Source organism: Zingiber officinale, chromosome 8B (genome assembly GCF_018446385.1).
Source record: "Zingiber officinale cultivar Zhangliang chromosome 8B, Zo_v1.1, whole genome shotgun sequence".
Lineage (NCBI taxonomy): Eukaryota > Viridiplantae > Streptophyta > Magnoliopsida > Zingiberales > Zingiberaceae > Zingiber > Zingiber officinale.
Genome location: NC_056001.1, coordinates 51,854,093 through 51,914,193, shown reverse-complemented (window position 1 = coordinate 51,914,193; position 60,101 = coordinate 51,854,093). Strand labels below are relative to the sequence as shown.

Genomic DNA, 60,101 nt, shown 5'->3' with positions numbered 1-60,101 from the left:
ATTACCGAGCTACTTATGGGCTGAAGCGGTAAATACCGCTTGCTATGTGCAAAACCGAGTCTTGATACATAGGTTTTTAGGAAAGACTCCCCATGAACTTTGGTTTGGGAAACCCCCTACAATTAAACATCTTAGGGTGTTTGGTTGTAAGGTGTTTATCTTGAACACCAAGGATCATCTTGGAAAGTTCACGGCTAAGGCTGACGAAGGGATACTAGTCGGGTACTCTCTAACCAGCAAAACCTATCGAGTCTACAACAATAGGACTAAATTGATTGAAGAGTCCTCTGATGTAGCATTTGAAGAAATCTCTAAATCAAATGATCAATCAAGGGATGTAGGAGAAATTCAATTTGAACTTAGAAATCTAAGTTTAAATGATCAAAACATAGAAAGAGTCGAAGTTGACTCCGATGACGATGAGCAAAGGCAAGAGAGGACTCAGTCTGATCCTTTACCTGATACTGAGCCCTTGCCTGTGTCTAGTGAGACCATTCATGAGGCACCGCCAACACCAATGCAATCTAGGATAGCCTCTAGTCATCCCCAAGACCATATTGTGGGAGACATTCAACAAGGGGTTAGGACTAGGTCATTCTTTAGAAATGAGTCTAATGAGGTCACCTTGATCTCAGAAATCGAACCAAAATTAGTTGATGAGGCATTGCATGATCCTGATTGGATCATAGCTATGCAAGATGAGTTAGGTCAATTTGAAAGGAGCTAAGTGTGGGACTTAGTTCCTAGACCTAAGAAGACCACCATTATTGGAACCAAATGGGTCTTCAAAAATAAGTTAAACCAAAAGGGAGAAGTAGTAAGAAACAAGGCAAGACTTGTAGCCAAGGGCTATAGTCAAGTTGAAGGCCTCGATTATGATGAAACTTATGCTCCCGTGGCTCGATTAGAGTCCATTCGTTTAATGCTAGCTTTTGCTGCACATAGAGGTTTCAAGCTCTATCAAATGGACGTTAAATCGGCCTTCTTAAATGGTTTCATTAAAGAAGAGGTCTATGTTGAACAACCACCGGAGTTTGTGAATACTGAAGTTTCAAACCACGTGTACAAGCTCAAGAAAGCTCTTTATGGACTTAAACAAGCACCTCGAGCTTGGTACGAAAGGTTGTCAACTTACCTATTAGAAAAGGGTTTTGTAAGAGGTCAAATAGACCCAACACTATTTCTGCGTAGAGATGGTGAAAACATATTTGTAGCCCAGGTGTATGTCGATGACATAATTTGTGGCTCAAATAACAAGGGCTATTTGAATGAATTTATCACTCACATGGAAAGTGAGTTTGAAATGAGTCTGGTGGAGAATTGACATTCTTCCTTGGACTTGAAATCAAACAAACTCGAGATGACATTTATGTCCATCAAACAAAATACACTCAAGAGATGCTCAAGAAATTCAAAATGAGTGACTCTAAGGAAGTATCCACTCCAATGGCGACGAGCACTCGCCTAGACAATGATGAGAGTGGAAAACCAGTTGATTTAACGCAATATAGAAGCATGATTGGTAGTCTTCTATATCTCACAGCTAGTAGGCCGGATATACTTTTCGCTGTGGGCATGTGCGCTAGATATCAAGTCTGTGCCAAGGAATCTCATTTAATTACAGTTAAGAGAATTCTGAGATACCTTAAGGGCACAATTCGAGTAGGTCTATGGTACCCTCGCACGGAGTCTTTTGACTTGATAGGTTATACCGACTCTGATTATGCTGGGTGCAAATTGGATCGGAAAAGCACTAGTGGAGGTTGCCAATTTTTAGGTTCATCATTAGTTAGTTGGTCAAGTCGGAAGCAATATCGTGTTGCTCTCTCCACGACCGAGGCTGAATACATTGCCATGGGAGAGAGTGTATCACAATTGTTGTGGATGATTCACACTCTAGAAGATTATGGAATTTCGTATAAGGGAGTGTAAGTGTTGTGTGACAACATCAGCACAATAAACCTAACAAAAAACCCAGTCCATCATTCAAGGACCAAACATATTGAAGTGCGTCACCACTTCATTAGAGATCACGTAGCTAGGGGAGACATTGCACTCACCTATGTTGAGTCAAAGTCAAACCTAGCCGATATTTTCACCAAACCTCTTCCGGAAAATGAATTTTGTCATTTAAGGAGAGAATTGGGAATGTGTTTGGCTCAATAGGCCATTAGGACTTCATCATGATCAATAAGGACAATTAAAACAACAAGAGAAATAGGAAAATTAATTTGGGCAACTTGGGAACATCTCACACAAACTATAAGGTTTAACAAATGATTTTTGTTTGCTAGAAATGGGGTGAGATGCTAGGATCAGCCGAATTATTCAAAATGTATCATGCATCCCTTGAATAATTAGGTTGAAGAGACATAAATTGAGTATGGGGAAGACCATTACATAATTCATGTGTATTTGATTCCTAGATCTTACTCATATATTCCAACCAAGGAAACTTGGTTGGACCTTTACCTAGAAGTTATGAAACTTTGGTTGATGGACTGTTTGATACACTTGAACAATGCTTTTCATGATTTTGATTGATACTAGGACAAGTCCTTGAAAGAATGATAGTAAGTTGGTTATATTTTGACAAACTTGAAACTGAACATAACAAAGGTCAAAAATTTCAGTTTTCATACCTTAAGTTGTCTGTTTTCTAAATGTCTGCAACTTTAGGGCTATAAACAAGTTCAGGCTATAATTTTTAGGTAATAGTTATGCTTGTAGATCCTCCAGGTTCTAGGTTCTGAACTTGGAAGTTTTCCTAGAGAAACTTCCAAGAACTATCGAACATCTCTATCTAATTTCAGTTACTGAAATTACTGGAGAGATCTAAGTATCAGACACTGATCGGTCTACGGACCGATCAGGTCAGCCTGGCACGCTTTCTGATCGGTCTACAGACCGATCGGGGAGTTCCCCGATCGGTCCGGAGATCGATCGGATCAATCCAGTATCAAGGCGCCACGATCATTCTCTGATCGGTCTACCGACCGATCAGGAAGTTCCCTGATCGGTCTACAGACCGATCAGGATGTTCCTGGATCGGTCCATGGACCCATCAGGAGGCTCCTGATACCTCCTGATCGGACAGCCGTCCGATCATTTCATCAACTGTACACCCATCAGAAAACCCTTAAAACTTCCCGATCCTTTCTTTTCCCTCTTCACGCGGAAGCCCTAGCCGACTCTTCCCTACACCTCACCTCTTCTCTTCTCTGTTCACGCCGGAACCCTAGCCAAAGCTCTAGCCAAAACTTCAACGACACCAAGGTAACTCTTTACTTCTCTAAAACTTGGCATTTCAGTTTCATTTCTCACCATTTTGTGCTTTTTGGGTGTTGATGGCTCCGGTGCTCACTTATTTCCCCTATTGGTTCACATTGTTACACCTTAGGAAGAAACCAGTGGGTGAGGGTACCTCTAAGTCACCTGAGAAGTCGAAGTCTAAGGCTCCTTCCCGACCTCAACCATCTGTTTCCGGGAGATTCCCGAACCACAATTTTGAGGAAGCCTTTAGACAAAGAACCTTTAAATTACTCCCTTGTAGGTTTGTAGATCGTAAATTCATGGACGAATTTTGTCCAACTGTGTCTGAAATCATTGCCTACTACAAACTTGACTCACTTGTCTACTTAGAACGGGATATCAACTATGACTTGGTCTCTGAGTTTTATAACAACCTTCATCAGACTGCTAATGATGTAAGTTATAAAACAAGAGTTGCTAAGCGGACTCTTGATTTCAGTTTCTCATCCTTCTTTGAGTATCTCGATTGTCGGAGGTGTTCCGGTAATGTCTTTTCGATATTTCCTGATCTACCAGACCCCCTACCCTCACCTTTTGATGTCACACCTGACTCCGTCTATGAGTATTTCTTCAGACAACCTAGACCGGGTGGGCTAGAGAAACTAGATGTTGACTTTCCTACTTTTGCAGCCTTGAGATTATCTCCTCAAGACTACATTCTTTTTAAAATTGTCACAAACTGCCTTCTGTCTATCACATCTAAACCATTGTCTGAGATCCGACCATATCATTGCCTGATGCTTTATAGATTGCGTCGGCGTCTCGACTTTGACATCATATCTAGCATCTACTCTTCGATCATCTCCTATAGTGAGCCGAGCGGCTACACTGTTTATATGCCTTATGGGCATATAATTACAGATTGGCTCGAGACCCTTCAGATTGATGTCTCTAAGGGTAGATTAATCAAGATGGTCAGACAGGATTGCAGACTTGGGAAGCGGGCATTTTCCAAGTCTGGAATCATAGGACAAAATGGGGGCGTTCGGTGGAAGGATGTGAGAGCACTAGGTGAGTTACCACGGGGACCTCCACGACAGGTTGCTCCTGTTGCTGCTCCTCCTGCTGCTGACGATGGAGAGGTCGATCCTGATCTGTGCTGGCAGATCGCCGAGCTGGAGAGTCGCTTTGATCGGCACGATGAGCTGCTGGTTGCTGAGCTTCACGGGCTGCGCGTCCGGATTGACCAGCGCTACGATGATTTATGCAGTCAGCAGCGGGTGACACATCAGGCGATTATGGATTGGATGGCCAGATACTCATCTCCGTAGGATTTCCCGGGCTATCCATCCTCGAGCAGCGGCATGCCACCTCAGGGACCCACTCCTCCCGTTGATGATGCTGATGCTCCTCATGATGAGGAGGCTGATTGATATACATTGTTCTATGTTGCCATTTTGACTGTCTATGTTTTGGATGTTGGTTATTGGATATGTATGTCTGTCCTGGATACTTACTGATTTCTTCTATTTATGCTGTTTATTTTCTTTCTTTATGTTTCACTTCTTATTGGTTTTTAATATGTTGTTCATATATCTTGTCTTGTATGTCTCTTATTTCTTTATCACTGTCTTAAAATACACTTAGAGGGTGTTCTAGGTGAATTAATAAAAAGACAGTATGGGTTAAGGGGGAGTCTTTTAAAGTTTTCTTACCTAATTCGCACCTTTTCGGTGTTTGACAAAGGGGGAGAGAATAACTAAGTTTAGAGATAAATGAAAGTTTAGCTTTAGGGGGAGGACCTTGATTCCCCTATCCTTACATGGTGTTGTATCTGTCTTAGGGGAAGGATCTTGATTCCCCTAAAATTAGGGAAATATGGAAATATGAACATTTCTGATCTAAACTTAAATCGTGTTGTCAAACAACAAAAAGGGGGAGATTGTTGATACAGTCTGACCTGGTTGTTGTTTTGATGTTGACACTGATTTAAGTTTGTATCAGATATTAATTAAACTCAGACTGATTGATGATCAAGGTTGATCATGAGGAGAGGAAAAGTCCAAGTACGGATACTTGGCACACAAAGTCAGAGAGGACTCGATAGCTCGTTCTCTAGACCAGACGAAATTGGAGAGGGCTCGGCAGCTCGTTCTCCGGACTAGGTCAGAGAGGGCTCGGTAGCTCGTTCTCTGGACCAGACGAAATTGGAGAGGGCTCGGCAGCTCGTTCTCCGGACTAGGTCAGAGAGGGCTCGGTAGCTCGTTCTCTGGACCGGACGAAGTCGGAGAGGGCTCGGCAGCTCGTTCTCCGGACTAGGTCAGAGAGGGCTCGGTAGCTCGTTCTCTGGACCAGACAAAGTCGGAGAGGGCTCGGCAGCTCGTTCTCCGGACTAGGTCAGAGAGGGCTTGGTAGCTCGTTCTCTGGACCAGGAAGACGTTAGCGTTTAGGGCTGGGAGGCTCTAAAACTAACACAAGGACATTGGATCGGTCTGTTGACCGATCCAGTGATACTCTGGTTGTCTAGATCGATCGGCAGACCGATCCAGTGATACATGAGTCACCTGATCGATCTCGTGATCGATCAGGAACCACACAGAAAGTTTCTGTGGGTTATCTGATCGGTCTGTGGACCGATCAGTAACCACACAGAAGCATTCTGTGGGTTATCTGATCGGTCTACAGACCGATCAGAAAGAAGCGCTGGGATGCGCTGGGACTCAAAACGCTAGGGGGGATCGGTCTGTGGACCGATCCACCCATAGGCTGATCGGTCCACAGACCGATCAGGATGAGTCCTGATCGGTCCAGAGAGCTATGGATCGGTCTGTTGACCGATCCACAACATGTCGTTTGTGTCTGCTGCTTCTCTGATATTTCTGATTCGCTTCTGATTCACCTGATTAAATCATCTGCTGTGAGATTTTTAAGTTGCAGGTTGCAGGTATCGTGCCATTGGTTAATTTCAAATGAAGCTCCATCAGAAGAATAAGAACAAGCGCCCTTTATGCTGTATTTCACTGCGAGTGATGCAATTCGGGCTTCAACGTTCACTGGCCGCGATCAGTTGGACTCTTGCTCATTGGTTCGAGCTCAGAGACACCAGTGAAGACCATGGATGGTATTGGTGTGAGTTCAGAGAACCAGATGAGAAGGAAGAGTGATTGGCGACGTCTGAGTTGGTTGCAGCGATTCGACACAGGTGACAGTGATTCGGGACAGTGAGGAAGCAGAATAAGAAGGAGGAAGAAGAGAGACTTGCTAAGGTTCTGGAAAAACTCTCTGTCACTCAAGCAAGAGGCTGTGTCGTTAAGCTCTTGGCTGAAGCTTCCTTCCGTCTTTGCATTTTTCACTTCGTGGCTGTAAGTTTCATTTGCTCATTTCGTTAGCCACAAAACTCTGTAAGTCATTGTGCTTTGTTTTCAAATCTATTCTGTGACTTTTGTGGAGAGGTTACTCCACCGAGAAGGAGCAATACTTAGCCGGAATTTGTCCGGGGTGTGATCTACCGAAAGATCAAGGGATCGTCCACCTTACGGACACGCCGAGGAGTAGGGGCAAGTTATCCCCGAACCTCGTATATACTTGTGTAAGCTGTGGTGATTGTTTTCCTTCCTTGCATCAATTTTCTTGTTGTTTATTTCCGCTGTGCTAACAAAGTTTTTGTGAGAAAATTGATTGAGTTTTAAAGGAGGCTATTCACACCCCCCCTCTCTAGCCATCCGAAGGTCCTAACAGTCTGAACCCCTAGATTTTCTAAAGGTGTGGAAGCTAAAAAAACCCGAGTTGCTCTGCTGCAAACCATTCGTCATGCACCTGTGCACAACACTGGTCCAGGCTGTTGGGACCTTAGATGGCTAGAGGGGGGTGAATAGCCTCTTTGAAAAACACTAAACACAAATTTCTTCAAGAACTTTGTTAGCACAGCGGAATTAGAAAACTAAAACAAGAAAGCACAGCACACTAACTCAGAGATTTACGAGGTTCGGGGATAACTTGCCCCTACTCCTCGGCGTGTCCGTAAGGTGGACGAATCCTCTTGATCTTTCGGTAGATCACACCCCGGAAGCTATCCGGCTAAAGGATTCTCCTTCTCGGTGGAGTAACCTCTCCACAAAGTCTTTAACAGCAGTAAGAAATTAAGCACAAGACTTACAGTAGTGGCTCAAGTGAAATGATCAAAGGAAGCTCACAGCCACAATCAGCGAAGAACAAGCACACTGCTTCAATCTTCCAGAGAGTTCTTCTCCCCAGTGTTTTTCACAGCAAGAGCACAAAAAGCATTATCACGAGAGCCTCTCCTCTCCACCTTCATATGCCTCTCTGCTCTGTAACGGATCTCTGCCAAACCTGCAGCAAATCCCTGCAACCGTCCACGACGTCGCCAATCACGCTTCTTCCTTGTCTGATTGTCTCAGCTCCCACCAATGGCATCCTCGTTTCCACTGGTACCTCTGAGCTTGAACCTATCAGCACAAGTCAAGCTGATTTCGACCAAACGGCTGCCAGCAGATCGCAAGCGAGACGTTGCTGCCAAAACTGGTTTGTCCGCAGCGAGACACAGCAAAAGCTTTTTCGTCGCCTTCTACTAATGATCCTTAATTTGAATTCACCCAACATCAAGTAATCTGTAATCTGAACCCGAAAAGCTTACGGCAGATGGTTAGAAACGAAATAGGTAAAAGCAATTGCGAATCGAAACAATAAGAGAAAGCGCATGCAAAACAAGCCATCCTGGATCGGTCAGACCGATCCACGATTTATCTGTCACTGGATCGGTGGGTGACCGATCAGTGCTGTCTCGATCGGTCCCAAGACCGATCCACCCTTCACGTGAATCGGCACCGAAGCCTGATCGGACCGATCAGGACTCACCGGATCGGTCCGTAAGACCGATCGGTATCCACTCGGCATCGAGGATCATCGATCGGTCCCGGACCGATCGGTATCCACTCGATGTGCTCGAGTGTTATCGATCGGTCCCGACCGATCAGATACACCGATGTACTATCGAGTTTTGCGATCGATCCCCGATCGATCGAGCTCCTGGATCGATTGCCCTGATCGATCTGCGGATCGATCGAAGCTGGGGAACATTCTGAGACTCACAGCTTTGGATCGGTCTGCAGACCGATCCAAAGCTGTGAGTCTCGAGTCAAGCTTCCAAGCTTGCTGCCCTCACCCCTGACGGTCCAGAGAGCGTGCTACCGAACCCTCTCCGACCATACATGCCAAGCTTCCACACTTGGACTTCCCAATTGCCTGGTTTGACTCACCAGGACTTTCCAATTGCCTGGCTTCACTCACCAGGACTTTCCAACTGCCTAACATCCCAGTTAGGACTTTCCCACTGCCTGGCTTCACTTACCAGGACTTTCCCTCATGCCAAGCTCCCTGCTTGGACTTTCCGCGTGCCAAGCTACCTGCTTGGACTTTTCCCCAATCAGGTCAACCAGGTCAACCTTGTACAATCTCCCAAACACCTATTCTTGTCAAACATCAAGAATACAACTCTCTTCTCGTCAAACATCGTCAAACATCAAAACACAACTCGAGTCAGGTCAACTCGAGTCAGGTCAACCAGGTCAACCTTGACCTAAGATTGCACCAACAATCTCCCCCTTTTTGATGTTTGACAAAATCCAAAATCAAGTTAGGTTAACCCGATAACCTAACTTAGGTTTTCCAATGTTCTTCCTTGAACATTCTTCCAAAACCTACATTCTCCCCCTTGGGACATCTCTCCCCCTTTTTGACACACATCAAAAAGAGGGAATCAAGGTCAAGAGTTTCTTTCTAATAAAAGTCCCATACCTTTCATTGAACCCCTTAATTTCCCCCTTGAAACTAAACTCAACACTCAATTTAGTGACAATCTCATGTCACTAATCCTCAAAAGTCTTAAGGAGTAAAAACTCCCCCTAAGAGTCAACTCCCCTTGATAATTAGGTAAAAACTCCCCCTAAAGGTCAACTCCCCCTTGACCATTGCACCAACAATGTCTTGGAGAGTTTCAAACCTTTAGAAACCCGAAACTCACTCCCAAAAATTGAAATTTCAGACACCTGCTGAAAATCAGAAACTGGCACGCACTGATCGGTCCTCAGACCGATCAAAAAGCCCCCTGGATCGGTCCCCAGACCGATCCATGCTTCATTGATCGCATTGGATCTTCACTGATCGGTCACCAGACCGATCAGGCCTTCACCAGATCGCACCAAGCTCTCTGGATCTTACTGGATCGGTCTGCAGACCGATCCATGCTTCACTGGATCGGTCCGCAGACCGATCAGGACTTCCCTGGATCGGTCCCCAGACCGATCCAGACTCTGACAGGAGTTTTCTGAAATTTCCTTCCCGAAATTCAGAAACTCCTAGAAAATTCCAGAAAATTCGAAAAATTATGAAATTTTGAGGATACATTCCTCATAACATATACTATCATGGAAAAATAGTTTTCTATGAAAATAACTTCCATTTTTCAATCTTGATACGAAGTTCAAAAACTTTGAAATAGTTCAAGTTTAATTCAACTTTGTATCACAATGTTCAATGATGAATGCAATCACTAAGATGGCTTCATCAAGGTTTTCCAAATCAATTTCAAAAAGATTTTAAACCTTTTAATTTAGGACCATAATCTTAGGGCTAAATGTACATGACTTGTACACAAGCTTTCCCTATGATCCTCCATTTCTTGAATTAGGCTCATCTAGGTACAAGAACTATGCACCTTGATCCTAATATCTCACACACATCTAAAGTGTATCAAACACATCCATGGCAATTTTGATGTGAGATATGGGTTTAGGTATCTTAGACTAAGGTCTCATGCATTTTCTAAACACAAATTTGATCTCAATATCAAAATGTGTTTTTCATCCTTAAATCAATTCAATTGATTATTAATGCAAGAGATGATGACATGGCATAAAATGGTATCATAAATGAAAACATGTGCCAATGTTCTATGCCATAACCAAGACTCTTCTTCTTTCGACATGAAACACTTAATCAAAGCATTAGTAGCACTTTTAAATGATACTTGATAAATATTGTCAACCCTTGTGCCTACTAGTACCGTGTCAAGTGTGTCAATGTGTTTAACCAAACATTGACTTGAATGAAATTCAATTGTGTAACCCGTATCACACAATTGACTGACACTTAGGAGATTAAAAGTCATCCCCTTGACTAGAAGGACATTCTTGATATGAAGACATTCGGATATATGAATGTCTCCAATTCCTGCAACCTTAAGGCTACCATTATTACCAAAAGACACATTACCTCTACTTTTATTTTGAATGGTAGTAAACAGTGATTTGTTCTCAGTCATGTGCTTGGAGCATCCACTATCAACAAACCAAGTTGATAGATGCTCCCCCTCGACCAATGCCTACAATACACGAAAAATAGAGGTTTTAGGTACCCAAATCTTGGGACCTAATGCTTCTACAACGAAAGACCTAGGAACCCATGCCTTGGTCATACCTTTCCTAGTTCCATGAACTCTAGAAACATGTGATCTACTATTTTGAGTTCTAGACATTAGAGAAATGAAACTCGACTCCTTGGGTTGATACCCTAACCCGGCTTTGTTGTAAACTGCCCTTTGGGCATTTAGAATCATGTCTAGAGTCTTAGAGCTAGTTGAGAATTTCTCAAGCATTTTCTTGAGTTTCTCAACCTCACCCTTTAAGGCCTTGTTCTCATCCTCAAGGACTTCTAGATGTAGGTCATCGACCTCATCTTCCCTAAGGGTCCTTAAGGTTTTTACTTCTTCTTTCAACAATTTATTTTCTGTTTTTGACTTTTTAAGCAATGTAGATAAGTGAGTGATAGTTTTATAACACTTTTCTATATGAGAAGAGGTTACCTCTTCATCATCCGAAGATGATGAAGCCGTGGTTGAAGCGCTTGAGTCATCACTCTCGGATTCGGACTCTTCCCTTGCCATGAGTGCCAATTGCCGAGTGCTCTTTTCCATCTTCTCTTCTTCCTCCGATGAGCTTGATGAGGACTCATCCCAAGTGGCCTTGAGAGCCTTCTTCTTCTTGGCTCTTTCCTCCTTCCTTTTGGCTCGTTCCTCCTTCCTCTTTAGTTTCGGACACTCGCTCCGAATGTGTCCTTTCTTGCTACACTCATAACATGTAACATTAGATTTATCAAAATTTTGATCATTAGTTTTACCTTTTCCTTTGTATCTTCGGCCTCTTCTCATAATCCTCCTTACGAAGTTCGCCATCTCGCTTGATGATGATCCACTTTCATCATCGGATTCGGAAGAAGAGGTGGATGAGGAAATCTCCTTTTCTTTCTTCTTTTCCTTCTTCCTTCTTCCATCCTTGCTCTTTGGTCCTGCAAATAAAGCAATACCCTTCTCTTTTGACCTTTGTTAGCAAGCTCATGAAGTTCCATCTCACAGAAAAATTCATCTAGTTTAACAATGGAAAGATCCTTGGATACCTTGTAGGCATCTACCATGGATGACCACAAGGCATTCCTAGGAAAAGATTTAAGAGCGTACCTTACTAGGTCACGGTTTTCTACCCGTTCATCCACGGAGTGGAGACCATTGATGATCTCCTTGAATCTCCCATGAAGTTCACTCACCGTTTCATTGTCCTTCATGGTTAGATTTTGGAGCTGATTCAAGAATAGGTCCCTCTTGGCAATCCGAGAATCTCGAGTTCCCTCTTGGAGCTCGATGAGTTTGTTCCATAGGTCTCTTGCACTTGAGAACGGACCTACCTTGACGAGTTGGTCCTTGGCGATTCCACATTGCAAGGTGACCATAGCCTTGGCATCAGCTTGTGCTTTGCGGAGTTGTTCGGTAGACCACTTTGACGACTCGAGTTCCTTACCTTCTTCATCCTTTGGTGGTGTGAAACCTTCCTTGACTGAGAACCACATGGCTATGTCGGTTTTGAGGTAGTACTCCATGCGGCCCTTCCAATATTGAAAATCTGCTCCTTCAAAGTAAGGTGGACGGTTGGTGCTAAATCCCTCCTTCATGGCCATTGTTTTGCTCTTCGGGTTGTTAAGCCGAATGAAGAGCCGTGCTCTAATACCACTTGTTGGGACCTTAGATGGCTAGAGGGGTGAATAGCCTCTTTGAAAATACTAAACACAAATTTCTTCAAGAACTTTGTTAGCACAATGAATTAGAAAACTAAAACAAGAAAGCACAACACACTAACTCAAGATTTACGAGGTTCGGGATAACTTGCCCTACTCCTCGGCGTGTCCGTAAGGTGGGCGATTCCTCTTGATCTTCGGTAGATCACACCCCGAAGCTATCCGGCTAAAGGATTCTCCTTCTCGGTGGAGTAACCTCTCCACAAAACAGCAGGAAGAAATTAAGCACAAGACTTACGGTAGTGGCTCAAGTGAAATGATCAAAGGAAGCTCACAGCCACAATCAGCGAAGAACAAGGAGAGTTTTTCTCCACAGTGTTTTTCACAGCAAGAGCACAAAAAGCATTTTCACGAGAGCCTCTCCTCTCCACCTTCATATGCCTCTCTGCTCTGTAACGGATCTCTGCCAAACCTGCAGCAAATCCCTGCAAATCCCTGCAACCGTCCACGACGTCGCCAATCACGCTTCTTCCTTGTCTGATTGTCTCAGCTCCCACCAATGGCATCCTCGTTTCCACTGGTACCTCTGAGCTTGAACCTATCAGCACAAGTCAAGCTGATTTCGACCAAACGGCTGCCAGCAGATCGCAAACGAGACGTTGCTACCAAAACTGGTTTGTCCGCAGCGAGACACAGCAAAAGCTTTTTCGTCGCCTTCTACTAATGATCCTTAATTTGAATTCACCCAACATCAAGTAATCTGTAACTTGTGACTTCTTCAGCAGATGGTTAGAAACGAAATAGGTAAAAGCAATTGCGAATCGAAACAATAAGAGAAAGCGCATGCAAAACAAGCCATCAGTGGATCGGTCGCAGACCGATCCACGTGACTATTGCCATCGATCATCACGCCCCGGTCGCGCTGAGGTCGGCCACGACCGAGCCTGCGCCACGCGCGAAGCCGACGTTGGTTGTGATCGGGACTCGGTGGATCGGTCCGTAAGACCGTCGGTATCCACTCGTATCGAGGATCATCGATCGGTCCCGGACCGATCGGTATCCACTCGATGTGCTCGAGTGTTATCGATCGGTCCCGGACTGATCGATACACTCGATGTGCTCTTGAGTTTTGCTGATCGGTCCCGGACCGATCAAGTATACACTCGATGTTATCGAGTGTTGCCGATCGATGCGGATCGATCAGAACAGCTGGATCGATCTGACCGATCATGCCCTTTGGATCGGTCTGCAGACCGATCCAAAGCCGTGAGTCTCGAGTCAAGCTTCCAAGCTTGCTGCCCTCACCCCTGACGGTCCGTGCTACCGAACCCTCTCCGACCATACATGCCAAGCTTCCACACTTGGACTTCCCAATTGCCTGGTTTGACTCACCAGGACTTTCCAATTGCCTGGCTTCACTCACCAGGACTTTCCAACTGCCTAACATCCCAGTTAGGACTTTCCCACTGCCTGGCTTCACTTACCAGGACTTTCCCTCATGCCAAGCTCCCTGCTTGGACTTTCCGCGTGCCAAGCTACCTGCTTGGACTTTTCCCCAATCAGGTCAACCAGGTCAACCTTGTACAATCTCCCAAATACCTATTCTTGTCAAACATCAAGAATACAACTCTCTTCTCGTCAAACATCGTCAAACATCAAAACACAACTCGAGTCAGGTCAACTCGAGTCAAGTCAACTCGAGTCAGGTCAACCAGGTCAACCTTGACCTAAGATTGCACCAACACAGGCGTCTGGAATGAATTTAGGAGCCTGGATTCATTCCACACTTGTTTTTTGTTTTTTTAGGTATATTATATATATTTAGGTTCAAGATTTTAAGATTTAGAAGTTGAGTTATAATGAGTTTGAGTAAATAAGATTTTTTCTTTAGGATTCAGGCTTCCCCTCTTGGGTTATAGTATTCAAGATTAAAAATTTTAGATACTCATGGGGTATATTATATATATTTAGGGTTTAAGATTTTAGGATTTAAGGGTTGGATTATATTAAGATTTTAGGATTTAGGAGTTGGATTTAGAATTTAGCTAATAAGATTTTTCTTCTAGGGTTTAAGTTTCTCTATTGCGTTATATTGTTTAAGATTAAAAATTTTAGATACTCACGGGGTATAGTATTCCTCTTTAAAAAAAAAGTTGATATATATATATATATATATATATATAGCCTGAACGCCAACCCTTACTCTGTACACTCCTAGGAGTCCCTCACATGTCCAGGCTCCCGGATGCCCGTCTGGGCACCCCGACTCAAACAAAATGAGTCAATATATAGCACACCCTTACCCTATATATATTAAATAAAAAAAAATATCCTGCACAATTTATCCTGCATAACGATGGATGACATCCAACGTAGATTCTCTAACGTGGCCCAGAATATATTTTTTTTCCTCTCTCATATGCATGCAATTCTCTTCTCTTTCATGTATACAAGGTGGTGCTGGTTTGTACAAACCAGCACCAAGATGGTGTTGGTTTGTACAAACCAGCACCAAGATGGTGTTGGTTTGTACAAACCAGCACCAATGTGGTGTTCATTTCTAACAAACCAATACTAGCACCAGTGTTGGTGTTGATCTTTAAAGATTAGTACCAGTGTTGGTGCTGGTCTTTAAAGACTAGCACAAGCCAGCATCATGTTGGTTGGTGCTGATTTAGGCACACAACGATGTTGATGTGTGTAAGCTATGTGTTAATTTTTTTTTAAAATAAGGGAGCATATTTGGACTTCAGAGCACTACAAAAATCCCTAGAAGTTGGAATGAGTTCAATCAGAGTTATCTAGGTATATCAATGGTTTTGACCAAAACCATTGATGGACCTAGGATATTTGAATATTTAAAAGTTGACATATAATGAAAGATGGTAGTGCAATAAAGGTATTTATGATGCACATGCCTGGTTTCGACATCTATACGATAAGTTATGTATATGTGACAATTATCTTAAAGTCATACATTTTGAAAATTTTCTGATCACTGTGATTAATGACTTCAAGTTGATATCTCTAGGCACATATAGACTTTGATGCATTTCAGAAACATGTAGCATTTGGAATGAGTCTAATTGAGTTATTTAGGTTCATCAATAGATTTTGACCAAAACTCATTGATGGACCTATGATATTTAGATTTATGAAAATTGACATGTAATGGAAGAGAGTAGTGTAATAAAGTTATTTATGATATTTATGTTTGGTTCTGACATCCTAAGATAAGTTATGTGTATATATGTATCATTTGTCTACTTCTGTAGATCATAACTTTTGACTCGGATATCAGAATAAGGCAGCATAATTTTTTTTGAATTGAAGCTCATTCAGAGATTTATATTTGTTATGGGTGGAACCCATAATAGCTCAGTTTCAAGCAAAAAAAAATATTATTTAAAGTATTTTCAAAGAAATTAATGAGTTTTGGTTAAATTCATTGATGGATCTAGAGAACTTTAATTGGACTCATTCTAAGTGCTACATATTTCTAAAGTGCCTCTAAGTCTATATGTGTCCAAAGATATTAGTTTGAAATCATTAACAACAGTGATCAGATAATTTTCTAAGCATATAACTTTAAGGTAATTAACACATACACATAACTTATTGTAGAGATATCAGAACCAAACATGAATATTATAAATACATGCACTACACTATTCTCTTTCATTACATGTCAATTTTTTTTAAAAAAAAATTCAATCTCCTAGGTCCATCAATGAGTTTTAATTGAAACTCATTGATGGATCTAGAGAGCTCCAATTGAGCTCATTGCAAACTCCTCCGCTTAGGCTCATTCTAATTCCTGTGAATTTCTAATGCTATGGAGTTCAAATATGTTATTTTTTACTTTTAAAAAAAAAAAATTAATGCCATAGGTTAACACACCAAGACCTTGCTGTGGTGTTGGTGTTTAAAAACCAACACCATAATGATGTTGATATTTAAAAATCAGCACCACATTGACTTTGCATGTATATAAAAGGAGAGATAAAAAATTTAATTTAATTTAATTTAAGAGAAAAGAGAAGAAATAAAATATGATAAAAAGTGAAGTGCTCGCCCTAACGTCCGGGTTAGTACCAATATGTAGAAGATAAATTATGATGATTAAAAAGGTAAGTAAATGAGGGATGAATTATATAAGGTACAGGACTTTATATCCCATCAACTCTAAGGTGGCGTTTGGTTCTCTCCTAGCAATCGGAATGAGAATGAGTATCATAGTATTGTGGAATGAGAATGGGTATGAACTTGAGTATCATTCATAAAAATAATGTTTGGTTAGTTGAATATTTTCAATTGGAATGAACTTAAATTTCCTTTTTTTACAAATTAAATGAAAGATAAAGTTGAATGTGAGAGAAACATATGACGAGAGAGAATGATGAGAGAGAAAGTGTGATGGGAAAAAATGAAGAAAGGGAAAGTGTGATGAAAGAAAATGAGGAGAGAGCACGTGATAGGAGAGATTGGGAAGAGAAAAAGTATGATGAGAGAGAAAGTATGTTGAGAGAGAAAGAGTGATGGGAAAATGAGGAGAGAGAAAGTGTGATGAGAGATTGAGGAGAGAAAATGTGATGAGAGAGAAAGTGTGATCGAAAAAATAAAGAGAGGGAAAGTGTGATGAGAGAAAATGAGGAGAGAGAGAGTGATGAAAGAGGATGAAGAGAGAGAAAGTGTGATGAAAAAAAATATGGAGAGAGAGTATGCTAAGAGAGATTGAGAAGAGAGAAAGTATGATAAAAAAATAAAGAGATAATGAAGAGAGAGAAAATAATGAGAGAAAGAGTGTGATGAGAGATAATACAGAGAGAAAATAGTAGAGAATGTGTGATGAGAGAGAATGAGGAGAGAGAGTGTGATGGAAGAGAATGAAGAGAGAGAAAGTTTGATGAGATAAAATATGGAGAGAAAGTATGGTAAGAGAGATTGAGGAAAGAGAAAGAATGATGAGAGAGAAAGTATGATGAAAAAATGAGGAGAAAATGAAGAGAAAGAAAATAATGAGAGAGAGCGTGTGATGAGAAAGAATACAGAGAGAAAATGGTAGAAAATATGTGATGAGAGAAAATAAGGAGAGAGAAAATATGGTGAGAGAGAAAATGTGATGATAGAATGAGGAGAGAGAAAGTATGATGAGAGAGAACAAGGAGAGAGAGTGAAATGAAAGAAAAATTAAACAAATATACTAAGAGTATTTTCGTCCAAAACTTAATTCTTATTCTCATTCCATCAAAACCCAAGAGAGGGGGTGAGTTTCATCTATACCTAAATTTTTTAATTTCATTCCAAAATATTGATTCTATTTCCATCAATCAAATATAAAATTTAAAAATGAATCTATTCCCTCATTTTCAAACCTCCAAATTAAACGCCGCCTAAAATTCCATTCCAATGTCTTATATGATAAATAATTATTTATTTATATCTCAGCTATGTCTGTGTGAATAAACAGATAAAAGTTAGTACAGGTATGCAAAAAGTCAGCCTACAAAGTGTAAAATTAAAATAAAGTACGTCTTTGATAATTCCAACGTTGGATGACAATCCAAACTTGCGCCATTTGAAAAATTACAGTGAAATATTGTTGTGTGTTTGATCACTTGATGGACTAACCATTTACGTCAAAATTTAATGTTGAATTTTTTTTCTCTCTTCTACCTTAATGAAATAAATAAATATGCAGCCTTATTATTTTTTTCTTCTATCGGACGTAATTCAACTATTATGTAAAAATGTATTTATGTCAGTAAAACTGAATTTTATAATAATTTACACAATATATATAAATCTTATATGATGTCATCCTGATGTAATCAAAGCCATCCATCCGCTTCATACTCGAGTAGAGGAGAGCAGATCTCCTGGTCCGCAAATTGCGGATCAGGGGATGGTCCACTACATGTGGACCTTTGATTTGAATAAACCCCACTTATTTAAAGATGGGGTCCATTCAAATCAAAGGTCCAGATCAGTGGACCATCTCCTAGTCCGCAATTTGCGGACCAAGAGATCCCTGCTGCGAGTAGAGTATATACTTGGGAAAATTAGAATCTAATTACAATATTAACAAAAAAGTCCAAATAAAACTAGAAATTACTCTCGGACTGCAAGTCACTGTCAAACCAACGGGAGGCAGTCATCCCCTACCCTCTTCCAACGGTCTAGATTCCATATTTCCCTTAATCCAACGGCACACAACCCGTCTCCCTCGTCCTTTTATTCCCTCCAATCTCTCCTTCCTCCTCTCGTTTCCAATCCAAATCTCAAAGCGGAGGAACCGGAGCATCAGAGAGAGAGAGAGAGAGTGCCATGGCCGCTTCGTCCTCTGTAAACGCCGCCCGCGCTCTCGCCGGATTCGCCGTCTCCAGCCACGGCCTCCCCTCCGGCGCGGCCCATGCCGACCGCCTCGCCCTCCCCGCCGGAGGCTTCGCCCTCAGCTCCCTCTCCAGCCGCTCCTTTTCTTCCTCCCATCGATTTCTCCGCCAGGCGTATCCCGCATCTCGCCGAGCGGCGGCATCGGCGCCGATCAGGGCCGCCGCGGTCGAGACACTCGAGGCGACGGTCACCGAGGCTTTCGTCGAGAAGTCAATCAACACCATACGGTTCCTCTCCATCGACGCCGTCGAGAAGGCGAACTCCGGGCACCCTGGCCTCCCCATGGGGTGCGCGCCCATGGGTCATATCTTATACGACGAGGTCATGAGGTACAACCCCAAGAATCCCTACTGGTTCAACCGTGATCGCTTTGTGCTCTCCGCCGGCCATGGATGCATGCTCCAATACTCCTTGCTCCACCTCGCTGGCTACGACAGTGTCCAGGTCTGCCATTTGATGCCTTCTTAAATTTTTCTTCCAGATTATGTATTGATAACTTTGCCATTGCATCATCTAGACTGCGCGCCTGAATCATTTTAGGTGATTTTGTGTTGAATCCCCAAAAATGCATTTTGACCTTTCTAAATTGGTTTTAGACCGAAGATCTCAAACAATTCCGGCAATGGGGAAGCAGAACTCCTGGCCATCCTGAGAATTTTGAAACAACCGGCATTGAAGTCACTACTGGTTTGTTACCTGAGAGAGTGTTTGTTCACTTAAAACGTTGATGTCTTTTATTGTTTAGGATACTGATTGGTTGTCATAAACTAATTCAGGGCCACTAGGTCAGGGTATTGCGAATGCCGTTGGCTTGGCACTTGCTGAGAGACATCTAGCTGCCCGTTTTAACAAGCCTGACAATGAGATCGTTGATCATTACACGTAAATGCATTTTGTATTCTGCACAAAACTATTGTTCTTACAAACCTGTTTCTTGAATTCAACTAACCAGTCTACAACGTTTCAGATATGTTATACTCGGAGATGGTTGTCAGATGGAGGGCATTTCAAATGAAGCATGCTCACTTGCTGGCCATTTGGGTTTAGGAAAACTCATTGCATTCTACGACGATAATCACATTTCCATTGATGGGGACACAGAGATTGCCTTTACGGAAGATGTTAGTGCTCGTTTTGAGGCTCTTGGATGGCATACCATCTGGGTGAAGAATGGTAACACTGGCTATGATGAGATTCGTGCTGCCATTAAGGAAGCAAAGGCAGTTACAGACAAGCCCACACTCATCAAGGTTCGCTTAATTTGCTGATTTTTGCGATTGCTGTTGATTGCCTTTGAGTGTTGACAACTACTGAATCCTTGCAGGTCACCACTACCATCGGATATGGATCACCAAACAAGGCTAACACATACAGCGTGCATGGAAGTGCATTAGGCCCGAAAGAAGTCGACGCAACTAGACAGAATCTTGGATGGCCATATGAACCTTTCCATGTACCTGAAGATGTCAAGAAGTGAGCAGATATGCAATTCTTATTTTACAGGTCAAATATACACATAATCTACACATTTGCTTACAGGCATTGGAGCCGCCATGTCCCTGAAGGTGCCGCTCTTGAAGCTGAGTGGAATACAAAGTTTGTAGAGTATGAGAAGAAGTACCAAGACGATGCGGCGGAGCTTAAATCTATTATATCAGGAGAACTACCTGCCGGTTGGGAGAAAGCTCTTCCGGTAATGCTACATTAATTTCCGGTAATGCAGTACTATTACATTAACCTTAATTACTTTGCTTCACCAGACATATACCACTGAAAGTCCAGCAGATGCCACCAGAAACTTATCTCAACAGAACTTAAATGCACTAGCAAAAGTGCTACCTGGTCTTCTTGGCGGTAGTGCTGATCTTGCATCTTCGAACATGACATTGCTTAAGATGTTTGGTGACTTCCAAAAGGGAACACCAGAGGAGCGCAATGTTCGGTTTGGTGTTAGGGAACATGGGATGGGGGCTATCAGCAATGGTATTGCCTTGCACAGCCCTGGCCTTCTTCCATATTGTGCCACCTTTTTCGTTTTCACCGACTACATGAGAGCTGCCATCAGGATCTCAGCTTTGTGCGAGGCAGGAGTCATCTATGTGATGACACATGATTCCATTGGTCTCGGTGAGGATGGTCCAACCCATCAGCCAATTGAGCATCTGATAAGCTTCCGAGCAATGCCCAACATTCTCATGCTCAGACCTGCTGATGGAAATGAAACTGCTGGGGCCTATAAGGTTGCGGTGCTCAACCGAAAAAGGCCATCAATACTTGCTCTCTCGCGACAGAAGCTTTCTCAATTGGCAGGGACATCAATTGAAGGGGTCGAGAAGGGTGGATATATCATTTCAGATAATTCCTCTGGTGATAAACCAGATCTGATTTTGATTGGCACTGGTTCTGAACTGGAAATTGCAGCAAAGGCTGCCGAGGAACTGCGAAAGGAGGGCAAAACAGTGCGTGTGGTGTCTCTTGTTTCCTGGGAGCTGTTCGAAGAGCAGACAGATGAATACAAGGAAAGTGTTTTCCCTGCTGCCGTCACCTCCAGGGTTAGCATTGAAGCAGGCGCAACGCTTGGATGGCAGAAGTATGTTGGGAGCAAAGGCAAGGCAATTGGGATCGACCGGTTCGGGGCAAGCGCTCCCGCTGGGAAAATTTACAAGGAGTTTGGCCTCACAGCAGAGAATGTCATTGCTGCAGCCAAATCTCTATAAAGCTGAACTTGTACAATGTTTCTCTCCCTCTGGTTCACTGGGAGGAATTAGGTTTATCCCTGCTAGTTTGAGGATAACTTGAGGTACTACGATCTGGTCAATATATATAATTGATCTCTGCCTTTTGCCCCCCTAATAAGATTGTCAAATGTTGTTCAGCATTTCATTCTCATATTTGAAGAAATGAATTTTCTTTGTTTATGCTAGCAAATGAGCATATTTGATCCTATCTGCTAATAGGATTTGACAGCTTTTTTGCAAGAACTTGGATGTGTCAACTTTGTTTGCATGTTCTTGAGTGGTTTGTTTTTGTTTTCTTTAGCATGAAGGCACACACATGGCTTAAGATTTAGATTAGGTTTTGTCTTGACCACTCAAGGATGGTTGGATGGAATTAACCCCTTTTCTATGGCTAGGAAGGGCCTTATCTTCCCATCCCTTAATGTATATCACACAATGTGTACTCCTAGGGACTGTGTGTTTAGTAGGGCAGAGAGGGAAGAAGCTCGAAAACGAGGCCTTTTCCTCGTTTACTCAATCTCTAAGATATTCGTCTGTTTATTTATTCTTTTGAATGTTTGCTACTGTAGGATCAAACTTAAATACCTAGATTATAAAATAAATAAATAAATAAGTAAATGAGTTGTATCAAGTTAATAGATCTATTCATGTAATATTTACAGCTTTAAAATTTTTAAATATTAAAAGTTATAATAGATATTATTTATAATGCTTAAATTAATAATTAATAATTATATTTTAATTTGGAAGATAGGACCAAACCTAAGCGGAGCTTGTGTGGACATCCAATTTAAACTGTGGGCCAGGTTTGTCCGGACATGTGGGTTGATTAAATGGGTAGATGATTCATCCTTTTAGTTTAAGAACAATGTTCAATGGTTAGAATCGGCCGGCTAGAAAGATTTTTCTTTTAATTTTTAAGATCATTATTAAAGGTATCCAAGTAATATTATATTTTATCAGTCAATTATATATTTCTCATCTATGTTCATATTTAATTTCAAAAATAAAATATAATTAATTTTTATTAATAATACTTAATTAATTCTTTAGCTAGTTAAATTCAAATTTTGGTCAGTTAGATTTACCGTTAGTTAAAACAAGAAAAGTGATTCAACGATGGTGCCTGGGATGATTAAATAGATAGATCCAAATATGGAAATGTGGACCCATTCCATTCAACTTTATGAGGATAAAACTTGGGCTTAAGGCTTGGGACCTCTTCAAGAGCTCCCTTGATGTCATATTAACGCAACATCAAAAGTAAAAATATCTACATATCTCTCCACTAGAAAAAAAAAAAAATTAACAACTTTTTTAATGAGTTCTTACTTTTTCATTATATTTTATTTTCTATATATAAAAAATTTAAATTCATAATTATCAAAAAAATATTAATAATTTAAAAGTAAATTATATTATTGAAATAAAAAATCTAAATAAAAAATTTATTAATTTTTTAATTTAAATTAAAAAAAATTATTTTAACTAAAAAAAAAGTAAAAAGGAAGAAGCGGCTCTCGGCTCTTCTTTAAAAATAAATGAGGGAGCTCCCTCCAAAGAACACAGATCTCCTGGATCATTTTTTTATGGTCCAGGAAATGTGCCATTCGTATTTACGGTCGGATTGTGGTCGCGATCCTGCCGCAAATGGTTGCGATCCCTTCCTGGGTTCACCGTCCCCACCAAGTTATAGTTTTTGTTCGGAGCGGGCGGCCGGAGGCCGCCCGAAGGCCTCCAGTGGTGGATAAGTAGTCAGGTTACTGGGCGCCAAGCGAGGGTATCCTCCGGATGGCCTCCGGTCGCCCGCTCCGAATAAAAACTATAACCTGGTGGGGGTGATGAACCCAGGAAGGGATCGCAACCATTTGCGGCCATGATCCAACCACAAATGCGAGTGTCACATCCTCTGGACCACAAAAAGTGGTTCAGGAGATCCTGCCTCCCCTCCAAACTCCCACCTCTGTGTCATATCCATAATGAGAGCTTTTAAGGAGCTCTTGCTGTGAATGTTCTAAGAACAGAAGTAAGGTGGTATATTAGCCCTTCTTGATTTAATCTTCTCATGGAGCATGAGCTTATTTGAAAATTTTAAATTGGACAGCGGCCAAGTACCCACAAGAGGAAATAGCATGTAAGTTTATCGTCATAGCAAAATATTTAGGTGGCGTTTGATTCACTCTTAAAAATTGAAATAAGAATGAGTATATCATAGTATTATGGAATGTGAATGAGCATGAGTTTGGGTATCATTCTTAAAAATAATGTTTGTGATGCGGTGATAATGAGGGGCCCCACCCCGCTGCCACGGTGGAGGTCAAAGGAGGTCAAAGTCAAGACAGTCAATGCCTAGATGACATCGGTCAATCAGGCGAAGCATGCTCCGACCGAGCAGGAGGCTCCAACCCGCCGTTGCCTTCGCTATGAAGTTAAACGACCGACGTTTGAGGGAGACAACATGCAGAAGTTGAGCCGAGCGGCTACCCCGCTCGGCTAAACAGCATAGCTTTATACGGGTAGAGCTCAATTTCGATCGAGCGGCTACCTTGCTCGGCATAGCGCATGTCTCGACAATGGCAATGGCAGGGGAACTTCGGGCGAGCAGGCTCGCAAAGGAGAATCGACGTGCTGGCCAATCGGATGAGGCACCAGAGCGGCGAATCATCGACCGAGCGACCAACCCGCTCGACCTAGCAGTGCACTCCCTCTGATATCCAGCAACATCCTTTTGGAAGTTGGTGCCGCTGACACCGGGCATGGACAACCAGAAGATCATACGGCAGAAGCTTCCACTGTCACTTCAGAGATATGCTCGACCCGTTAAGGTACTGTGTTAGAGACACTTTATTGACAAGTTTTTCAGGAAAAACTTTGAGAAGAGTGCTCACCTTGGGAAGCATGCACGTTCGCTATCGGAACTCTATATAAAGGGGGGTTCAAGTATCGACTGAGGTATGCGATATTCACTGTTTGTGCTACAATCTTCTTGTTGCTCCGTCATATACTTCATCGCCGATGACTGACTTGAGCGTCGGAGGGTCAACGTCGGAGACCCCTTCCCTAGCTTGGCACTGACGTAATTTGTGTTGCAGGTCCAAGCGAAGTCTACAAGCGGTCAACGGGAGCGCCACATCCCCGACTTTCCATCTCTTCGACTTTCGAACAGGATCATATTTGGTGTCGTCTGTGGGAACGTCACCTACATCCGAGCCGAGAAGATGGAGGATGCAGGGTGACTCACCACCGTGACGCTCACCCAGGAAGAGCTCGACATGCTTGTGCAAGACCAAGCGGCGAAGATGATCGAGCAACAACAACTGTTAGGACCAAAAGTAGCTAGAGGGGGGGGGGTGAATAGCTCGTCGCGTTCGCTTGGTGCGCTTCGTTGCTTGGCGTTGCTTGTTTCTTCTTGGATGTGCAGCGGAAAATACAGAAACAAACATAAAACGCTAACACTAGGATTTTACTTGGTATCCACCTCACAAGAGGTGACTAATCCAAGGATCCACACCAACGCACACACCCTCCACTAAATAAAACCTCCTTTGTGGTAACTACCAAGGGCGGAGAAGCCCTACAAGACTCAATACAAGAAGAAAGGGAAGGAGTACAAGAAATAGAAGCTTACAAGCTTTACAATGAGTACAAACCCTAACCCTAGCTTCTCTTCTTGGCTTTGATCCGCCTCTTGACTTGGAGAGCTTCCAAGATCCTTCAAGAACTGGCGATCTGAGCTTTGTGAGTGCTGTGGAGGAGCTGGCGAGAATCTGAGAAGTTGTCGTTAAAGTTCTGCCGAAGACCACGCCTTTAAGACGCCGACGGTCGGATCCCGATCGATTCGAATGTTCAAATCGAGAGGCTGGATCGATCCACGGATCGATCCGAGCTTCTGATGCGAAAGCGCTGGATCGATCCACGGATCGATCCAGCCCTCGCTGACGACAAGATCGTCGATCGATCGGCTGATCGATCGGGACCTCGATCGATCCACGGATCGATCCGAAAGCTCGATTGGAAGAATCGGATCGATCCACCGATCGATCCACATCTGGATCGATCCACGGATCGATCCGACGCTATTTTGCCCAAACCAAGTCCCAAACCTCCTCACCAACATCCGGTCAACCTTGACTGTTGGTACATCATGCCTCTGGTCACTCCCTTGACTGCTAGGACTCCCCAAGTGTCCGGTCAATCCCTTGACCCACTTGGACTTTTACTCGTCGTGCAAAGTAGGTCACTCCGTTTGACCTACTTGGACTTCCACTAGATGTCCGGTCAACCTTGACCCATCCGGATTTCCTTCCTTGCCAAGTATCCAACAATCCCTTTGACCTACTTGGACTTCCCAACACCGGATGTCCGATCATCCTCGATCCATCTGGATTTCCTTCCTTGCGGCTTCACTCACGGGACTTTCACCTAGCTTCACTCACTAGGGTTTTCCATCCGCCTAGTTTCACTCACTAGGACTTTCACCGCTTCACTCACGGGACTTTCACCTAGCTTCACTCACTAGGACTTTCACCGGCTTCACTCACCGGGACTTTCACCTAGCTTCACTCACTAGGGTTTTCATTCCGCCTAGCTTCACTCACTAGGACTTTCACCGGCTTCACTCACCAGATTTCCTTCGCCAGCTTCACTCACTAGGACTTTCACCGCTTCACTCACCAGGATTTCCTTCCGCCTAGCTTCACTCACTAGGACTTTCACCGGCTTCACTCACCAGGATTTCCTTCGCCTAGTTTCACTCACTAGGACTTCCTTCTGCCTAACATGCCAGTTAGGACTTCCCAGTCAAGTATCCGGTCAACCTTGACCTACTTGACTCTTCTTCGATTGATGTCTTATTGTCAAACATCTAAACCCTAACCAAGACTCAACTTGGTTAACCAGGTCACCCTTCCTAGGGATATGCACCAACAATCTCCCCTTTTGATGTTTGACAATACCACAATAACACTTACAATCCCACATGTAAGTTAGGCTAATCCTATAGCCTCCTTCTTCATGCCACTAGGTAATGAACCCATAAATTAAGCTTTCCATTCTCCCCCTAAGAGGGCAAACTCCTCCCTCTAGGTAAGGAAAACCTAACTTACTTCCTTTCATTCTCCCCCTATTGGCACACATCAACCCCCTACAAAAAAACATCAACCCGTCTTTGGACACACATCAACCTATGCTCCAATTTTGGGCACACTTCAACAACTCCATTTGTTGAAGACTCTCCCCCTGAAGAATTGCTCATCGTGATCACACTTTTACTCATTGTGATCAACTCAATATTGAAGGTCCCATACCCTTCATTTAACCTTAACTTCTTCCTCAATGTAGACAAATACCCAACCTTGAGCATTTTCTAACATCTTGAGTTCCCACTTGAAATGATGAGGATATCCACTCCCCATTCCAAGTTTAAATGCTCAACCTTGAGCAAGTTCACAGCAGAAGGTTAACCACCTTCCAAGGTTCATGAAAAATAATTTTCATGTCTTTAAAGAGTCCCTCCCCCTAAAGACATGGTGGAAACTTCTGTCATTGCACCAACAATGACTTGGAATCCCTAAACCTTTAGGAAACCCAGATTTAGAAGTTTTGAGGTTCAAATGTTCAAAATTTGAAACAAACCTCAACCTAAACTTCAACTTAGCCTTCCTTTACCATTCCATCCTTGTTTTCAACACGAAAACACCCTTTTTTATGTATCCAAATGTATTTTAAGGGTTTGGAATGGTTACCTAGACTAAAATAGGTTCAAAGTGCTGAAATCAGGCTTTCCCAGCCAAAATCAGCAACTTGGATCGATTGGAGTTGGGTTCTAATCGATTGAACCTTTCCAATCGATCCATGGATCGATTCAGAATACTGATCGATCGGTCGATCGATCCAGCGTTCTGTCGACGATTTGTCATTCGAATCGATCCACGGATCGATTCAGCACTCAATCGATCCATGGATCGATCGGACTCGATAGTTGCTGAAATTCCATTTCGGTCAACGAAACCCTAGAAAATTCTACAAAATCCAAAAATTATGAAATTTCGTGTAGACATTGTTTAGGGCATATATTATCAAGGAAAAATAGTTTTCTATGAAAATACATCATCTTTTCAAAGATTGACACAAACTTGAAAACTTGCAAAAACTTTAGTGTTTTCTTCAAGTTTGTGTCTAACTATTCAATGGTGATTACTATCAAAAGATAGCCTTCACCAAGGTTTTCCAAAGTCATTTTGAAAACTTTTTCAAAACCAATATCCCACCATGTTCCTTGGGCATAATGCACATGACTTGTACATTAGCTTTCCCAATGATGGGAAAAACACATATCTATGTGTTTTGATGAAACTAAAACTCAAAAGAATGCACTAAATCAACATCTTGAGTTTTGTTCATCATCCTAACATTTCACTTGTATCTAATGTGCACTAAAACACATACAAGTCATCTTATAGGTCTTTGTGAGATGTAGATTTTGGTTTTGCCCTAATCTAGGGATCATGCATATCTATCTAAGCATTTTGGAGATATTAGACACCCACCTAGGATGTCACTTGTTAATAAGTGTTGTTAAATGCCTTTTGTCCTTAATTACAAGGAATTAAACTTAATGCATGATAATGTTATGACATACATCAAAAAGAAATAATTTTCAAAAGAAAATATCCTATAACTACATGATGTATGAATGTCATGACATGGTATTCTTGTATTTTTCATAATAAGTCATGAATGCAAAATACACATAAGATAAAATATGATGTCATGGCATATTATGAGCAAACAATCATGGCAAGGTTTAGCATAAATAAAATATACCTAGATTACCTATCTAAGTATCCTTAAAACCTTAGCTAAACTTACAACTTAAACCTAGATTGCCCTTAAGTGCGTCAAGAAAACGCCAAAACCTAAATTGGCATTTCTACTTCCCTTGATTAATTTATGCCAATTGAAATTAAGCATATTCCTCAAATGTTGGCATATTTCATTTTTCCACAAGAGTAGCACTTTAAAGTTAAGGCCCGGATTGCCTTAAATTTTCTAAGAACATACCAAAATCCCAACTTGGTAGCTCTTATGAATTTCCCAATATGTGCCTTTTAAGATTAAAATCAACTTTTCACCACTAGGCACATTTTACTCTTTCAAGGAGTAAATAATAGTTCCATTTCATTTTCAAAGGTTAACAAAAACCTTGAAAATGCTCCTTGAGTGTCAATTTCCTCAAAGTTGGGTTAACTACCCTTCTAATTGGAGTTGACACTCTCTAACCCATTTATGGGGTAGAGAAGATGCTCCTAGGAACCCAACACCTATTGGTGCTCCTTGGATGCTCTAGGTACTCACTAGGGATAACTTCCCTAGATACCTTCCTAGTGACCTTGTTGGGCTTCTTAGAAGCCTTGGTCACATTTTCTAGGTCAACCCTAGGGATAGCCTCCCTTGTGACCTTGTTAGTGACTTTCTTAGACTTCTTAGAAGTCTTAGTCACTTTGGTTGCAAAAATACTCTTAGGGATGACTTCCCTAGTATTCTTGACTTGACCACTAAACCTAGGGTTTGTTCCATAACTATATGGAATCCTATGATAACTAGGCACATCCTTCTTAGCCTTTGGTTTGTATCCCAAACCTCTATGGCTATTTGATGGCTTTGACTTTCCTAGCCCTAGGTTTTGCTCATTTTGCCCTTTTAGGATGTTTTCCATCCTTTTTAGGGTCTTTTCCATTTTATCAAGTCTTGATCTCAAGACTTGATTTTCTATCATTAAATCCTTAGAATTTGGTTTTTCAGTAAGTCCATGAGCATTTTGGTTTCTAGGCTTGTATCTAAAATCCTTAGAGTTATTGCCTAGACTATTACCTACATTCCTAACCCTAGGAGTGATAGTCTTAGCATGTAGGGTCACATGCTTTTCCTTAAAGCCCTTATGCTTTCTATTCTTATGGTAAATTGCATTAAAATGATAAAAATTTGAACTATCATGCTTTTTACCATTTTGCAAAGGAGTAGGCTCAATAAATGTTACCTTCTTCTTTATCTTGGAGGCTCCCCCTTGACTAATGCCTCCTTGAGCCTTGACCATCTTCTTCCCCTTGGGGCATTGACTTCGGTAATGCCCTTTTTGGTTGCAAGAAAAGCACACAATGTGCTCCTTGCTCCTTTTTGTTCCGGGGATGGTCTCCTTGGGCTTCACCTTACCTTTTTGTGTCACTTGGCCCTTCTTCTTGGCCAATTTAGGGCACTTGCTCTTGTAGTGCCCATGTTCCCTACACTCAAAGCATATAATATGATTTTTATTATTAATTGAAATATTTATACCTTTGCTTGTAGGGGTGACATCTTTTCCTTTGGATCCGGAGGTAGAGGCTTCCTCTTGATCGGACCTTGATTCTCCTCCATTTGTTTTTTCTTGACTTGTGGAGGTAGAATCTTCTTCCTCCTCTTCGTCTCTTGACCCGGATGTAGAAGCTTCTCCTTCTTCTTGATCCGGCGTCACCAAGGATTGCTCCCCCTCAATCCTAGAGGTGGAGGCTTCATCATCTTGAACATGAAACAAGGAGTATGCTCCCTCCTTGTTCCCTTCGTTGCATTCCCTTGAGGATGAAGCTTCTTGGATTTCCTCTTCTTCGGAGGTTGAGCATCTCTCAACCTCGGAGTCCTCCTCTTGGTCTTGCTCCAAAGAGTCACCCTCTCTGGATTCTTCATGATCTTGTACAGTGGAGGGGATCTCTTCATGAAGCTTGGCCAATTTGCTCCATAGCTCCTTTGCATCTTCAAACTCTCCAATTTTGCAAAGGATGGTGCTTGGCAATAAATTGACCAAAAGCTTGGTCACTTTGTCATTGGCCTCGCACCTTTGGACTTGCTCTTGGCTCCACTTGCTCCTCTTGAGAACTTTGCCCTTTGAATTTCTTGGAGCCTTGAAGCCTTCCATTAGAGCAAACCATTGCTCTATCTCCATCATAAGAAAATTTTCGATTCTTGATTTCCAAGAATCGAAACTCGTAGAAGTGTATGGTGGAGCCACCCTTGTGTCAAATCCAAGCCCATCTTGGAATTGCATCTTGAAGTTGAGCTTGATAAAGTCTTGAACTTGAAGAATTTGCTCCAACTTCTTCACCCTCTAGCTTTTCTTGATATGCTTGACCCTTCCGGCGATGATTCCGGTGAAGAGCGGCCTTGCTCTGATACCACTTGTTAGGACCAAAAGTAGCTAGAGGGGGGGTGAATAGCTCGTCGCGTTCGCTTGGTGCGCTTCGTTGCTTGGCGTTGCTTGTTTCTTCTTGGATGTGCAGCGGAAAATACAGAAACAAACATAAAACGCTAACACTAGGATTTTACTTGGTATCCACCTCACAAGAGGTGACTAATCCAAGGATCCACACCAACGCACACACCCTCCACTAAATAAAACCTCCTTTGTGGTAACTACCAAGGGCGGAGAAGCCCTACAAGACTCAATACAAGAAGAAAGGGAAGGAGTACAAGAAATAGAAGCTTACAAGCTTTACAATGAGTACAAACCCTAACCCTAGCTTCTCTTCTTGGCTTTGATCCGCCTCTTGACTTGGAGAGCTTCCAAGATCCTTCAAGAACTGGCGATCTGAGCTTTGTGAGTGCTGTGGAGGAGCTGGCGAGAATCTGAGAAGTTGTCGTTAAAGTTCTGCCGAAGACCACGCTCGCCTGCGGCTTTAAACCCGACGCAACGGTCGGATCCCGATCGATTCGAATGTTCCGAATCGATCGGGGAGGCTTTGGATCGATCCACGGATCGATCGAGCGCTTATCGCGAAGCGCTGGATCGATCCACGGATCGATCCGGCGCTTATCGCGCGAAGCAGATCGTCCTCGATCGACTGATCGATCGGGACCTCGATCGATCCACGGATCGATCCGAGCTTCGATTGAAAGAATGCGGATCGATCCACCGATCGATCCACATCTGGATCGATCCACGGATCGATCCGGCGCTATTTTGCCCAAAACCAAGTCCCAAACCTCCTCACCAACATCCGGTCAACCTTGACTGTTGGTACATCATGCCTCGCATCTGGTCACTCCCTTGACCTGCTAGGACTCCCCACCAAGTGTCCGGTCAATCCCTTTGACCCACTTGGACTTTTACTCGTCGTGCCAAGTATCCGGTCACTCCATTGACCTACTTGGACTTCCACTAGATGTCTGGTCAACCTTGACCCATCTGGATTTCCTTCCTTGCCAAGTATCCAGTCAATCCCTTTGACCTACTTGGACTTCCCAACACCAGATGTCCGATCATCCTTGATCCATCTGGATTTCCTTCCTTGCCTGGCTTCACTCACCAGGACTTTCACCTAGCTTCACTCACTAGGGTTTTCCATCTGCCTAGTTTCACTCACTAGGACTTTCACCTGGCTTCACTCACCAGGACTTTCACCTAGCTTCACTCACTAGGACTTTCACCTGGCTTCACTCACCAGGACTTTCACCTAGCTTCACTCACTAGGGTTTTCATTCTGCCTAGCTTCACTCACTAGGACTTTCACCTGGCTTCACTCACCAGGATTTCCTTCTGCCTAGCTTCACTCACTAGGACTTTCACCTGGCTTCACTCACCAGGATTTCCTTCTGCCTAGCTTCACTCACTAGGACTTTCACCTGGCTTCACTCACCAGGATTTCCTTCTGCCTAGTTTCACTCACTAGGACTTCCTTCTGCCTAACATGCCAGTTAGGACTTCCCAGTCAAGTATCCGGTCAACCTTGACCTACTTGACTCTTCTTCGATTGATGTCTTATTGTCAAACATCTAAACCCTAACCAAGACTCAACTTGGTTAACCAGGTCACCCTTGACCTGAGGGATATTGCACCAACAACAACAACAAGCGTTAGTCGATCGACTAACGACACAGCCTGTAACATTGGCGGTCGGTAGATGAGCGGGGCAAGAAGACCGAGCAGAGTAAATTTTCGTATGGGGGCAGAACAAAAGGCCGATCGGAACGCAGGGGGAAGCGCCGCCCACGTCGATCCCCTTCCATCGCGCCTTGTTCCAAACCCCCTCAGAAATAGCCCAGGCGTAGGGGTGTCAAAAATGAACCCAACCCGACGACCCAACCCGAGTCGACCCGAAAAAAATCAGGTTCGGGTTGGGCATTTTCGGATTCGGGTCGGGTTCGGGTTGGAGGGTTGGAGGGTTAAATATTTTCGGGTTGGGTCGGGTCGGGTTCGGGTTGACCCGGGTTGACTTAAATATAGGGTTTTGTGGGGTTAAATCAAATTTTATTTTAAAAATTTAGATGTTTTTATGTATATTAATATCATGTTTGTATGATAATGATGGAGTATTGAGATAAAAGTGAAGAATTATAGGGAAAATATCCCAAAAAAGTCGTTTTGAATCGCATTTTTGGGTTATATGGGTCGGGTTCGGGTTGATCGGGTTGGTCGGGTTCGGGTTCGGGTTTAGGTGTTTTGGGTTGAAGTCGGGTTCGGGTCGGGTTCGGGTTGGGTTAAAAAAAATAAAAAAAAAATCCAACCCGACCCAACCCGACCCGACCCACCCGAATTGACACCCCTACCCAGGCGAATCATGAACGGGAATCGTCCTCCGATGAGGTCCACATTCAAGACGCACGAAAGGGCAAGGCGCCCCGAAGTAGCGCATCGCCCGAACGGATCAACCGGCAGTGGAGATCTTACAAGACCCTCTGCCCAAACACTATACTCCGCTGGCGATCGGGACGTACAACGGATCGACCGATCCAGATGATCATCTGGATCGGTTCGATAATGAAGCCACTCTGCACCAGTATACAGACGGAGTGAAGTGTCGAGTCTTTATCACTACCCACTCTGGATCGACGCAGCGTTGATTTAGAAGATTGTCGGACGACTCAATAAGCAGCTTCAAGAATTTCCGAGCTGCTTTCTTTCATCACTTCACCAGCAACCGACGCTATCAAAAGACAAGCATCAACCTCTTCTCCCTGAAGCAAGGATCGAAAGAAACACTCCGAGCATACATACAACGTTTCAATCAAGTATTCATGGGCATCCCCTCAGTCTCATCCGAGACAATGATGAACGCCTTCACTCAGGGGCTTGTCGAAGCAGACTTCTTTCGATCGCTCATTAGGAAGCCGCCCATGGACTTCGACCACATGCTCAAGATGGCCAACAAATATATAAATATAGAAGAAGCCCAGGCGGCAAGGAAGAAGGAGACGCCGGTCGAGCCTATCCCGGCGCCCGAGCGGCGATCTGTGAACAACCACCAACCACCCAAAGGGCCAAGAGCGGAGGGAGCCAACCACACTAGGAGGCTAGAACGCATGTCGTGCAGTATGTGGCCTCCGGTCGACCGAAGATGACAAGAGGCAAGGTATGGATACCCATGTTATGCTCCTTTCACCGGTCGTCGACGCACAACACGTGCGATTGCTACGATCTGACACCGATCGATAGCCGACCGACTCCAAGAGGATACCACCACCGATCTCCTTCTCCCGATCGACGACAAAGGCATCTATCCACCGGGCGACGAGAAGACGAGAGAAGGGTGTCCGAGCGGCACCATCAACATCAGCGGAGGGATGACACAGATCCCTCCCGAGTCCCGGCCGAGTGAAATAGGTCCTCCGCTCGGGAAGAAGAAAACAGAAGTAAGGCACCCTGGGGGGAGATAGGCATGATTGTCGGAGGACCAACCAGCGACGACTCCAACAGAGCCAGGAAGTCGTACACTCGACGGCTGGAGATCCACACGGTGGGAAGCAGCGGGGAGAAAGCCGAAGGACCTAAGATCAGCTTCGACTCCAACGACTTGGAGGGAGTGGAGATCCCTCACGATGACGCGCTGATCATTCAAGCGGTAATTGCAAATTACACTATTCACTGAACTTTTGTTGATACAGGAAGTTCGGTGAACATCATTTTCAAGAAGACGTTCGATCAATTACAAATTGATCGGAGCGAGTTGCTGCCCATGACAACTCCACTCTACGGCTTCACAAGCAACAAGGTACTACCTCTCGGACAAGCCCGACTGGCCATCTCGCTCGGAGAGAGCCACTGAGGAAAACCAGGACCATAAACTTCATCGTGGTGGACGCACGGTCAGGCTACAACGTCATTCTGGGCCAACCGACCCTCAATGAATTCCGGGCAGTGGTGTCTACCTATTGCCAAAAGATCAAATTCTCGGTGGACGACCATGTGGGTGAAGTCAAAGGCGATCAGCTGGCCGCTCAACGATGCTACGTTGAGATGGTCAAGACCGAAGCAAAAAAGCGCTAGGAAGAATCCGTGCTTGGAGGTGAACGTCGTCACCAAGAAACTCCATAGGTTGGTCTATGAAGAAAAGGAGGAGCCCAAACTCACTCAGGCCAGGCGGTGGCCACCATATTAATTGTGGGTGATCGGTAAGCTAAGAAGAATGCAAAGCAGCTGATTAGCACGGATCAGCTCCAACCCTACCGAGCAGGATGAGAGGTGCGCGAGTGAATACCATGTATTTTTGTATATTTCCTAAACGCAGGGCAAAATGTTAATAAAAAGCGAAGGCCTCTTGAAATGTGTCTTCACCAACGGTCGAGCGGTGGTCTTAAACTCTTATCTCCACAACGGTCGAGCAGTGACCTTAAACTCTTGTCTCCACCAACGGTCGAGCGACGACCTTAAACTATTGTCTCGAGCGGCAACATTAAACTCTTGTCTCCACCAACGGTCGAGCGGCGACCTTAAATGCTTATCTCTATCAACGGTCGAGCGGCGACATTAAACTCTTGTCTACACCAATGGTTAAGCGGCGACCTTAAACTCTTGTCTCCACCAACGGTCGAGCGGCGACCTTAAACGCTTATCTCCATCAACGGTCGTGCAGCGACCTTAAACTCTTGTCTCCACCAACGGTCGAGCGCCGACCTTAAACTTTTGTCTCTACCAACGGTTGAGCGGTGACCTTAAACGCTTGTCTCCATCAGTGGTTGAATGGCGACCTTAAACTCTTGTCTCTACCAACGGTCGAGCGACGATCTTAAACCCGATTATATAACAACGGTCGAGCGGTGACCTTAAACCAGGGTCTACAGTAACGGTTGAGCGACGACCTTAAACCCAGGTCTAAAGCAACGGTCGAGCGGCAACATTAAACCTAGGTCTACAGAAATGGTCGAGCGGCGACCTTAAACCCGGGTCTACAGCAACTATTGAGCGGCGACCTTAAACCCAGTGTTTGTCTAATCTCCCTCAACGGTCGAGCGACGACCATAAACCCGTGGCTTAGTGAGCGGGCAAGCGTCGATGAATAGCCGACCGTGAACCCGGGCTGCTCAAAAGCTCGAAGTCTTCAAAATATAGTGACCGTTCAACACTATTCATCAAGATAGTCTTAGGCCTGATCGGAAGTTCGTGGAATCATGATGGAACTCTGAATACAAAAGAGATCGGTTGGTTGGATAGACTAATCGTGGACGATCGAATGCATGAGGCCATAAGTTCATGCAATGCTCAAAGAATAAAGGGAGTCAAAAAAATGTGCAAGGAAATAAAGCTTGTCCGAACGGATAAGCATTCATTCAGACTTCAAAAATTTCATAGAAATTTTACAAGGACGCTCGACCTCACTCAAGGTAGTCTAGGGCGTCGTCAGGCAGAGACACCATAAGTTTATCCCGGCTGATAATGTTGCTGGTCAGAGCTTCCGGCAGGTATCCACCTTCTCTAAGCTGGTCGATCATTCCGTCGATCGCCAGGTCGAACGGGCGGAGTGCCCGGTCGGCAACTTTATCTTTGAATGCATCCGAGCGGATATAATTCATTTTCATTGCCTCGAACCGACCGGCCTCGGCATCTTGATAGGTCTTCAATGTCGCTCGGGAGGCCTCTAGCTCATCGTTCGCGATGGCCAGTGCAGTATCTTTGGCGGTGAGTTGGCCGCGAAGGGCAGCTTCTTTGGACAACCGACTGTTCCGCTCAGTGACCAGGAAATCTTCAGTTTCCTTGAGTTTTTGGGCGAGGGCTCGAGCCTCCTTATTCTTCAGCTCGTGGTCTTCGAGGGTTCGATTCTTTCTCGCATTGGCCGACTCGATTTTATTGTCGAATGTGGTGACCTGTTTATTGAGCCGAGCTAGTAGGATGGCCTGCCCTGAACTCTTTTTCTGCTCGGCCTCGAGCAGTTTGGTGCTCTTCGCCAAATCGACGGGTAGTTTGGCCACCTCAACATTCGGCTGCTCTTGAGTGGCGAAGGATTGGCCACTCGACGCCTTCATTTTCTTCACTTCCTCCTCCAAAAATGTGAGCCTGTGGCACATGTCCAGGCTCTCCACTCAGTACTGCAAACAAAGCGAATATAAGTGTCGATCGAAAATCAACTATGAAAATGCGAAACTTACCCCAGTAGACATTTTGGTGTGGTTGTCCGCTAGCGCCCCAGGAGGCATTATCGCCGCACGGGTTCGGGCGTCCGCCCATATTTGGGCGAGTGCCCCTTGGATGATGATTTGGTGCTCCAAGGCTCGTGATGAAGCGTCTGCCGACTCGCGCCACTCTTCGGTCGGTAGGTGGAGAATCGTCGTGATATGACGTTGGGCGCTCAGGGTCGATTGTGCAGAAGTAGCGTGTCCGGGCGGCCTGGATGAAGACGTCGGACGGATGCCTGACTTCTGGGCCTTCGCTTTTGGTGGCAGGAAGGCCACCGGCGGCGCGCAGACTGTTCCCTGAGGTAAACCGGACATGGAGGGGGTCTGATCCGACGACTTGGGAGCGGTGGACTCTTGGACAAGAGATGGGGTCCACGTCTTGACTCGTTCAGCGGACTACACGCCCGAAGTGGCGGAGAGCGATGAAGGCTCCGCCTAACGCCTCTTGCGCCTGATTAGTGGCTCGACGGAGGAGGCTGAGCCCCAAGCCCCCTCAATCTCGGCGACCGGCTACAGTTCGAAAGTAGGTTGGCAGCCACCGGTCGCTCCACCACTTACCAAGGCGGGAGCCGTTTCACTCTCATCCTGCGGCTCTCTTTGGGAGCCGACCGACTGTAGGCCACAGCTCTCCAATTCTTCTACAGCGACCACATTGATCGCAACGTCCGCAAGCTTCGCCTTGCCGGCCAGACGTGCGCGAAGCATGACTTCAGCTGCAAAAAAGGAAGAAAAATCAATTAGAATCAAAGGAAGGAGTAAAGAGGTTGCATACCTAGGTTGAACGGAAGTCGAGTGCGGATCAGACTCAAGCTGAAGATATAAAGGACACCCTGCAACAGCAGCTTGTGGATGTCATACTTCTGACCGGCCAACATCGCAGCTGTGTTGAGGTAGTCCGATCGGCTCTTGTACTTCTTTAATGGAGGCTGAGTCGTCATGTCGAGTTGTTAGGAGGAGGGAAAGTCCGACCGCTTGGGAAAGCGCACAAAAAAGAAGAAAAAGAAGTACTTCTTTAGTGTTTGTTGGAAGTTGGCATTTTATCAAAGAAAATCAAGCCCGCTCAGGCTTGGAAAAGGGAAGTCCCCGACTTGAAAGATTTGGGATAATAAAAGTAATGAAAGAGCCGAGGAGTAAGTGGAATGTCATGTATGTGAAAAAGAACCACCACCCCACACAGTAGCTGAAAAGAGTTTGGCACCAGTTGATGGATGGAGACTCGAAACTTGTTTACACATTGCGAAAAAAGGGGTGGATGGGAAACTGCAGACCGGCAGTAAAATGGTCCCTAAAAAAGCAAATACAGTCAGGCGGAGGGAAATTTGGTCGATCGGAAGGAAATGGAAGAACAACTTCATATTCGGGAGGAAGCTCAAAAGCGGCTTTCAGACTCTCAGCATCACTGCATCAAACCGAGACTCGATAGAGGTGTACAGGGCCCCGAGATGTTGGCGGGACACTGCGAGGAACTTGTCATTGCAAAATAAAGAAAGGTAGAGATGCGAAGGAAAGAAAACCTATGGGCGGAATTGTCACCGGAACACTGAGACGCCGAAAAACTCGAGGACAAGGAAGAACAGACGTCGAAAGATGTGAAAACAAGGGGAGATGGGGAGAAAGTTTACTAGAAAGGTCGCCAGAGGAGCGAAAAAGAAGGGTGTCGCCGGAGCATAGATGGAGCGTGGCCTAAGAACTTGAAGATGAATTGCGCAAAGGCGGAGACACGCATGGGCTTATAAGCCTGGGGGTCGGCCGACCGGGGGGTGTCTGATCCAGGTCGCGAAAACCCAAACCAAGATCTCACCGTTGAATTTTAACCGTCAAACGTCAAATCACAGCGGATATCCACCTATCACATCAGGCTTGCGGCGGTAGGGAGCAGGACACATGGCGTATCACCACGGGTCGACATTTAATGAAGGCATGGGGGCACGCTCAGTCTTAAAGCGAAGAGATTTGCATGATTTCCCAAAAAAATGGGTGACGTAAGCCTGGCTCGCACTCGCTCTAGACATTCCAAGAAAAGATTTCTTAAGTATAAACCTTTGTTACGTCGATCGGATTGAGGAAGCATACCTATAGTCAAACGACAAGCTTCAACGGGCTAACCGACAGGGAGCAGTCGCATCCCGATCAAAAATCAAGTAATGCCAAAGGCCAATCGGGCAGGAAACTGCTCAGACAATTATCCAGTCAGCCGTGTTGGTTAGTCTTAGGAAAACGTACCGGTTCCACTATACAAATTTTTTTTTTACAAGTGTCGAACCTTTCCTTAAATAACCTATTGTGTTCTTTAGAAGTTAAATTAAGAATCGCAGACGGAACTTAACGTCATTGATTCCAGATTTAACTTATCTGTTATTAATGGTTTAGATTTGAATCGTAAGCGGAACTTAACACTATTGATTCAAATCCACCTATGTTATTAATTCAATTAAATATTAATTTCCAAAATTGGCTTCCAGGACTGCATAGTGAGGCACATGACCTTCTTGGATATGAGAGCCACCACCACCGCCTAGACAAATCCTTTTAAAGAAAGCTAATATTTAATTTCCTTAAATAACTCTAGGTTAACCAAAAAGAACAATCGAATCACAAATTCGAAAAAGAAGAAAATACAAACTCGAAAAATAAATTCGATAAACTAGATCTAATTGTCTCTTGTATTTAGAATTTTTACAAAAAAAATAACTAGTATGATGCAGAAGAAAACTACTAGTAATACCTTCTCTTTGTAAGCTAATGACCTCAAGATCTTCTGCCGTATTCCTCGCGGTCGCCTTGGACGTCGTGTGGGCGACGATCCTCCAAGATGAACACCACCCAAAAGCTTCTTCCTCTTCTTCTAAAATCCGGCCACCACCACCACCAAAGAGAAGAGAGCAAAAGGGAAAAGAGAAGGGAGAGAGAGGGTCGACCACTTGAGTTTCTCCAAGCAAGAGAATAAGAATTGTTGTGTCTCATGAAGCCTCCTCACCCCCCTTCTTTTATAATACTTGCCCAAGGTAAATAAGGGAAGAACTTTTACAAAAATTAAAATCTTTCTCTAGCTTTTCTTTTTCCCTTTTAATTTTCCTTTTCTTTCCTCTTGATTGAATCAATCATCAAAAATAAATTTGATGATTTTATTTTTATAATTGGCCGGCCCCTTGCTTGGGTTCCAAGCAAGGTGACCGGCCACCACATCAAGAATAAGGAAATATATTTTTTAAAATTTTACAAGAAGAAATCCTCTTATAAAATTTACAAGCTCTCTTTCCTAAAGTAAGAGTTAAAAAAAGAAAGTTTTAAAAATTAAAACCATGTTTTAAAATTTAAAACTTCTCTTCAAAAATTTTCTTTTTTAACATGATGATAGAAAATTTAAATTTTAAAACTTATCTTCCTTTTTTTTCTTAAACCATGAGGATGGTTAAAAAAGGAAAGTTTTAAAACTTTTAAAACTCTCTATTGAAACATGTGGCCTAATTCAAATAAGGAAAGTTTTTAAAATTAAAATCTCTCTTTTAAAACTTATAGTTTTCTACAAAGAGAAGATTTTAAAAATTCAAAAACAACCCTCCTTGTTTAAATATTGTGGCCGGCCCCTACATGCTTGGGCACCAAGCAATAGGGTCGGCCCCTATAGAAAAGGATGTGGTCGGCCATTGCTTGGTCACCAAGCAATGGTCCGATCCCCTTCTTGTACACCAAGAAGAGTCTTACATTTGGATGGACTTGAGACTATAATGAGGCTACGACAGGGACCTAGAGTAGAAATTGATTTTGACCTTTCGATGAGCTTGAGTATCCCGTGCTCGCCCCGAACACACAACTCAAGTTCATCGATAATAACTCATTCCACTAGAGAGTTATTATCGCACTACCGCACCAATCTCAAATTACATTATGGGCTCATTCTTATCATGAGTGTGTTAATCTCCCTGTGTTTAAGATAACAAATGTCCACTAATTAAGTAAGTTACTGACAACTCACTTAATTAATATCTAGCTCCAAGAGTAGTACCACTCAACTTCATTGTCATGTCGGACTAAGTCCACCTGCAGGGTTTAACATGATTATGAGCTCCTCTTGGAGACATTCTCAACCTAGATAATTAGGACATAGATTTCTTCTATAATCAACAATACACACTATAAGTAATATCATTTCCCAACTTATCGGGCATATTGATTTATCGAGCTAAACCTCACCCTTTGATAAGTCAAAGAAATAAATATTAAATATATGTGCTTGTTATTATATTAGGATTAAGAGCACACACTTCCATAATAACTAATTAAGGTCTAGTTCTTTTACTAAATCAGTACAAAAAGAACTTACCTAAATTGTCCTACTCAATACACTTAGAGTGTACCAGTGTAATTTATTAATCAAGATAAACTAATACTTAATTACACTACGACTATTCCGATGGTTTGTTCCTTTATATCTTAGTTTATAATTTATAAAGAACCGTCAACATGATCTTCTGTGTGTGACACCACACACCATGTTGTCTACTATATAAATTAATTGAACAATTACATTTAACAAATAAATGTAGATATTGACCAATGTGATTCTTTTATTTCAAAATAAATGTTTATAAAAGCTAGGCTTTTAGTATACACTCCAACAAGTCAGACTTGCAACCTCCTTCGACTAGACTTGAGGGGGAGACATGTGATGCAATGATAATGAGGGTCCCCATCTCACTGTCATGGTGGAGGTCAAAGGAGGTCAAAATCAAGGCAATCAACGCGTAGATGGCATCGGCCGATCAGGCGAAGCATGCTCCGACCGAGGAGGAGGCTCTGACCCGCCGTCGCCTTCACTATGAAGTTAAACGACCCACGCTCGCGGGAGACAACGTGCAGAAGTCGAGCCAAGTGGCTACCCCGCTCAGCCAAACAACGTAGCTTCATACGGGTAGAGCTCAATTCAGACCGAGCGGCTACCCCGCTCGGCCTAGTGCATGTCTCGATGGTGGCAGGGGAACTTCGGTCGAGCAGACTCGCAAAGGAGTATCAAGGTGCTGGCCGATCGGACGTGGCACCAGAGCGGCGAATCACCGGCCGAGCGACTAACCCGCTTGATCTAGCAGTGCACTCCCTCTGATATCCAGCATCATCCTTTTGGAAGTTGGTGCCGCTGACACCGGGCATGGACAGCCAGAAGATCGTACGACGGAAGCTTCCATTGTCACTTTAGAGATATGCTCGGTCTATTAAGGTACTGTGTCAGGGATATTTTACTGACAAGTCTTTTCAGGGAAAACAATGATAAATGTGCTTACCTTGGGAAGCGTGCACACGTGCTACCGGAGCTCTATATAAAGGGGGCGTCCAAGCATCGGCGGAGGTATGCAATATTCACTGTTTGTGTTACAGTCTTCTTGTTGCTCCGCTATATATTTCATCGTCGGTGACTGACTTGAGCGTCGGAAGGCCAACGCCGGGGACGCCTTCCCTGGCTCGACATTAACGTAGTTTGTGTTGTAGGTCCAAGCAGAATCTATAGGCGGTCAGCGGGAGCGCCACATTCTCGACTTTCCAACTCTTCGACTTTCGGACAGGATCAGTTTGATTAATTGGATATTTTCAATCATAATGAACCTAAATTTTCTTTTTTACCCTTAAAGGAAAATAAGAGAAAAAAAATTAGATGTAAGAGAAAAATATTTGAGAGAGAAAGTATGATAGAAAAAAATGAAGAGTGTGAAAGTGTGGTAAGAGAAAATGAGGAGAGAGAAGTGATAGGTGAGATTGAGGAGAGAAAAAGTATTATGAAAGAGAAAGTGTCATGAGAGAGAAAGTGTGATAGGAAAAAAATGAAGAGAGGGAAAGTGTGATGAGAGAAAATGAGATATTGAGGAGAGAGAAAGTATGATGATGAGAGAGAATGATGAGAGAGAAAGTGTGTTGAGAGAGAAAGTGTGATGAGAAAAATGAAGAGAGGGATAGGTTGATTAGAGAAAATGCAGAGAGAAAGTGTGATAAGAGAGAATGAAGAGAGAGAAAGTGTGATGACAGAAAATGAGGAGAGAGAGTATAATAGGAGAGATTGAGAAGAGAGAAAATATGATGAGAGAGATAGTGGGATGAAAAAATGAGGAGAAAGTGTGTAACAGAAGAGAAAGTGTGATTAAAAAGAAAATGTGATGAAAGAGAATGAAGAGTGAGAAAATGAGGAGAGAGAGTGTATAGTTGGAAAGAATATAGGGAGAAAATAATAGAGAATGAAAAGAAAAAAGTATGTCGAGAAAATGAGGAGAGAGAAAGTATGATTACATAGAACAAGAAGAGAAAAAGTGAAATGAAAAATAAATAAATAAATATAGAATATTTTTATCTAAAATTTAATTTTCATTTCTATTACTATCAAAATCTCAAGAAAGAGATGTGTTTAATCCGTACATAAATTTTTAAATTTCATTCTACAATTTTAATCCTATTTCTATTAACTAAATATGAAGAAATAAATCTATTCCCTTATGATTTAAATCTCTAAATGAAACGCCACTATAGTTCGGTATTGAAATGACTTTATAGGACGGCAAAGCCGCGACGATCAGTTGCCAGACGGACAGAACATTGCCGTGACATTTTCGAAATTTTTCTCTAGGGATTGATGAAATTTTTTCGCAAAACAGTAGCGATGACTTGCAAAATTAGTAGTCTTAAAAATTGAAACTGAAAGTTATATATGTAAAAACAAACCATGAGATGCTTCTTGTCGCCGCCTCATGCAACATGCGGGGACTGCTACACTACCCGATGACAAACCGGCACAGGCTGCTAAATAACTCGATACAGTCGTCCGTTATCACGGCCGCCGTAACTTACGACTCCATCATTTAATCACCGCCTCGGCTTCAAGCCCTGAGTCCGACTCCCGAGTCCCAAGGCCTGAGGCATCAGGTACCGGTGCGGTTACCGCCCTGTTCTTCGAACAGTTTGAAGATCACCCATCCTAACTCACTCGGTAACTTCACCTGCAATACCGACTAATGGTCCCACGAATTGGGTGGACTAAAGCGGTGGAGAAAGAATTGGGTTGGTCAACCAAAGCGGACGTCAGCTGCGGGATTTAACCGGATTGGATGCGTCGGTTTCCGGCTGAATTTAAATTAACAGAAGCAGCTGCTGCTTGCTGCGATCGAACTCACACACACGGTGCGACGCCAAGCGCTGTAAGAAAGCACGAAATCGTTCGGCGGAAGAGCGGAATACGAGGGGCGGAAGCGATGGGCAAGCCGGCAGGCTCATGCTTCAAGATAATGGGCTGCGGTGGAGGCGGAGGGGACGCCGTCGAAAATGACGATCTCTTGCCGGAAGAGGTACACTTCATTGTGTGCGTGCGTGTTTTTTTTTGTGTTTTTTTTACACTGTCGATTGTCATTGTCCTTTCGGATCTCGTGTCCGTATTGCTGGAGTTGAGAACGGGAAGGGTGTGGATTCGTGAGGGATTTTGCTGGAAGTTGGCGTCTTGGATCAGATCCATTTCCGTGGATCTCGCAAATGCCATTTTGCCACCGAATTATTTGTTGCATTATTGATATGCTCTTTGGGTTATTGTGTCTGTTTTGCATCGTGATTCTTACTTTTTGGATGTTTTGTATGCCATTTATCTGGAAAATTGGTTGCTTGGTAGCTGTCAGAAAGGAACGTTTTTCTTAATTCGAGTGATCTTTACTCCTTTAATCACACTCCTTAAAAATGCGTGTGTTATTAAGATTATAGTAGATCCTTCTCAATACATCTCTATTAAGTTGTCTTATACCTGATGTATTGGACAAAGTTGATACTTGCGTAGACAAGAAAAGTTGGGAATGGAAATTGTTCGTATCTGCTTATTCATAGAATCACAATCCGACAAAAATAGGGAGTAAGCTGAATGTATGGGGAGAATATTAGTCAGAGGCTAGACATGTTAAACTACTTGGCCATTTTTTCCAAGTCTCGAGTATTGAACTCGCTATATATTGCTAGGTAGATTATATGGTTCATCTCTACTATATCCCTAATGGGAATATGGTTCTACATCTTTTTTAATCTTCATAGAATGTACCTTTTGAAGGGTAGTCTTGGCGCAATGGTAAAGTTACTGCTGTGTGACATTGTGGTCACGGGTTTGAGTCGCAAAAATAACCTCTTGCAATGCAGGTAAGACCGGATACAATAGACCAAATGTGGTCCGACCCTTGGAGCCTCGTATACTGGGCTGCCCCTTTTTTATAAAATGTACTGTTTCCTCCCTATGTAATTTAACAAAAATTAGATTTCATCAAAAACTCTCTTAGGGATTTCACCAAAAGAATATCCCCTCGAGAATTTAAAAGGCAAAGAAGGCTTGATGTCAGTCAACAACAGCAAAATAAGTTTCAACTATTAGGGATTGTCAACCACATCTTATGTCAGTGCTTCTATGTTCATGAGAGTGTTGACATCAGAATAATTTACAAGCGCCAATCTTCTTTTGCTTCTTGTTTCTTGTTTACATTGAGTTTTGTTGGCCTTCAAGTTCTCTCTCTTTTTTAACAGAGCCTTCAAATTTTCTTTGCCGTTGTTTAAAATTATTGGTTATTGGCAGGCTACAACTTCAGCAGACAACCGTAGGTGGAGTTTTCGAAAGAGATCATCTAAGCATCGTGTCCTAAGCAACACAGTGATCTCAGAACCCATATCTGTTTGCTCCAGTAAGGAAAGCCAAGAACTTTCTACTGCTAATCTCCAATCTCCAAATTTTTCTTTCCCAGAAGCGGTCCAGGAACAAGAAAAGCAAACCAAAACTTCTCAATTGCCATCAGAGATATCAAATACAGAAGCTACTTCAGCCCTTTCTAACAAAACTGCAACTCCAGCTGGTTTTGCTCTCAGTGAATCTATTGTAGTTATCTTTCAGGCATCTATAAGGGGATATTTGGTACATTCTTAACTTATTTCCGAGCCTACACTATTCTATCATTTACCTCTTGCTTAGCTTAATTTTCATGATAAATTTAGGCTCGGGAAGAACTACACAAACTCAAGTGCATTGTCAAGTTGCAAGCAATTGTACGTGGATATCTGGTTAGGAAGCAGGCTATTGGAACTTTGCAGTGTATTCAGGCCATCATCAGAATGCAAGTGCTTGTAAGAGCTCGTATTACTTGTCAATTGGCCGAGAAGTTAAGGTCAGCCAATAATGGGAATTTCCAGGTCGGTATCAGATATCCATCAAGTTTTCTTATGTTACTATGTTACATATGATGAAACCTTTATAAGTACCAGAAAATCCAAAATGTATTTAGGTTGGCATGCCTTCTTTTAATTCAAAAGTGCTCAGGCAACATAAATTTTTTCTTGGGGTTTCATTCATGAATTTCTCATTTTAAGATGGATTCATTCATTGAATATTTACCTGAATTCAACGTTGGCTAACAACCTAATGCAACCCTCATCCTTTCTCATTCTAAGATACCAAAGAAAATTCTACTCAGTGTAAGTGCATAGTTAGCATATTTTTAAATGACCTGAATATTTCCATGGCTATGGCCTTTAATAGAGCTCAATAACAAGATGAAATCTCGTTATGACACATGGCCTTTCGATCTTTACAATGCTTTAGTTCCAATTATTTTTACAAACTAACTAATATGTTGTAACAATAAACTCACGTTTTAATCCTTAACTGGGACAATTTTGACTTTCTAATTTGTCTTAGGAGGAGGGAGGTTCTTTCAATAATCCAGACAAGTCACTGATTAACAAATTACTTAAAAATCGCTTTGCTCGTCAGGTATGGCTATTAATTTTTTGTTTCTTCATATAGTGGATACATTTCTGAGTCTGTTCTCCTATAAATGAACGTGCATCTTTTAATTTGTCTAGCTTATCGAGTCTACACCTAGGAAAAAAACAATCTTTGTCAAATGTGGTCCATCAGAGTCTGATTCAGTATGGAAGTGGTTGAAGAGATGGACTGCTGTCACTTCATCAGGAGTAAGCCAACAACCTGTGAAAAAATTTGACATTGGCCACCGGCTGCTTGAAGGGAAAACTGATGATGCTGAGAGCGTACCTAAGAAATCGATTCCTCATGCAGTTTCCGCAGACTTTTCTGATCCAGTGTTGGTTACAAGCAAATTGATAATGGAAGATGATGGCAAACATGACTTCATGATTGAAAACATCGGTGGCTTTCAGTCTTGTACCTCTGGCTTTCAGTCTTGTACCTCTCTAGCTGCTCAATATAATTCAAACTATTTACAGGAGGAGGATGCTGAGAAATTGCAACCCAAAAATGACATTTTGGACATTCTGGACAATAATGAATCAAAGGTTGTTAATGATGAGAGATTGGATTGCATAGCCAGTAACAAACAAGCAGAGGCAAATAGAAGTTCAGGATTAACAGGTGATACTTCACCTGTTAGGAAATGCAGTTTCAACCATGATACTGGAAAGGCATGCTCTGAAATTCTAGAGAATGGAGGTAAGAAATTTGCAATTAGTTCAAGAAAACCATGCAACCCAGCATTTGTTGCAGCTCAGTCGAAGTTTGAAGAGTTGAGTTCAAAGTTAGCTGTTGGCCTATCTGTCAGTTCTGCTTATCAAATTTCCTCATCAAAATCAAAATCAGAAAACCAGACCATTCATGCAAGTTCTTTAGCAGATGATAATACTGAAGAAATTTCAGCTAAAACCTCAGTATTCTACGATTCAAAGCTTCAAACTGCAGCATCAGAGTGTGGCACTGAGATTTCTATCTCTTCCACGCTTGATTCGCCTGACCGATCTGATACAGAAGGTGGGGAAATTGTTCTTGAGATCAGAACCTTGGAGAATAAGAATTATGGCATTGCAGCTGATGCAGAGAATGCTTTTGAACCTTCCAGTCTAAGTGGTAATGGTAGACCTGATGGCAAAGATGATGAGAGTGCACATTCAATTGCTTCCATCAACTTCATGCAGTTAGATAACAATCCGGCTGAGACAACCACATCAGATGCAGCGACTCATCTGGAACTCACAACAGAACACGGTAGATCACTTGAAGGACCTCCAATAAACTATGAATTGGCAGCTGATCCACATGGAACCCCATCTAGTGGTATATCTGAGAACTCTATAAAGAAAAAGAAGTATGATACCACGTCTACACATAGGCAAAGACTGCAATTCATTGGTAAAAAGCCATCATCAGGTCCAAATAATGATTCAGGCATAAGATGTAGCACGGAAAATTTAAGCATGGATGTGAAAATTCCAAAGAGGCACAACTCATTCGGGATGGCAAAGAATGATAATGTTGAACAGGAACCTAGGCTTAGTAGTAGCAACTCCCTTCCAGGTTATATGCAAGCCACTGCATCAGCAAGAGCTAAAACCTATGCTAGTACATCTAGGAAGTCCAGCCCCGATATGCAAGATAATCAGCAGAAAAAGCGACATTCCTTACCTATCGAAAATGGCAAGCAGAGTTCATCCCCACGCATGCAAAGATCAGCATCACAAGCCCAGCCAGATGCTAAGGCCAACTGCGTTCATTCTCCTCACACTTCAGCAGGTGAGCTACTACTGCTTCTCTGAACATTGGTGTTGACTGCAGATCCTATTGCATATTAGTCTCCTAAAACATCAGTTAATTTTTAACACAGTTATCATTTGAATATATAGACTACTTATCCAAAAAGCTCATGAAAAATATCAATTTATTTTAATTTTATATTTTTGACACCCCCTCCTTGAACACTTTAGTTTTCTGACTTGATAAAGTTGCATCTTTCTCAGAGAGAAAATGGCAAAGATGAAAAAAATAAACATCGAAGACAAGTGATCAAGATGCAGACCTGGAATTTGGTTTTGCTAATTAAATGTTTCTAGTTGAGTTGGTTTATTCAAGTGTTTCATGATATTATGGTCATCTTATATTGGGGCAGAATAAGAAGCTTACGAACATTGTTATAAATATAAATTGTGCACATCCCATACTAGAAAAGTTCCTATGTATCAAGCTTGTCTATGTTGTGATAATATGTGTACGGTGTTGTCTAAGGATGGATGTCTACGAGCATTTGTTATATAGTGAGTTTTATGTATGTATTTTGATATTTGATGTGATATCTAATGTAAATGTGAATGGAAAATGGATAGGAGGGGATGCAAATTCAGAGTCTGAATTGAACTAATTCCTTTTGGCTCTTGTGTGAGCATTATTTGTATGCATCAAAAATCGGATCGGTTGGGCCAAAAATTGCTTAAGCAGATCAGTTAATATTTTGTCATTTGGATTAATTTTTTCTGGTTGCTCATGTTTGTAACGAGCACATTAACGTATCAAATATGAAACGGTCAGATGTTAATTGTGAATTCGTAACTACTCAAATAGAAACCATCAATCATTGATGATCGGTGATTGTCATTATGGCTATTATTCGGTCATTCAATGTAGCTGTATATAAGGAGACTACGGACTCAGGCCAAAAGAGGGACTAAGGAACTTGCTTGTTAGCTACTTCGTGATATTCGATATTAGGGTACAAACTTGGTTTGCCATGAATAACTTGTGTACAAACTTGGTTTGCCATGAATAACTTGTGTTAGGTTGTGATTGTGATTTCATCATTAAATTTTAGGAAATAGATGTCCATCTTAATCTTGAAGTGTTGTCTGATGAGACGAATCTATTTTAAAGAAATTATATCAACATAGGTCTTGGTAGCATAGATTTCCAATTGGACTCGACACCCGTTGGCTCACTTGGGCTTTGGAGCTCTTGAGCGACTCAACACTTGTCCCACTTGACACGTAGACAGATTGAGACTCAATCACTCAGATTCAAGGTTACTTCTCGAGCACTCAACTTCTCTACTTGAGCACCTAGACTTAGCTCCCGACCCTCGGTACTCAAAAACCCACTCGGGCTATACTCAACACTTGGCAACCCACTCAAGCTGTACTCGGCACTCGCACATTCTACTTGGGCTCAACAGCAACGAAATCGTTTTGATCGATAAATCTGATTTCAATTTTGTAATTTCAATTCAAACTATTTCCTTATCGAGCATCTTCTTAGTAAGATTGCCCAACAATATGCAAAATTTTGAAATTTATTCCTCGTAAAATTATCGGTCTCTCATCTCTTCTGTAGTCAATTCAATTCTAGATATCATTTTAAGATCGTCATTTGTTAGTTTGAAATTTATAGTTTTTTACGACTCTCGTGAAGTTTTTATAATTTGCCAGTTTAAATTTTATAGCAGAATAAATATTCCTACAATTGGTTAAAAATAAAGTTGGAATGCTACTTATTGAATTGTTATTTCTCAATAATTCTTTTGTTTTTTACTGACTGTATTTTGGAAGAATATTTAATTTGGTCGGTGAATTGGATAAGTTCAGTCGATTGGTCAAGTGAACAAGTTTGGCACGACCAAGTGGTGAACTTGATCGACAGAGTGAGTTAGGTAGTCTGGTCAAGTCGACAGACTCAATGAATGACAAATCAACTTGAGCAGGCGAACAAGATAAATCAGGCCAAATTAATCAGATTGAATCATTACGTCGGAGAGATTTTACAGTTGAGTTGAGAATAGGGGTCAAGCCCGACAAGGAGACCTCCATGAAACCCGCAAATGTGCGAGAACCAGAACCAAAACCAAAACCGAAACCAAGGCGAGGTCCCGACGCTAGCGGCGGACGATGGAGAGAAGCCATGGCCGTGGAGTCGATCCCCTCAGCGCCGGTAGCAACACCGTCGCCGTTCAAGCCACTAACGACGACGCTACCGCCAGCAAACTGTGCGTACTTCTCCCTCTTCTCATTCGTTCTCACTGAAATAGACTGTAGCGATCAAACCCTTTGTGCGTCACCCACGACTGTCTCGGATCGGTGATTTCCTCGATCTCGTTTGCTATTTCCTGTTCATTTGTGGCATTTTTGGTCGATGGATATTTTTCTTTAACCGATTCGTCAGGATCCCTTTGCTTCGAGCATCTTCATTCCACCTATTTCCCTCCCCGGTTTTCATTCAATCCAACCCTAGTTTTCTCTTATCGTTTGTGGGGGGTGGCCAAGGGCCTTCAAAATTGGTGGGATGATGCCTGCCTATGCTATTGATGGTAGGAATTTAGCATATAAATGGGTGATAGCGGTGGTTAATTTTTGATAGGCAATGAAATAGACGAGGGTTGCCTTTCGGTCGTCCGGAGCATGAAAAATATGATGTACACCTACAGGAGCAAATCTTTACAACAAGAAAAACTAAACTAAATCCTTTAATATATATAATTTTGATAAAACTCTAAAATTTGTCTAACATAGTGTAATAGTGATTCTCTTCTAGCATATGGATGAACTTGGAATATATATGTATTTATGGATCAGATAAATATACCATGCACAAAGTGTAGAAAGACGAAAGAAGAACTACCCACAGAGTGCACGAAGGCATAATCACTGACTATAAAGTCCACGGCAGACAAACTAATATTATCTTCAAAGTCTTTATCATACAAATAGAATTATCTACAAAGAGTTTACTAGCATAAAAACAACATGATATGTTTACAAATATTGCAGTATAATCATAATCATTCATGTAGATCCTTATGAAAAATATCATAATTAAATAACAGTAGTGGGTCTCAACATGGTATTAAATTTTACAAATTAATTTTGTGGGAACAAGTATGCACTTATCCAATAAATTGATGGTTAGTGAAATGGTCAGCGTCAGATCAGATGTTAACCTGCCCATTAGGTGACTTGAGTGTGGTCTGAAGTGATTATTGAAGCGAACTAATGTACCTAATTGTTGATATCTTGTGCCCTAGGGCCTATAAATGGAGGGGAACTTCAGTCATTTGGAGATTTTGGATGACATGCTAGGCAACAACATTTTTCTCCAACTTGAACTACCTCTAACCACACTTCAGCCATTTCCCCACCTTCCCTCACCTCAATCCATATAACCCAAAGATCTCTATGCCCAATTCTCCAGTATAATTCATTCCCTTAACTAGATCCCCCAACTCTATCCAACACTTGGCCAAACCCAACAAGCCTAGCTTCAGCTGAACCACTTGCAGTTTGGGTGAGTTGAACCCCACACATTCACCTCACTAGCCTCAACCAAACTAAATTTAATTCTGGTGAACCCAACTCTACCTAGCCACAGTTCAACCAAAATTTTCCTCACTTAAACTCCTCTAACCTCGTTCCTGATCAAAATTCAAGCTATAGTTAGTAGAGTTTTATAATATGCTATAGCTTTACTACGACACTTCCTATTTGAACCCTATCCATGAGAGTTGGTTCAGTAATTGACTCTCTCACATCTTAAGTGGACGTGGATCCTAAATATATCATATGCAAACTTGTATATCTCACAAATTGCTAGTAGGAAGCATTGAGCTTGGACAACTAGAGGGCTTGGAGGCTCCAGGACTTGTAATTTGATATTCCAGGGAGTCAAATTATTTCTAAGTCAATGCAATTAAACTGAGTTGTGCAACTATAGTATCCTACATTACCAACATAAATTGGCACCAATGTCATATGCACACACTGTTTGGAATGATTCAGCAGTTGCATCTTGTTTGGAAGAGACATTAAGGACAAAACAAACCTTTATAAATTCGTGGAATATGGATGGTAGGCAGCATAGCTTAACACCTTATTTTCTCTTTCTGGACAATCAGTAATAGCAACAAGTTTGGTCTCTACTAGCAACATTGATATTAATATTCATGAATATGAATTAATAATTTTTCTCCGATTTCAGCATTATGTTTGTGCAGTTACTTATCTAGCTATTTTTGAGACAAAACTAACTTTAACATGGTTGTTGCAATTTGACAATACCTGAACTAATTGTATATTAATACTTCAACAGGTCCTGCGTTAAGAAGGGTTATATGAAGGATGAATATGTCCACTTATTTGTTAGGAGGCCTGTAAGGAGAGCACCCATAATCAACCGTGGTTAGATTTGCTGTCACTAATGCCATTTTAGTCATTATTTTCCTTTAGATTTTGTTTTTCAAACTGTTGACAGTATTTCCTTTCACATTGCCATGCTATTGAAGGATACTATGCTCGTTGGGCTGCTCTTAGGAAGCTTCTACTTCAATTTCTTAAAACTGAAAGAAAGACGAGTGATGACAATCACTCAAAGAAACAGATTCTTTCTCTTGGAGCTGGCTTTGATACTACCTACTTTCAGTTACTAGTATGTGATCATTTACCATTAGTATTTCTCAAATGGTTTCATTTTATGTCTTGGACACAACAATTATGCACTCATACCACCTCAAAGATGTATTTTCATTGTTCTTGTCATGGGGGAATTTTATATCTTGTATAAGACTCGTCATTGAATTTTTTTAGCTTTACCTGCTAATTCAAGTTTTGGTTCATTCTTCTTTGCTTAAATGCCATGTTTTGATCTGAAAATTATAATTGGTTATTTTTGTACAGGACGAAGGCATGGCACCACATCTGTATGTGGAGCTTGATTTTAAGGAGGTATGAGACTATGTACTTTTTCAATAATAGATATTTGTGATTGTTCACTTTTGTATCCATCATGAATCGGGGTGAAGGATGCCTTGGTTCTGAAAACAAACATTGTAGCGTTTTCTCAATGGATTTTGTTGTTCTTAAAAGCACACTAGAAGAATCCCAGTAATCAGAAAATCTTGTGGATATTGTTTGACTTTTGCAACTGTGTTTCAGGTAACCAGTAAGAAGGCAGCCATCATCGATCATTATATTCAACTAAAGGAGAAGGTTGGGCCTGAAGCTTTTATTTCAATAGGTAAGTTACGTCTAATCAGTTGGTAAATCGGACCTTACTTTTGTTTTTTACACTACTTCCTTTCTACCTGCAATTTTCTTTTAGGCATCACGCTCAGTCACTTTTATGCACAGATATTTGGTCCAAGTCATTTTATGCTTCACTTTCATATTTTACAAGAGTTTTAACTATTACCAATAGTGTAATATTACTTTCATGAAGAAAACAGGAAATTATGTGATTTGTAGGAAGCTAGCGACGTTGTTAGTTTGCAATTGGAAAACCCATCCAATTCTTACAATTTCTAAACTTTTGTAAAAAAACTGGAACATGCACCAAGTGTAGTTTTTCTTGCATTGTTGTCCTAACAAATTGTCTTTCAAACTTGAAACTACCCTCAAGTAAACCTTACTCCAGGTAGATGTTTTTTATTTATGATATATACATGCATGGTGAGTATCTACTACATTAAGCGTTATTGGTTGCAAATTAGCAAAAGTGAACTTGAAGCAATTTTATTTATCCACAGGAGGTACTAGTTTGTACTGTCCAGTGAGATGATTATAAGTTGAGAATACAATAATAAAAAATCATACATTAGTGTTGGTGCACAAGCTGAGATGGTTGGGTCCATGCAAATAGCATCACAGAATAGAGTTGAATAGCAACAAACCTATATAAATCCATGTTTTCGAGAATGTCTTTATGATGATTCCTTCAATAATTTCTAACAGAAACATCTGAATTTTTGAAAATTCCATTTATATTAGGAACTAATTTATATATCACACTGTTAATTCACAGTTACTGATAGATTTTTCTATATATAGAGAAAGGTGAAGTGCTTAGCAACAATTACAAGCTACTTCCGGCTGACATACGCAACATCCAAGTTTTAGATGATGTGATAAACCGTGCTCAGCTGGATCCTAGGTACTTTTTTACACATTTCTTGAGATTTTCCTCTATTGATAGAATTTGAAACTTTATTTACTTGTGTTAATTTTAGCTATTATTCGCATGTCCACTTTTACAAATTGTTTACGATGTCTAAGCAACCTTACAAGAGATAGGTTCTTTTATTCTATGATAACCTACTTGCCCCGATGATGTTGTTTTTCTGATTGCAAAATCAAAAGTTTGGAAACAGCAGATAAATATCCTTGTTTGCATGTCCATGCAATGTTTTTTATCCCTATGTAGGTGTATTGTGCAATTTACCAAATTCTACTGGCATGCCCTTGTTTGGAGCAATAATTTATCTATCTATAGGGAACTGGTCTTGCTTTCTTGTCGTGTTGCATTCCTTTTGTGTTGGTTGGTTTTTCCTTTTTTTTTTCTTGCTATCTTTGTGTTCTAAATGCAAGAGCTTTTTTTTGTTATAGTTGCTTTCTTCCTTTACGTCCATTACACTTAAGACATGGTTCAAACTCACGTTCTCAGTTCTTTGTTACTAAAAAAGTGGATCAATTTGAAGACTAGAGTTTTTTTTTCCTTGGGCATCTATTTGCCAATTTAATGCTAATTTAGATTACTAGATATCAATATGTTAAGAAACAAAAAATTAAACTGCTCTTCTGATGTTGTCATCAGCCTGCCAACATTTATAATTGCAGAGTGTGTCTTGATATACTTGGATCCAGATTCAACATGTGCTATTGTCAGATGGACATCAATGAAATTTCCAAATTCTGTATTCTTTTTATATGAACAGGTCATTTTCCGATATGACTTGATGTTTGCAGATGTTACTTATGCATCTTAGATCAGTTAACATCCAGATATGTTGCTTCTTTCTTCTCAGATACATCCTCATGATGCTTTTGGGGAACAAATGATAAAAAATCTTGAGGTGTTACAATATCTTTCCCTAATTTTAAGTTTTTATTTTAACATTTTTTCCTTTTTTTTTTTTTGATAAAATTACATAGGAACTGCAACTGTGCCATTGCTCCGAGTTCTACCTGTCTTTCAGTAAAATTATCTATGTTCATCTCCAATGCAGAGTCGAGGCTGCCCTCTCCTTGGCATATATGCAACACCCACTTTACCGTCCAAGGAAAAACTCTTTCTGGATCACGGATGGCAGGTTCATATCCCTTTTTGCTCATGATGCATATGTTTACACCAGTTATTTCAACAGCATTTGATGATGCTTCAGAGGGCTGTTGCATGGGACATTCTCAGGATATATAATGATTTCATCAATACTGAAGAAAAACACAGGTAGAGAAAATGGTTGAAAAACCAACCCTACTTTCTTCCTCTGTTGGGATACTAAAAACTTAAAGTGTGTTTGTCAGTGAACTCCTAATTTTTTCCTGAAAAAACTCTCCGTGTTATTTAACTTATGTTTCATGCATAGGATTGCTCCTGGAAAAATCTCATTTGTCCAGTTGCTTTATTTGTTTATATTTCTATTGGATCAGTTCTCATAATGCTTCTAAAATAATGTAGGATTGAACGGCTTGAAATATTTGATGAATTTGAAGAGTGGTACTTGATGCTGGCAAGTAGTGATCTTACAACTTATAACCTAAATTCAAAGAAGATGATCCACCTAGTAAATTTGGAATTATTGTTCTAATCAAGTTCTTTCATTGTCATTTCCAGGGACATTATTGTGTGGCTTGCGCAATCAACGACGCAGAGGTTAGTACCTGGTTTTGGGGATTGATTGTCCATGGACTCATGCTTATCGTGTCTGCTATATTTCTAGAGTAAAATAGAAGGGAGCTCTGAACCTTAATCCTTTCTAAGTTATATCCCTTTACTTGAAACTGGCCCTCAATTTTCATTTGCTAAAGTGCTTGACTGCTATGGTTATCTCACAACAAATAACAGAAATCTGCCAAATTAATTATTTGGTTTGAACCTGAACTGGGAATATGGCAAGATGAGTACAACTTGAGTTGAGACTGGTTACAATAGATAATGATAGATTGGAATCTAAAATGGATGCAATCAAGCTGAATTAAAACAATTTGGCCTTCCTCTTTTATTAGCCTTTGAGGTGAGCAGCCACTACTGTCCCTTCTCCACATTTCGCCTCTTGGTTGGTTCCACTCTGCTGCTGGAGATTAGCCAGTGTTCGCACTGTTAATCTTTAGGCGTACACATACGACATTGTTGAATCAGTGGTAACTTTACCCACATTAGACGCCTCGAACTATATCCTTTCTCAATAGTCCTTTGCTCGAATTCTAGCCCTAAATTCACTGGTGTATCTCATGTTGGCCTTAAAGCCTGATGAGGATTGTAGTTGACTGAGAACATATGTTTCACATCTTGTTATTCAATTCTAGTTTGCATAACGCCTATTTAGCATATTTTCAGGATTATATTTTCTAGCTGATATGAGTGGTTGATGTGCAGGGAATGTTCACCAATTTTGAACTCTTTAGTGATCAGCATTCGCAAAATCAACCTCAAATTGCCGACCTGAACCAAATAAGTGTTTATCCACCAGCAAATACAGGTTTGATAATCGAACATTGATTCAGATTGTATTAGTCTAAACTCTGGTCAACCCAAGGATGCGATTGCAGATGTTGCAGTGAGAGTAATGGATTTTCCTTTATAATAAACCTTGTTGAAATAATTGTAAGTTCTAGGGTTCACTATGTTGCCATGTACTTCAATTTGACTGCCATCAAGCATATCAAGAGTTAGAATAATTGCAAGTCTCCTTGGGACAGTCTAATAATTAGCGCATGAGGTGCTGTCACTATAAGGTTTGGGGTTCGAATCTCGACATGTCTGAGATAAATGTCTCCCTCATGCGTTAGTTACTATTCCAAAGGATAGTAGTCATCCATGATTACCTCCTTCATGTTGGTCTTTGGACAGGTTGGCGGAGGCGCTGGGGTGAGGGTAGTCACATTTTGCCACCACAAGTTAGAATAATTGCATCCTCAAAATTGATAAAGCAAATAGCATGATTAGGTTTTGCTGAAACTTAAGGAGTCTTCTTGTTTATCTTGAATATTAGATTTGTCATGTTTTGATTATTTATCTCCTTTTATTATTTTTTTTTTTTTGTTCTGTAAAGGAATCCATAAAAGCCCTTTGTATCTGACTTGCTCAATTCCAACTTATAGATCCCTTATGAAACTTATTCGAGTTAGATTTATTCATTCATTGGGTTAGTCTGATGAAATTAGAGGTTGTTATCACCTCTTTACACGCGTCATCCAAGTTGGCATGCCATTCTAATTTCTTATCGGTTACTTCCTTGTTCTTGAGCTCACTTCCTTAAGCTTCTCATCTTCGTCTGTTCATCTTAGGCGTGTCTCCCACAATGTTAATCTCGTTTGATTGTCCGCTAGAAATTCTTTAGTATTGATCTCTATTTTAGATCGCCTGACAAATTTAAATTAGAGTATATATATATATATATATATATAAACGATGAAGTATTTTTGCTCCAACAAGCCACTTGAAGGAGAGTATTACGAATATATATATATATAACTTACTGCAGACTGAGGTGTGTTTTGATAATTAAAATTAAAGGACGGATGACTTTTTATAATACGGGCCTCCCTAGACAGAGCAGAGATCCCCTTGACGTTCTGAAAATGCAACATATCTGTTAGCCCCCTAACTTGGTGGTTAGGTTGGACACATTGATTCATTGTTCCTTTGATCTAATTTATTGGGCATGTATGCAAGGTATATGCTAAGTGGCGGAGACTTTGGATAGTGCATGGCGGTTATCCAAGCCAAGTTTTGCAAGAGGTAAACTTGGCAATTGTTTAAGGTGTGGCATGCGCGCAAGGCATGTCAAGCGAAGTGGCAGTGTGGGGTTGCTCAAGCTCAAGTCTTATAGGAGGAAGACTTGATAAATCAGCGGGTGTGGCATGGGCCCAAGCCATGCCAAGTAGCAAATTGGCAGTGCGTGGAGCACTGTCCAAACCCAAGTTTGCAAGAGGTGGACTTGGCAAACCATTGAGCATGACATGCGAAATATGTCAAGTAATGGAGCGACAGTGTGGGGCTGTCCAAAGCCCAAGTCTTACTGGAGAAGAACCTGGCAATGATCCGAGCGTGGCTTATGCACGAGACACGTCAAAGTAGCGGATACGGTAGCACGCGGGGTGCTACTTAAGCCCAAGTCATGTATGTGGCAGACTTGGCAATCGGACAAGCAAGGCGTGTGTGCTGGGCATGCCAAAGCAGCAAAAGTGCGGATAGATGGACTTGCCTGTGTTGTCGAAGGAACAAACAGATGGACTTGTCTGTGGCAACGAAGGTGCGGGCAGATGGACTTGCCCGTGGCACAAAGGAAGCGGACATACAGACTTGTTCATGGTGCCAAAGAGACAGAGCCGTGGGTCGAGTACTTGGTGTGCAAACAGACTTTGGCGCGGGGCCAAAGAAGCGGAGCCATGGACTTAGCGAACAGATGGACTGTTTCGTGGTGTGGACAGATGGACTGTCTGTGGTGCCAAAGGTGGATAGATGGACTGCCTGTGGTGCCAGATGTGCGAACACTGAGTGGACAGATGGACTGTTCGTGGGTGTCAACGAAGCCAGATCGTGGTCAAGCACAAGGGGTGTAGATTGACACTTGGCATAGACCAATGCAATGAAGCCATGGGGCGAAGCACAAGCGGAGCATGCTAACACTTGGCATGAGACCAATGCAGCATGATGATGGAGCAAAGCACAAGAGTGTAGGCTGCCACTTGGCATTGTCCCAATGTAGCCAAAGACATGTGGACAAGACAGTTTTGGAAGTTGAGTTAGTTATGTCCATGTGGCACAAGTGGTTGGTGCAACCACCACGTAACATTCTTTGTAACCGCCGCCTATGTATGATAAATAGGCATGGTGTGTTCATTGGCAAGAGGGTGCCAAGGGTGCTAATGTGTGCCAAGAGTGCCAAGTGTGCAGCGGGTGCACATTGTAAGCAAATTCGTGGGAAATTTGTGGAGGTGGTGCTAGGATGTATACTAAAAGCCTAACTTTTTGTATGAACATTTATTTTGAAATGAGAATCACATTGGTCAAATGTCTGCATTTAGTAAAATATAGTTGTCCATTTAATTTATATTATAGATAACATGGTGTGTGGTGTCACGCAGAAGATCATGTTATCAGTTTCTTATAAATTATAAATAGTAGCTCATAACCAAGATGGATTGGAACAAACCATTGAAATGGTTGTAGTGTAATTTGGTATTAGTTTATCTTGACTATAAAATTACACTAGTACACTATGTGTGTATTGAGCAGGACCATTTGAGGTTGTTCCTTTTATATTGATTGCATAAAAGAACACCTCTGTTATTATGGATGTGTGTACTCTTAATCCCGATATAATAACAAGCACATATACTTAGTATTTATTTCTTTAATTTATCAATGAGTGAGATTTATTCGTTAAATCAATAGGCCCGATAAGTTGGGAAATAATATTATTTATATGATGTGTTATTGATTATAGAAAGAAA

General features: G+C 42.0%; 3 protein-coding genes across 4 annotated transcripts; all 3 read left to right on the top strand.

Moving 5' to 3' along the window:
- The first annotated feature begins 18,595 nt into the window (after window positions 1–18,595).
- LOC122015827 (transketolase, chloroplastic-like) lies at window positions 18,596–21,649 on the top strand. Its single transcript, XM_042572882.1, has 7 exons — window positions 18,596–19,170; window positions 19,323–19,413; window positions 19,503–19,608; window positions 19,694–19,976; window positions 20,051–20,199; window positions 20,266–20,419; window positions 20,487–21,649. The coding sequence occupies exons 1-7, from the start codon at window positions 18,661–18,663 to the stop codon at window positions 21,441–21,443; spliced, it is 2,250 nt and encodes a 749-aa protein (XP_042428816.1). The 5' UTR covers window positions 18,596–18,660; the 3' UTR covers window positions 21,444–21,649.
- A 22,322-nt stretch (window positions 21,650–43,971) lies between these two features.
- Window positions 43,972–49,011, top strand: LOC122017401 (protein IQ-DOMAIN 32-like). The gene is made up of 6 exons (XM_042575015.1): window positions 43,972–44,200; window positions 45,454–45,786; window positions 45,867–46,061; window positions 46,567–46,641; window positions 46,734–48,411; window positions 48,636–49,011. Exons 1-6 carry the CDS (start codon window positions 44,108–44,110, stop codon window positions 48,653–48,655), a joined length of 2,394 nt encoding a protein of 797 aa, XP_042430949.1. The 5' UTR covers window positions 43,972–44,107; the 3' UTR covers window positions 48,656–49,011.
- A 1,430-nt stretch (window positions 49,012–50,441) lies between these two features.
- Window positions 50,442–57,320, top strand: LOC122017153 (leucine carboxyl methyltransferase 1 homolog). Of its 2 annotated transcripts, none has more exons than XM_042574690.1 (13): window positions 50,442–50,644; window positions 52,741–52,829; window positions 52,934–53,076; window positions 53,325–53,372; window positions 53,583–53,664; window positions 54,474–54,576; window positions 55,237–55,357; window positions 55,448–55,495; window positions 55,649–55,732; window positions 55,805–55,869; window positions 56,101–56,156; window positions 56,257–56,295; window positions 57,019–57,320. In XM_042574690.1, exons 1-13 carry the CDS (start codon window positions 50,547–50,549, stop codon window positions 57,036–57,038), a joined length of 996 nt encoding a protein of 331 aa, XP_042430624.1. In that variant the 5' UTR covers window positions 50,442–50,546; the 3' UTR covers window positions 57,039–57,320. The 2 variants fall into 2 exon arrangements, with proteins under 2 accessions (XP_042430624.1, XP_042430623.1); XM_042574689.1 differs by having other exon boundaries at window positions 50,444–50,644; window positions 56,101–56,152.
- Window positions 57,321–60,101: the final 2,781 nt, after the last annotated feature.

What these genes read in the sequence shown, in the direction of transcription:
- LOC122017153 (XM_042574689.1), top strand. Translation starts at nt 50,547, where the DNA reads ATGGAGAGAAGCCATGGCCGTGGAGTCGATCCCCTCAGCGCCGGTAGC. An exon ending in TTCTGGATCACGGATGGCAG is followed by an intron (nt 55,733 to 55,804) that starts GTTCATATCCCT and finishes ATGATGCTTCAG; the next exon opens with AGGGCTGTTGCATGGGACAT. An exon ending in AAGAGTGGTACTTGATGCTG is followed by an intron (nt 56,153 to 56,256) that starts GCAAGTAGTGAT and finishes TGTCATTTCCAG; the next exon opens with GGACATTATTGTGTGGCTTG.
- LOC122015827 (XM_042572882.1), top strand. Translation starts at nt 18,661, where the DNA reads ATGGCCGCTTCGTCCTCTGTAAACGCCGCCCGCGCTCTCGCCGGATTC. An exon ending in CGGCATTGAAGTCACTACTG is followed by an intron (nt 19,414 to 19,502) that starts GTTTGTTACCTG and finishes AAACTAATTCAG; the next exon opens with GGCCACTAGGTCAGGGTATT. An exon ending in GTACCTGAAGATGTCAAGAA is followed by an intron (nt 20,200 to 20,265) that starts GTGAGCAGATAT and finishes ATTTGCTTACAG; the next exon opens with GCATTGGAGCCGCCATGTCC.
- LOC122017401 (XM_042575015.1), top strand. Translation starts at nt 44,108, where the DNA reads ATGGGCAAGCCGGCAGGCTCATGCTTCAAGATAATGGGCTGCGGTGGA. An exon ending in ACGATCTCTTGCCGGAAGAG is followed by an intron (nt 44,201 to 45,453) that starts GTACACTTCATT and finishes GGTTATTGGCAG; the next exon opens with GCTACAACTTCAGCAGACAA. An exon ending in TTCTCCTCACACTTCAGCAG is followed by an intron (nt 48,412 to 48,635) that starts GTGAGCTACTAC and finishes CATCTTTCTCAG; the next exon opens with AGAGAAAATGGCAAAGATGA.